The sequence below is a fragment of the Pteropus medius genome, unplaced genomic scaffold (assembly GCF_902729225.1).
Source record: "Pteropus medius unplaced genomic scaffold, Ma_sr-lr_union100, whole genome shotgun sequence".
NCBI lineage: Eukaryota > Metazoa > Chordata > Mammalia > Chiroptera > Pteropodidae > Pteropus > Pteropus medius.
Window position 1 is genome coordinate 1 of NW_024340694.1, and position 52490 is coordinate 52490.

The 52490-nt window shown below is 34.1% G+C and overlaps 2 pseudogenes; both read right to left on the reverse strand.

Annotated features, from left to right (window-relative positions):
• Positions 1-10125: 10125 nt before the first annotated feature.
• LOC120603253 (translationally-controlled tumor protein-like) lies at positions 10126-10640 on the reverse strand (annotated as a pseudogene).
• An 8427-nt stretch (positions 10641-19067) lies between these two features.
• Positions 19068-28826, reverse strand: LOC120603269 (microtubule-associated protein RP/EB family member 1-like; annotated as a pseudogene).
• Positions 28827-52490: the final 23664 nt, after the last annotated feature.

Sequence of the window (52490 nt, forward strand, 5' to 3'; positions counted from 1 at the left end):
GATTATGGTTTTTATGTTCTACCTAAAGATGAAAAAAAAAAACAACAACAAACAAACAAACCCAGAAACCGAGACCAGTTGCCACCAGTGTGAATTTTGGTGCTGTTTAGCAAGGAGCACCGGACTCACCCAGGACACACCTGGCTTGGGTGGAGCCACAAGCTGGGGGAGGCAGAGTTTCAGGGGATCTTCTGGGCAGAACTACCTCTGTTATCCAATTGGATGATGTCTCAGCTATGGTGGTGCTGAGTCTGCACAATGTTCTCCCAACAGAAGAAAAATCAATACCACCAGCACTTCTGCCTGGGAGAGAGTCTTGCATCTAGCTCTCGCTTTGACAACTCAGTGTACCCCTGTATGTCCCTGGGGCCCCCTGAGCAACCAACCTGAAGCTGGTGCTCAGAGTGAACAGGTCTGTCACTGTGAAAGCTCTCTCATGGACATGGCCCCTTTAAGAGGCATCTGGAGCTGCCAGTTGCAGCTGTGGTGGTCTCTATCCCACTCAGCCACTTGTAACTGGGCAGCCTTGTGTCTTTGCCCCCTCCTACCTTCTATCGTTGCAGAATGATTTCTTATTTTTTCTCTCTAGTTGTACTACTTCTTTTCATTTATATCCCAGGAGAATTTGTTGCTGTTTGCTCTGTGCTTCTGTCACAGCTTCGATTTGGTTGCAAGAGAGATGAACAAAGCTTCTATCATCTATGCTATTCTTTTTTTATATTTTCTAACATTTTCTTGAAGTTCTCACTGAGTTTTTCTATTCTACTCTCAAGTTTAGTGAGCATCCTTATGACCATTACTTTTAATCATTTATCAGGTATATTAATTATCTCTGTTTAATTAGAGTTTTTTTCTCAGATTATTTTTTCCTGTTCCTTCATTTGGAATATATTTCTTTGTCTTCTCATTTTGTTTGACTTTCTTGTGTTTGTTTTTATGGATTAGATAAAAGAGCTATCTCTCTCAATCTTGAAAAAGTGGCCTTGTACAGAGTAAACCTCTGCATAGACTTGATGTGCTGAATGGTTTGGGCAGAGAAGTTAGGGCTGGGGGCAGGGCACATGCAGTACCTGGTGCACTGGTAGGAAGGAGGTAGAGTGGACTTGGTGTGGAGCAGCCTGGTATGTACACACATGCAATGGCACCTTGTTGGTCTGTTTGGGGCTGAAATGGGCTCCAGGTAGGGCACCCCAGTGCACATTTGTGACGAGATGTCCCAGGTGTCTGGAGCTGGAGTATACTCAGCAGTGCAGCTGGAAATACATTGCAATGTCCTTGTAGCTCAGTCAGGGCATCTGGATAGAGCTTGCACACATGCTATGTAGGTCAAGGTTGAGTGTAAACAATGCTGCTCACCAGCACCTTCTATTCCAGAGATACCTGCAGATCTTGAAGAAATCCCACATTTCTCCAATCTTCTTCAGGCAGTCTCTCTCTCTCTCTCTCTCTATCTCTCTCTCTCTCTCTCTCTCCCACTCTCTCCCTCCATCCCTCGCTCCTGTTTGTTGTACAGAAGTTGTTCAATCAAGCCTTACTTATGTCTCAGGAGGAATTGCTCTATAAGTAGGTGTAAATTCAGTGTGTTAATCGGTGAGTTCATTGTTTTCCTATGCCACCATCTTGGCCCTATCTTATATATTGCATTTTGTGTATCTATTCATCCATTGATAGACACTTAGTTTGTTTCCATGTTTTGAATTTCTTCAACCTGTAAAATGGGTATAATAAAAAACAACTTAGAGATTTGTGATATTAAATGAAATAACTACTGAACACAGTGCCTGGTAAATTATAAGCCCTTCAAAATATGAATTCCTTCCAGCAGTTATCATATCTCATTCAGATAAAAACTAAGTCTTCAGTGCTCTTAAAATATGTTGTGTATATTTCTATTGTAACACTTATCATCCTATACAGTAGTTACTTTTTATTTGTCTTTCTAGATAATTATGAGCTTATTGATAGAAGGGACTTATTTTAAATTTTCAACTGCCTGTTATGAGTGAGGTGGTATTATAATAACGTTTACATTTTATTTAATCTTATGTCCTTAGAAACTACCAGTCCATGCTATTTAAATAACTTATATTCAGATCTAATTTTCTGAAAGTGGTGATGCCTTTAATCATAACATACGTTATTTTTTATTTCAAAGTATAAAGATCTTGAAATGTCAACAGTGATTTTTTTTTTTACTAATTCATTACTTTATTTTTCCTATCCCTCTTTTGACTTGTGGAATAAGTTTACAAATAGAGCTTTTTCACATTTTGAATGCAATCTGTGACCATCCAAAAAGAACAAAATCTATTCAGGAAACAAATTTTGAAATTATGATTTATTAGTTTTATATTTTTAATCAATTGAACTGCATCAACAGGTTCACCAGGTTCAATTTTGTTTTAAAATTAGGTGGAGCTAAAGAAAGGGGAGAGAGAGAGAGAGAGAGAGAGAGAGAGAGAGAGAGAGAGAGAATAAATCCCCAAATTTTACTCAATGTCTTGATTGGCATTTCAACAACTTACTGAGGTTATGAGGCCTCAATATTATTATAAAATTTTGAAACATGAGAACATTTAACATGATTTACTTTGTGACTATTTTGTCAAAAATCATATGAAATTACATTGTGTTTTTTGTGAGTTATGATAACAATGATCAGATTGGAGAACGGCGACAAACAGCTTTCTAGAAAAAAATGTCAGAGACAAATTTCTCATTTATAGACTTTTGGTGTTTGTTTTTAAATGTAGGAGCAAAGATTGCTAATTACTTGGGTGGGGGGATATTCTAGGGTCTAATTCTGCATTTCATTTAATTGAGTAGGCTTCCTGGAAGAGATAAAATTTGTACTGAGCTTTTGAAAACTTGAGGGACATAATTTAAAATACAGAGCAACAGGGGAGATCCTGAGTTAATATTTAGAGCTTAACAGAGCAATGTTGGTGTGAAAACTAGTTCTTTGCATGCTATATGTGTACTTAAGTAAAATCCTTTGAATATGGAAATAGTTTTTCATTATAAATAAAGCTTGTTAATAAATTTAAATTTGTTACAGGAAAGAGGATGTGTGAGAGGGTAAAATACATAATCATATCAAGATTTGTGGTGAGAAGTTTAGTCACAAAATAAAAGAAAATGTAGTTGATGTAGTTAAGGAAATTGGAAAGGTGAGAAATTGGGAGAAATTTAAAGTGAGAAATGAATGAACTGAGACCTCTTTAAAGACAGAGGTAGGTAAAATCTTAGAAGGCTCAGAGAAATTAATTCTAAAGGACCATGATACCTAAACTGAGATAGATGACTAGAAAACAAGCAATAAAAAAGTTCTTATTTTCTTAGAGTTCATAGGACTTTAGAGAGCTTATATTTGAGCTGGAGACAGAAAATAAGTGGAACTATAAAGACAAACTAATAGAGAAATTGAGGAAGATGAATTATGTAGCTATATCTGACTAGAACAGAGAGAGCTGGAGAATTTAAGGTATTAAAGAGTAAGAGTAGAACAGAAAAAAATGATGAAAGGTCTGAAAGCCAAATGTGAAAGATGTAGACTATTGTGGAATGTTATGGGAGAAGTTACAGGAGACTTAACAAGGTGAATAATGTCAAAATGGCTTCTGAGTGTTAAAATTTTTGCCACAGCATTGGGAAAGATAAAAACAGAGATTTAAAGAAGTCAGTGAGCAGAAGTTTATGGTAGTCTACTCAGGAGATTATCAGGGCTGAGGCAAGACATTTGGCCATGAAAATAGAAAAGAAGAAGGAAATCACTGTAATAAATACAATCACACATCACTTGACGGTGGGGGTACATTCTGAGAAATGCACCATTAGGTGATTTTGTCATTGTGCGAGCATCGCAAAATATATGTACACAAACCTACATGTCAGAGCATAATACACACCTAGGCTAGATGGTATAGCCTAGCGCTCCAAGTTACAAACTTATATAGCATTTTACTATACTAAATACTGTAGGAAATTGTAACACAATGGTAAGTATTTTGTATCTAAATATAAAAAAGGTACAGTAAAATATAGTACACCTTTATAGAACTGGAAATTGTTCTGAGTAACAGTGAGCGAGTGGTGAGTAAATGTGAATACCTAGGACCTTACTGCACACTACTGTAGGCTTTGTAAACACTATGCACTTAGGCTACGCTAATATTTTAAAAAATGTTTTCTTTCTTCAATAATAAATTAACCTTAGCTTATGGTAACATTTTTACTTTATAATTTTTTAAATTTCTAAACCTTTTGATTCTTTTGTAATAACACTGCTTAAAACACAAAATGTTGTGTAGCTGTACAACATGGTTTCTTTCTTTATATCCTTATTATGTAAAATTTCGTTTTTTCTTTCTTTCTTTCTTTCTTTCTTTCTTTCTTTCTTTCTTTTCTCTATTTTTAAAAATTATTATTTTTTTAATTTTTAAACTTTATTTTTGTTTAAAAACTAATAAACAAGTTCTGGTCAAGATGGCAGAGTAGGAAAATTCTGTACTTGTCTCTCATCACAACCCTATGAAAATTACAACTAACCTATGAAACAACAACCAATGAGAATCATCTGAAGTTAGGCTGAACAGAAGTCCTATAACTAAGGACATATAGAAAAAGCCATATCGAGACTGTTAGGAGGGGCGGAGAGGCCGACAGGCTGGTCCCACACTCATGTGTGGTGGTTGAGAATCAAGAAGGATATCTCAGCTACAGAGGTCCCCACCCTGAGCAGCAGTGAGTCTCAGCTCATGCCAGGCTCCCCAGCCCAAAACTTCAGTGCTGGGAAGAGAAGTCCCCCAAACTTCTGGCTGTTAAAATCAGCAGGAATTGTGGCTGAGTGAGATGGAGGGTGGCTAGAGTGCCACGTGTTCCTCTTAAAGGGCCTGCACACAGACTTACTAGCTGATGGACTTACTTGCTCTGAGCTCCAGCAATGGGGAAGCAGTGCAAAAGCTGCCAGGGACATATAGAGAGGAATTGGATTATATATTTTGGGGGCAATGGCTGGAGGGACAGCTCTCTTCCAGACAGAAGTGCTGCCATAAACATTGTTCCTTTGTTAAGCCCTTCCCTGACCCAATGTACAGACCTAGGCAGGCACCAAATCTCAATCTCCATTATTCTGGCTCAGATTGATCATCCTACTCTGGTGATTCCCTAAAACCCTGCCCCACACAACTTTCGGGCCCACTCAAGCCACCTCCATTGGCTTTTTCATACAAAATCCTGTATTGTCTCATGCTGTGGACTTTCCTAAAATCTCTCGAAGATTCACAAACCCCAATCAAGCCACATTGGGCCTCAACATGCCCTGTACCTCTTGCTAAGCATTCCCCAGCACAGAACTAGTGGCAGCTGGTCTTGATTTTCAGTTTAGGTTCTCCCAGGCACCTCCAAGCCCAGCACAAGTGACAACCATTTGTAGGTCACATTGTAGCTCATACGACGTGACCCAGGGAGGTGCACAGGCAGCTTCTGAGCTTGTCCTGCAACAAAGCCCCTCTTAAGAGGCCCCAGAACCACAAAACCTGGTGGCCAGCTGCGGAACACAGCAGAGCGCCACCCAACCAGCTTCGCAAAAGACACACCCACAGGTCAGTCTGAGCAGGTACTAGAGTCCTGTTAAAGTTAATCCTGCTCTGTAGGGTCAGCTCTTTCACAACAGTTTCTCAATTGAAGTTTCAGTCAGTCCTCAAAACAAATAAGCCTGAGGGCGAATCCCTCCCTTTGATGTGCCAAAAGCAACCAAGGCTCAACCACAACAGGAGGGCACACACAACCCACACAAGGGACACACGTGAAGCACCCAGCTTAGGTGACCCAGGAGACTGTGACTGAACCCCCAAAGGACATTTTTATTAGGCCACTTTGAGACCTAGAAACTCTACCTAATGTATAGAAAAAAGGAAAAAAAAAAACACAGGGAGGTAAACAAAATGGTGAGGCAAAGAAACAAATGACAGAATAGTACAACATTCCAGAAAATGAACTCAACAAAATGGAGACAAGCAAAGCACCAAAAACAGAGTTAAAAACACTGATTATAAGGATTCTCAATTATTTCAGTGAGAACTTCAAAAAAGATATAGAAAACATAAAAATGGAGATAAAATACATTAAGAATCAGTCAGAATGAAGAAGGCAATAACTAAAATGAAGACTACAATAGAGGAAATCAACAGTAGATTATATGGGAAGAGAATTAAATTGGCGATTTGGAAGATAAGATACTGGAAAATAATCAAAAACAGCTAAATAAACAAACAAACAAACAAACGAATGAATAAAGATTAAGGGGCCACTGGGATAACATCAAGAATATCAACATTCACATCATAGGAGTACCAGAAGGAGAAGAGAGAGAGCACAAGGAATTGAAAACCTATTTGAAAAGATAACGAGGGAAAACTTTCTTCACCTTGAGAATGAAATAGACATACTAACCCAGGAAGCACAAAGAGTCCCCAAAAGATGAAATCAAAGAGGCCCACACCAAAACACATAATTAAAGTGCCAAAGGTTAAAGACAAAGGGAGAATCTTAGAAGCAACAAGAAAAAATCAGTTAGTTACCTACAAGAGAACTTCCATAAGACCATCAGCTGATTTCTCAACAGAAACTTTGCAGACCTGAAAAAATTGGTATGAAATATTTAAAGTGATGAAAAGCAAGGACCTGCACCCAAGATTACTCTACCAAGCAAAGCTATCATTTAGAAGTGAAGGACAGATAAAGAGCTTCCCAGACGAGAAAAAGCTAAAGGATTTAATCACCAACAAATGAGTATGACAAGAATTATTAAAGGGACATCTTTCAGGAGAAGAAGAAAAAATTAAAATTTTAGTAAAATGGCACTAACCATAATTATATCAACAATTAATTTAAATATAAATGGATTAAATGCTTCAATCAAAAGACATGGCTGGCTGAATAAACAAGACAATAAAACCCTTACATATGCTACCTACAAAAGACTCAGTTCAGATACAAAGACACACACAGACTAAAGTAAAGGAATGAAAAAAATAGTTCATGAAAATGAAAATGAAAAAAATTAAGCTGGTATAGCAACACTTACGCCAGACAAAATAGACTTTAAAATAAAGGCTAAAACAAGAGACAAAGAAAGACCCAGTAATACCATTTCTGGGTATTTATCAGAAGAACCTCAACACATTACGTCAAAAGGACATGTGTATTCATATGTTCCTTGAAATATTATTTATAATAGCCAAGATATGGAGACAACCTGGGTGTCTACCTGTGGAAGAATGAATAAAAAAGAAGGAGTAGATGTATACAATGAAATGTTTTGTAGCCATAAAAAGTAATGAAATTTTGCCATCTGCAACAACATGGATGGATCTAAAAGATATTGTGCTGAGTGGAATAAGTCAGACAGAGGAAGACAAATATCATATGACTTCATTTACATGTGGAATCTAGAGAACAGGATAAACAAATAAACAACAGAAATATGCTCATAGATAGAGACAGTATTTTGATGGTTGCCAGATTGGAGGGTGGTGGTATGAGTGAAGGGGGGAGGTTTTGAAAAGCTACAAATTTATAGTTACAAAATAGTCATGAGGATGTAGAGTAGCAGAGGGAATATAGTCAGTAGTATTGTAATAACTATGTGTAGTATCAAATGGATACGAGATTTATCAAGGTGACCCTTTCCTAAGTTATATAAATGTCTAATCATTGTTTGATAAACCTGAAACTAATATAGTATTGTATGTCAACTATAATTGAAAAAATAAAAAAGAATTCTATTGGCAAAAAATAAAGCAAATTGTATAGCAAAATATTTTTGAAAATTAGCCAAAAGTATACAATGGAGAAAAGAAAGCCTCTTTAATAAATGGTGCTGGGAAAATTGGAAAGCCACATGCAAAAGAATGCAAGTAGATTGTTGTCATACTACACCAATATTAACTCCAAATGGTCCAAATACCTAAATATAAGACCTGAAACAATAACTTGCATGGAAAAAACAGATATTAAACTCATGGACCTTGGTTTAGAGAAGATTTTATGAATTAGACCTCAAAGGCAAGGGAAGTCAAAGCAAAAATAAATGAATGGGACTATATCAAACTAAAAAGCTTCTGCACAGCAAATGATACCATCAATAAAACAAAGAATCAACTAATTGAATGGCAGAAGATATTTGCAAAAACACCTTCATTGAGGAGCTAATATCCAAAATATATAAAGAACTCATACAACTAAACAACAACAAAAACAACAACAAAATAAACAATGCAATTAAAAAATGGGCAGAGGACCTGAACAGACATTTCTTTCAAGAAGACATGCAAATGGCCAACAGAGACATATGAAAGAATGCTCAACTTCACTGAATATTACGAAAATGCAAATCAAACAACACTGATATACCACCTGACTCCCGTTGAAATGGCTATCATCAATAGAACAAATAATAACAATTGTTGGAGAAGTGGTGGGGAAAAAAGCAACTCTCATACACGGCTGGTGGGAATGTAAATTGGTAAAGCCATTGTGGCAAACATATGGTGATTCCTCAAAAAATTAAGAATAGAAATACCATATGACCCAGCAATCCTTCTTCTGGGTATCTACCCCCCAAATTTAAAACAATTAATTTTTTGTTCATTAATATTGTACCCTGTAACTTTGTTGATTTGTTTATTATTTCTAACATTTTTTTGTTGGACTCTTTAAGGTTTTCTATATTGAAGATCATGACACCTGCAAGTAGAAATAATTTTACTTTTCTCTATCAAATATAGATACCTTTTTTTTTTTTTGCCTAATTTCCCTGGATATGCTTTTGATACTACATAGAATTGGTGAGTGTGCTGTGCCTTGTTTCTGATCTGATGGGATAATATTTAATTTTTCACCATCGAGGATGTTAGCTTTTGTCATAAATGAACTTTATTATGTTGAGGTAGTTTCTTTTTGTTCCCAGGTTTTTTTAGTGTTTTTTAAAATTTTAAATTTTTTATTTTTTTCAATTATAATTGACATACAGTATTATATTAGTTTCAGGTGTACAACACAGTGATTAGACATTTATATAACTTACAAGTTGATCTCCCCAATAAATCCAGGACCCATCTGACATGATACATAGTTATTACAATATTATTGACTACATTCCTTATGTTATACTCTACATTCCCATGACTATTTTGTAACTACTAATTTGTACTTCTTAATCCTTTCCCCTTTTTCACCTAACCCCTTAATCCCTCTCCCATCTGGCAACCATAAAGATGCTCTCTGTATCTATGAGTTTGTTTCTGTTGTTTGTTTCTTTATCCTGTTCTCTAGATTCCACATATGACATTTGTCTTTCTCTGTCTGACTTATTACATTCAGCATTGTACTCTATAGATCCATCCATGTTGTTACAGAGGGTATGATTTCATTATTTTTTTTATGGTTGACTAATATTCCATTGTATATATGAACCACAAATTCTTTATCCATTCATCTACCGATGGGCAACCAGGATGCCTCCATATCTTCGCTATTGTAACAATGCTGCAATGAATGTATGGATTCAAAGTTGTCTTTTGGGTTTCAACAGATAAATACCCAGAAGTGAGATAACTGCATCTTTCCTTGTCTCTTGTTATAGCCTTTGTTTTAAAGTCTATTTTGTCTGGCATAAGTATTGCTACCCAACCTTTTTGTTTGTTTCCATTTTCATGAACTATCCTTTTTCTTCTCTTTACTTTTAGTATGTGTGTGTCTTTCGATCTGAAGTGAGTCTCTTGTAGGTAGCATATGTAAGAGTCTTGTTTTCTCATCCATTCTTTTATCCTATCTTTCGATTGGACTATTTAACTCTTTTACATTTAAGTAATAGTCACTAGATATGTAGTTATTGCCATGTTATTATTCATATTTTTTGTTTGAGTTTAAATGCATTTTATTTTTAGACAACCTACATGACATGTTATTCTTAAAAACAATGCCTCCGCTCCAAATAAACCAAGGTCAAAATAAAAGAAGAGCTCAAGATGACATCAGTCCTATTTATCCTGGTCCTGGTGTGTGAATGAAAAGCAGCAGCCAGTAATGACAGCAGGTGATAGATCCAAATTGCCAAATTTGTTAACATTTCTCCATTTCTAAACTATCCTTAAAGAAAATCATATATGGGGTCACGCTAGCCTCACGGTAGTCCAGAAGAGCAACCATGCCATCTAGATTCATGTTTTTACCAATAAAGAACTGGTAGTTTTTTGAAATTAGCAAGAATATGCTTGATTTGTTCTGCAACCCCTGTCATAAAAGGTTTTATTCTCTGATCTCTGTTCTTCAAGTTTCCCTTTGATTGATTTCATCTATCTTTGATGTATTCCTTGTAGGCTTCTTTTGTGAAGCTGGTGTCTTGCAAGTGATGGTTCATGACAATATCAACACCAGTGATTACAGTGCTTTTGGTTCTTTCGCCATCAGGGCCTTCAGTGAAGGCATTTCCACTGAGAGCAAGTCATCAACATTACCCTCTGTTCTACTGACATCTTCCCTTCCACCACCAGGCACAGCTCCTCTGTGATTTTCCAGATCATGTAGATTTCAGAGAACATCTCATCATGGCTGATGAGGTCCCAGTAAATGATCATCATGGCAGCTGGAAGGAGATGACAGCGGCATTGGCTTAGCAAGAGTGGGAGTTAAGGGGGAGGGGTGAGTAGGTAGAAAAAAGTCGTATTTTTTATCTTTTATCTTTTTTCTTCTTCTTAAAAACATCCATCTAACATTTCCTGTGATACTGGCTTGGTGATGATGAACTCCTTTAGCTTTTTCTTTTTTGGGGAAGCTCTTTATCTGTCCTTCAATTCTGAATGATAGCTTTGCTGGATAGAGTAATCTTGGCTGTAGGTCCTTGCTTTTCATCACTTTGAATATTTTGTGCTAATTCCTTCTGGCTTGCAAAATTTCTGTTGAGAAATCAGCTGACCATCTTATGGGAGGTCTCTTACAGATAACTAACTGCTTTTCTCTTGACGCTTTTAAGATTCTCTCTTTGACTTTAATCTTTGGCATTTTAATTATAATACATCTTGGTGTGGGTCATTTTGGGTTCATCTTTTTTGGGAATCTCTGTGCTTCCTGGTCTTGTATATTTATTTTTCACCAGATTAGAGAAGTTTTCCCTCATTATTTTTTCAAATAGGTTTTCAATTTCTTGCTCTCTCTCTTCTTCTGGTATCCTTATGATGCTGTTAGTATGCTCGAAGTTGTCCCAGAGGCTTCTTAAACTATCCTAATTTTTTGTGTATTCTTTTTTGTTATTATTGTTGCTGTTCTGATTGGGAGAATGGCTCAACAAAGGAAAGATGTCCTCTGCCAGCACTTCTGTCTGGGAGAGAGCTGCCCCTCCAGCACTCGCCCTGAAGCGAGACAGTTCAGTTTCTCCCTGTATGTCCCTGACACCTTTAGAGCAGCTGCTCAGACACTGGAGCCCAGGGCGAGTAGGTTCATCACTGAATAAGTCTGCATGCAGTCTCCTTAAGAGGAACATCTACAACTCCCTCATCCCTTCATCTCACTCAGCCATAATCTCCACTGGTTTTCATAGCCAGAAGTTGTGGTAATTTCTCTTCTCGGCATTGGATCCCACAGCCGGGGAGCCTGATGTGCAGCCAGGATTCCTTACTCTTTCGAAGAGACCTCTGCAGCCAAGATCTTTCTTTCAATTCTCCAATCCCACATGTAGGTGTGGGACCAGCTTGTTTCAAGTCTCCTCCCCTCCTACTAGTCTTGAGATGGTCTCTTCTGTGTGTCCTCAGTTGTAGGACTTCTGTTCAGCTAGACTTCAGGTGACTTTCAATGATGGCTATTCTGTAGTTTAGTTGTAATTGTGATGTTGTTGTAAGAAGATGCATACACAGCATTTATGTACTCTGCCATCTTGGCCAGAACCCTTCGGCACTTTTTTTTTTAATCAGAAATGTTGTTAAATCTACTCAAATGCTTTTTTTTTGCATTAATTGAGATAATCATGTGTTTTTTAAATTTCGTTATTTTATTTTATTGTTATTTTTGTTTTCAGTTAAAGTTGACATACACTATTATTTTAATTTTATGTGTTTAATGTAGTGATTAAACATTTATATAACTTACAAAGTGATCACCCCTGTAAATTTAGTATGCGTCTACTCCATACATAGTTATTAGAATATTACTGACTATATTCTCTATGATGTACTTTACATTCCTGTGACTATTTTTACAACTGGCTATTTGTACTTCTTAACCCCTTTCACTTTTTAACCCATGGTCCCAACCCCTTCCTATCTGGTGATTGTCATTGTATTCTCTGTATCTATGAGTTTGTTTCTGTTTTATTTCTTCTTTAGATTCCATTTATAAGTGAAATCATATATTTGTCTTTCTCTTTCTGACTTATTTCACTTAGCATAATACTCTCAAGATCCACTCGCGTTGTTGCACATGGTAAGATTTTGTTATTTTTTAAGCCAAGTGATATTCCATTGTGTGTATATAATCTTTATCTATTTATCTATTGATGAACACCCAAGGTGCTTTCATATCTAGGATGTTGTAAATAATTCTTCAATAAATATAGGGTTGCACATATCTTTTGAAATTAGTGTTTTGGATTTTTTTGGATGAATATCTAGAAGTGAAAATTCTAGGTCATATGGTATTTTTATTTTTGACAAACTCCATACTATTTTTCACATTGGTGCACCAATTTACGAGTCCACCAACAGTGTATGAGGGTTCCATTTATTTCATATTATTGCCAGCACTTGTTGGTTGCTTTATTGATGGCAGCCATTCTGACAGGTGTGAAGTGATATCTCATTGTGGTTTTAATTTACATTTCTCTGATAATTAGTGATGTTGAGAAACTTTTCATGCATTTGTTGGCCATCTGTGTGTCCTAATTGTAGAAATGTCTCTTCAGTTCCTCTGCTAATTTTTTTATCAGAATTTTTTTGGTTATTGAGACAACTTTTTTATGTGTTTTGTATATCAATCTCTTATTGGATATGTCATTTGTGAATGTATCTCCCATTCGGTAGGTTGTTATTTCATTTTGATGATTTCTTTCACTGGACAGGAACTTTATAGTTTGATGAAGTCTTATTTGTTTATTTTTGCTTTTTTTTCCTTTTTTGCTTGAGGGAACATATCCAAAGAGATATTACTAAGAGCGATACTTAGTTTACTACTTATAAATAGTTTACTACTTATGTTTCTTCTAGGAGTTTTATAGATTCAGGTCTTAAATTTGAGTCTTTGAGTTTATTTTATATATGGTGTAAGAAAGTGATACATTTCCCAGCACCACTTGTTGAAGACATTGTCTTTACTCCATTGCATATGCTTGTCTTTTTGGTCATAGTTTAATTAACCATATTAGCAAGGGTTTAATTTTGGACTTTCAATTTTATGCCACTGATTTATATCTGTTTTTGTGCCAGTGCCATACTGTTTTGATCATTATAGCTTTGTAGTATAATTTTAAATCAGGGTGCATTATATCTCTAACTTTTTTCTACTTTCTTAAGATTGTTTTGGCTATTCATGGGTTTTTGTTATTCCATATGAATTTTAGGATTATTCTAGTCCTGAGAAGATCGCCATTGGTATTTTAATAGAGACTGCATTAAATCTGTATGTTGCTTTAGGAAGTACATTTTGATAACATTGATGTCATTCTGATAACATTAATCCCTCCAATCCATGAGCATGGTATATCCTTCAATTTCTTTGTGCCCTCTTCAATTTATTTCTTCAGTGTGTTATAGTTTTCAGAGTACAGGTTTTTGACTTTATCGATTAAATATATTCCAAAGTATCTTAATCTTTTTGATACAATTTTAAGTAGAATATTTAACTTATTTCTCCTTTTTGATAATTTGTTATTAGTGTATAAAAAGAAGGTTGATTTCTCTATATTAATTTTGTATTCTCTTATTTTAGTAACTTCATTTTTTAATCCTATTAATTTTGGTGGATTCTTTAGGATTTTCTATATTTAGTTTTATGTCATCTGCAAATAGCGACAATTTTATGTCTTCTTTTATAATTTGGATGCCTATTCTTTTTCTTGTCTGATTGCTATGGCTAGGACTTGCAATATTATATTAAATAATAGTGGTAAGAGTGAGCATTCTTGTCTTGTTCCTGATTTTTGAGTATGATGTTAGTTGCCGGCTTGTCATATATAGTCTTTATCATTTTCAGTTAAGTTACTTTTATAACCACTTTGTTGAGAGTTATTATCATAAATGGATGCTGCATGTTTTCAAATGATTTTTCTGCACCTATTGAGGTGATCATATGATTTTTATCCTTGGTTTTGTTGTTGTGGTAAATCACCATTTTTTGCAAATATTGAACCATCCTTGTATCCTTGGTATAAATCCCACTTAATCATGGTGTATAATCATATAAATGTATTCTTGAATTTGGTTTGCTAGGATTTCGTTGATAATATTTGCATCTATACTCATCAGGAATATTGGATTGTAGTTTTCTTTTTTTGTAGTATATTTCTTTGGTTTTGGTATCAGGGTAATGTTGGCCACATAGAATGTTTGGAAGTCTTAAATTACTCTTCAATTTTTTAAAATATTTGGAGAAGGACATGTATTAATTTTCCTTTGAATGTTTGATAGACTTCACCTGTGAAGCCATCTGGTCCTGTACTTTGTTCTTTTGAGAGTTTTTTGATTACAGCTTTATTTTCAATGCTCGAAATTGGTTTGTTCACATTTTCTGCTCCTTTTGGGTTTAGTCTTAAAAGGTTGCATATCTTTAGAAATGAATCTATTTATTCTAGAATGCCCAATTTGTTGGTTAATTTTTGTTTATAGTATTCTTTAATAATCCTTTTATTTCTGTGGTGTCAGTTGTATCCTTTCCTGTTTCATTTCTAATTTTATTTATTTGAGCCCTCTCTCTTTTATTCTTGATGAGTCCGACTACAGATCGGTCAATTTTATCTTTTCATAGAACCAGCTCTTAGCTTCAATGATCTTTTCCATTTTTATTTTTTAGCCTCTATTCTATTTCTGCTCAAATTTTTATTATTTTCTTTCTACTACTTACTTAGAGATTTTATGTTCTTTTTCTAGGTATAAAGTCAGATTGCTTATTTGGGATGTTTTACGCTCTTTAGTTAGGCCTGTATAGCTATGAAATTTCCTCTTAGAACTTCATTTGCTATATTCCATACATTTTGGAAGTTTGGGTTTTCATGTTTGTCTTAAGGTAGTTTTTGAATTTCTGTTTGATTTTTTGTTTGGCCTACTGGTTGTTGGGTAGCATGTTGTTTAATCTCCATATATTTGTGGGTTTTTAAATTTTCTTCCTCACTTGCTAATTTCATGCCATTGTGGTAAGAAAATATACTTGATATAATTTTAATCTTCTTGAATTTATTGAAGCTTTTTTTGTGGCCTAACATTTGATCTATCCTGAGAAATGTTTTATATTCACTTGAGAAAAACATGTAATCTGCTGTTTTGAGATGAAATTATCTAAAAATGTCTATTAAATTGATCTCCTCTAATATGACATATCAAGGCATTATTTCTTTATTAATTCTTTGTCTGGATGATCTATCTATTGAGGTTAGTCATGTATTAGAGTTCCCAACTATTATTGTATCACTGTTATTTTCTGCATTTATATAAATTAATATATAATATATATAATGTTATACATATAATATTATAATGTTATATATATAAAAATAAAATATTTGTGCTTCTATGTTGGATGAGTATATATTTCCAACTGTTATATCTTTTTCTTGGTCTGACCCCTTTATTATTATGTAATATCCTTTTTGTCTCTTTTTTTCATTCTTTGTTTTAAAGTCTATTTTTTATGATATGAGCATTGCTATCCCAGCTTTCTTTTCATTTCTGTTTGTACCTTCACTTTCAGTCTGTGTGTGTGTGTTTCTTTTAATCTAAAGCGAATCTATTGTTGGCAGCATATACATGGCTGTTTTATTTTATCCAATTTGTCATCTTGTGTCTTTTGATTGGCTTATTTAATTAATTTATATTTAAAGTAATCATTCAGATGTGATACTTATTGCTATTTTGTCAATTGTTTTTTGGTTGTTTTTGTTTTTCTTCTCTGTTTCTTTCTTCTTTTCTTGAACTTGGTCCTTTTGATTTGCTGATTTTCTTTAGTGCTTTGTTTGGGTTTCTTTCTCTTTTTTGTGTATTTTTTTAGGATTTTGGTTCATGGTTACCATGATGTTCCCATATATCCATCTATATCTATAGTAGTTAATTTTAAGGTGATATGTGTTTTAAGTTCAAACACATGCTTAAAGCCCTACATTTTTACTCCCCCTCCATGCTTTATGTTTTGAATGCCATGTCTTATATCTTTTTGTTTTGTGTATATCTTCACTATTTCTTGTAGTTATAGTTAATTTTGCTACTTTTGTCTTTTAACTTTCAGAAATGATTTTTAAGCAGTTGACTCACTTATAAGTTTATTATGTGTGTGTGTGTGTGTGTGTGTGTGTGTGTGTGTGTGTGTGTGTGTGTGTGTGTGTGTATGCCTTTTAACTGTGAAAACTGCAGGTTTTTTTAATTTCTGATTATGGCATAAAAAAAAGACAGTTTAATATTTCTTGTACAGCTGGTTTAGTGGTGTTGAACTCCTTTAGTTTTTGCTTGTCTGGGAAATGATTTCTCTTTCAATTCAGAGTGATAACCTTGCTAGGTATAGTATTCTAGGTTGTAGATTCCTTTCTTTCAGCAGTTTAAATATTTTCTACCTCTCAGTTCTGGCCTGTAATGTTGCTGCTGAGAAATCACCTAATAACTTTATGGAATTTTTTGTGTGTATGACTTGTTTTTTTCTTCTTGCTGCCTTCAAAATCGCCTGTTTATTCTCAATTTTGCCATTCGAATTACAATATGTCTTGGTTTTTGTCTCTTGGGTTCATCTTATTTAGAACTCTCTGTGCTTCCTGTATCTGGATTTTATTTTCCTTCCCCAGATTAGGAAAATTTTTAGTCATTATTTCTTTAAATAAGCTTTCTGCTCCTTTCTATCTCTTCTCCTTTTGGAATCCCTATAATGAGAATGTTACAGTGCTGTCTTTATTCCAGTGGTCCATTATACATCTTCATATTTTAAATTATTTTTTTCTCTTTGTTGTTCTGATTGGTTGATTTCCACTATTCTGTCTTCCAGGTCACTAATCCATTCTGGATTTAACTAATCTGATATTGATTCCTTCAAATGTATTTTTTACTTCAGTTATTGTATTCTTCATCTCTGATTGTTTTTTTATTATATTTTCTCTCTTTTTTGCTTTCTTTCTTTCTTTCTTTCTTTCTTTATTTATTTATTTATTCACTCTTGAAGTACAGAATTTTATTTAGCAACAGTTTAAAGTAGGACAAACCTCTGTCAAGAAAGACCAGGTAGAAAAAGGTTCCTAATAAAATGGAATTTTAAGGCGACAAAAGTTTGAAAGACTACAAAATAGAGATAACACCACAGTTATTTGAACACTAGTTAGTTACTTGCATTTTAGGCATTGTTGGTCACAAGATCTGGGTTTCCCTCTGAATTCTACACAGAGCATGCACTACACAACAGTTTATCATAAAATGCCTGCTTTCTACACACATTTTTGGACAAGCTATCACCAGAAACAAGTCAATATGAATACATCAAGTGCTGAATAATCTCAGTAGTGTGTGACACACATTTTGCAAAATTCTACCAAACAAAAGAACCAAATGGGCTGTGGGCAAAACAAATGAAAGAGTGTTAAAGTATAAAATATTTTAAATATTAATAATTAATTCAGACATGGTATTGTATTTTCTGCAAAAGAAAATTAACTTTTAGTAACACTCTAACAAATTTTATCTCCAAAGAGATTAGTGCACTGGCAAAGTATTCTGATGAAAGTGGAGGGCTGTAGACAGCAGTTACCCAAAACACCCTGCCTTGCAGTTCCCAAGGTAGTGATGGTCTTCACTGATCACTTTCTTTGCCAGAGATCCAGAAATAATTTGCAGCATGATCACCTGCCTGTGGAACTTCCACTCTAAGCAGCAAACTTTAAAGTGCCAAAGAGGAGTTTCCAGTGGGCAAAGGGAGCAGAAAAGAGAAATATGTTAAATGTAAACTTAAAAGACAGTAAAACATAACACAACCCCCATTCAAATCCCAGAGATGTGAGCAAGTCCCCAAAAGTAGTTGTTAGTTTTAAAACTGGACACATCTCATTTCCCAAAATACACAATACATAGAGATTTCAGGGATAATTAGAAAAAACATCACAGAATTGCACAATGAAAATCAAGCTATTTAACTCAAACATCTCAGAGCTGAAACATACCCTCTATTCATTCAGGCAACACTGCCTCTTGCTTCTTAGCAGAGGTGCAATTTGTCAAGGACACCAAATGGCTTTACAGAGCAACATTTTAAACTTTCCTTCTGGGCCAAGGTTAGCTCTATAAAGATTCAAGCAGCCCTGCAAGGCCTTTGAACAGCAGGTTCCAAAGTGTCCAGGGTCTGGCCTTTCCTTCCCAGCATAAGGTCAGACACACAAAATCTCCTGTCAGGTTATAGTTTATATTTTGAAGTATAGAGGCATATTCGAAATACTCTTAAGGCATTTATTAAAACAGTCAGTCCCAAGATTTCATATTAGCTTAAAATTCAAATCAGTCTTTACATTTCTCTACTGAGTCTCCATCTCAGCATATCACGTAAAAACACCTTCTCCAGTAATCAGTGTTACCAGTATGCATTCAGTGAGCCTCATGGTCAGCCTCTTTGTTCCTAAGTGAACCAATTAGATGTTAATACTGCTGTGCTACAAGGTAAAAGCTCTTAACTCAAACTTATTAGAAAAGAAGTGAATTTTCTGCAAAGTGCACTTTAAGAAGAGGTACTTTTTGCTTATGAAAAGAAACCAGTGAGTCCTCTAAGAATAATAAAAGGGAGTATTTTACAGTTAAGCACATGATTTTGAGTGAAGAATTTATATGTTGCTCTGCTGGTCCAAGCTGTTAATACTCTTCTTGTTCTTCCTGTAGGCCCCCTTCTTTAGGTATCACAAAGCCTTAATCTGTGGCATAGAGAATGTTCACAATCCTCTGCAATACAGGGTTGTTTTTCCTCTTATTCTCCTGGAAAATCAATTCAATGTTTCTTAGTTTCTGAAGTAGAAATCTCTCTTTCTCCAGATCTTCAAAGGTAAGTTTAAACTGTATCAGTTTGGCTGCTTTCTCATCTCTGTTGCCCACACCAGGATTCTTTCACACCACACCCAGGCCAGCATTAGGGGATGCAGTAGTTCTCTCTGTTGCAATGGGCCTCTGTGGAGTCACACTGCTAGAACTGAGAATTTTTTTCAGTTTGTTCAAAGCTAGAGCAACAAGGGAGGAAGTCACTGAACTTCCTTGATCTTGTCTGGTAGCTTTAGGGTCACAGTCTTTTCCATTATAGTTTGCACTAAAAAAAAATTTTGAACCACTGAATGAATTCAAATTGTCCTGAAACTTTCCTTTTACTAATTTGTCCACAGTAATTATTTTGTGAACACGCATCCTCTCAGAACCTACTTGTAGTATTTTGAAATTCTGGTTGTATTAGTATTCTAGCTTAGCTTGGAATTTCACTTTCTTCAAGGCAATGAAGCAAGGGTGCAGCATGTCCTCAAAATGACAATAGGCAGCCCTTGAGCACAACTGTTCGGTCTTTGTCAAATTCGACCACAGAGACTCATTGTTCCATGCCAACATGTCATGTTAACTTAGGTTATCACTGGTGACTAACACTGAGCCATCTTTGGCTCTCAGCAAACTGTGTCTGTTGGCAGCACCTGGGTTCGGTTCTGTCTTCCACTTATTCAAACCACCTGACTGGGCCTACCCACGGGATGACCTCACACATACCCCCATTAATGCTGATGTAAAAAAAAAGTTATTTTTAAATTTTAGTTACATACAATATTATATTAGTTTCAAGTGTACAACATGGCAATTAGACATTTACATATCTTATGATGTGATCACCCCAAAAAATCCAGTACCCATTTGACACCATGCATAGTTATTACAATATTGTTGACTATATTCCTTGTGTTATACTTTACACCTCCATGACTATTTTGTAGCTACCAATTTGTACTTCTTAATCCCTTCCTTCTTTTCACCTGCTCTTATCTGATAACCATCAAAATGTTCTCTGCATCTATGGATTTGTTTCTGTTGTTTATTGGCTTATTATTCTTTTCTTTAAGTTTATTGGGGAAACATTGGTTAATACAATTATATAAATTTCAGGTGTACATTATCACTTGACATCTATATATTCTACTGTGTGATTATCACCCAGAGTCCAGTTTCCTTCATATACCTATTACCCTTTACACACTTCACCCTCCCCCAACACCTTATATTTGACCTCCTTTACCCTGTCTACCTCTTCCCTCCTCCCCCAGGCACTACGCTCTGGTAACCACTAGTCCATTGTCCACATTCATGAATCTCTGTTTGTCCTATTCATTTGTTACTTTTAGGTTTATATCCCACATTTAAGTGATATCATGTGATTTTCAACTTTTTCAGTCTGGCTTACTTCACTTAGCATGATTATCTTGAAGTTCATCCATGTTGTTGGAAATGGCAGTATTTCATCTCTTCTTATGGCTGAGCATTATATATTATATATATATAGAATATATATATATATATATATATATATATATATATATATATATATATATCAAAGCTTCTGTAGCCAATCATCTATTGTAGAAACTTTGGTTTCTGCCATGTCCTGGCCACTGTGAATAGTGCTGCTATGAACATCGGTGTGCAAATATCTTTTTGGATATGGGTTTTCAAAGCTTTGGGATAAATATCCAGTAGAGGGATTGCTGGATCACATGGTAGATCAATTTTTAGTTTTTTGAGGAGCCTCCATACTGTTTTCCATAGTGGCTATACCAGTTTGCAGTCCCACCAGCAGTGTATGAGGGATCCTTTTCCTCTGCATCCTCTCTGACATTTCTTATTACTTGTTTTGTTGATTATAGCCATTCTAACAGGTGTGAGATGGCATCTCATTGTGGTTTTGATTTGCATTTCCCTAATAGCTAGGGATGTTGAACATTTTTTCATATATTTGTTGTCCATTTTATGTCCTCTAAGGAGAAGTGTCTGTTCAGGCCCTCTGTCCATTTTTTTTTTTTTGAGTGGATCGTATTGTTGTTATTAGTTGTATGAGTTCTTTACTTTAGATATTAGGCCCTTATCGGAGACATTGCTTGTAAATATATTTTCCCATTGAGATGGTTGTCTCTTTACCTTGTTGACAATTTCTTTTGCTGAACAGAAGCTTTTTAGTTTGACGCACTCTCGTTCATTTATTTTAGCTTTTACTTCCCTTCCTTTTGAGGTCAAATTCGTAAAATCCTCTTTAAGTCCAAGGTCCTTCAGGTTAGTTCTTATGTTTTCTTCTATGCATTTTATTGATTCCAGTCTTATATTCAAGTCCTTAATCCATTTTCAGTTAATTTTGGTGTGTGGTGATAGACAAAACTTTAGTTTCATTCTTTTGCAGGTGGCCTTCCAGTTTTCCCAGCACCATTTATTGAAGAGGCTTTCCTTTCTCCACTGTATGTTTTTGGCTTTTTTGTTGAAAATTACTAGCCCATATAAATATGGGTTTACTTCTGGACTCTCGATTCTGTTCCACTGGTCCGTGTGTCTTTTTTTCTGCCAATACCAAATACCATGCCATTTTGATTAATGTCACTTTGTAGTATAATTTGAAGGTGGGCAGAGTGATGCCTCCAGGCTCATTCTTTTTTCTTAGTATGGCTTTGGCAATTCAGGGTCTTTTGCGCTTCCATACAAATCTGATGATTTTTTCTTCTAATTCTTAAAAAACGCTGATGGGATTTTGATGGGGATTGCATTGAATCTGTATAATACTTTAGGTTATAAGGTCATTTTACAATTCAAAAATACGGAATATCTTTCCATTTTTGGTATCTTCTTTGATTTCTTTTTAAAAAGATCTTATAGTTTTCATTATTTAGGTCCTTCACATATTTCGTTAGATTTATTCCTAGGTATTTTATTCTTTTCATTGAAATTGAAAAAAGAATTATTTTTTCCACTTCTTTTTTTGACACTTCATTATTAGAGTATAGGAACGCTATGGATTTTTAAACATTGATTTTGTATCCAGAAACATTACTGTATTTGCTTATTGTTTCTAGTAGTGTTCTTATAGATTCTTTAGGATTTTTTATATAGAGAGTCATGTCATCCACAAATGGTGACAGTTTGACTTTTTTGTTTCCTATTTGGATACCTTTTATATCTTTCTCTTGTCTGATTGCAGTTGCTAGGATCTCCAATGTTATATTGAATAACAGTAGCGATAGCGGGCAGCCTTGTTTCTGATCTTGGAAGGTTTTTAGTTTTTCACTTTTAAGTACAATGTTAGCTGAGGGTTTGTCATATATGGCCTTTATTATGTTAAGGTACTTTCTTCTATACCAATTTTGTTAAGTGTTTTGATCATAAATGGATGCCATTATCTTGTTGAAGGCTTTTAACTGCATCTATTGATATGATCATGTGATTCTTATTTTTTAATTTGTTTATGTGGTGTATCACATTAATCGATTTGCGTATGTTGAACCATCCCTGTGCCCCTGAGATGAAGCTCACTTGACCATAGTGTATAATCTTTTTAATATGTTGCTGTATTCAGTTTGCTAGGATCTTACTTGGGATTTTTGCATCTGTGTTCATGAGAGATATTGTTCTGTAGTTTTTGCGTGTGTGTGTGTTATCTTTACCAGGTTTTGGTATCAGAATAATATTGGACTCATAAAAGGAGTTGGGAAGTATTTTCTCTTCTTCGATTTTTGGAAGAGTTTGAGGAGAATAGGTATTAAAGCTACTTTGAATGTTTGGTAGAATTCACTGGTGAAGCCATCTGATCCTGAACTTTTACTTTTTGATAGGTTTTTGATGATTGTTTCAATTTCCATACAGTTGATCGGTCTATTTAGATTTTCCAGATCTTGATTCAGTCTAGGAAGATTGTATTTTTCTAAGTACTGGTCCATTTCTTCTAGGTTATTAAATATGTTATTATATACTTTTTCATAGTATTCTTGCATGATCCTTTGTATTTCTTTCATAGTATTCTTGCATGATCCTTTGTATTTCTGTGATGTCAGCCATAATTTCTCCCTTTTCATATCTGATTTTTTTTATTTGTGTCCATTCTCCTTTTTCTTTAACGAGTGTATCCAAGAGTTTGTCAGTTTTATTAACCTCCTCAAAGAACCAGCTCCTTTTTGTGTTTATTTTTTCTATTGTTTTTGTTTCATTTTGTTTTCAATTTTATTTATTTATGCTCTAATTTTGATGATTTCTTTCCTTCTGCTAACTTTAGGGGTCACTTGTTCTTTCTTTTTTAGATATATAAGATTAAGCGTTAGATTATTTATTATGGCTCATTCTTGTTTTGGGAGATAGACCTGTAATGATAGGAACTTTCCTCTTATGACCACTTTTGCCATGTCCCAAAAGTTTTGGTATGTCGTACTATCATTATCATTCACTTCTATATATGTCTTGATTTCTATTTTTATGTCTTCCCTGACTCAGTTATTCTTCAGTTGCATGCTGTTTAACCTCCATGTATTTGTGTTTCTTCCTTTTTTTTTTTTTTTGCACTTGATCTCTAGTTTCAAAGCATTATGATCAGGGAATATGGTTGATGTGATTTTAACCCCCTTGTATTTGTTGAGGGTATTTCTATGTCCCAGTATGTGGTAGATTCTTGAGAATATTCCATGTGCACTAGAGAAAAATGTATAAGCAGCTGTTTTGTGATGGGAGGCTCTGTAAATGTCAATCACATCCAGTTGGTCCAATGTGTCATTTAAGGATGTTATTTTCTTATTGATTTTCTGTTTCGATGATCTGTCCATATCCGACAATGAAGTATTAGGTTCCCTAATACGATAGTGTTTTGGTCTGTTTCACCCTTTAGTTCTGTTAGTAATCGCTTTATATATTTTGGCACTCCCTGATTGGGAGCATAGATATTAACAAGTGTTATATCTTCTCGGCGCATGATTCTCTTTATCATAATGAAGTGTCCCTCATTATCTTTCTTTAACTTTTTTATTTTGAAACCTATTTTGTCTGATATTAGCACCGCCATTCTGCTTTTCTCTGAATGCCATTTGCTTGAAATATCACTTTCCACCATTTCACTTTGAGTCTGTATTTGTCTTTGGAGCTTAGTCTCCTGGAGGCAGCATATGGCTGTGTTTTGTTTTTTGACCCATTCTGCAACTCTGTGACTTTTTATTGATGAGTTCAGTCCATTTACATTTAGAATGATTACTGAAATATGAGGTCTTCTTATACCCATTTTATCTTTTGCTTTCTGGTAGCTCAGTGTTTCCATTGCTTCCTTGTCTTTGTGTTTCTGTTTTCTTTATTTTGGTTATCTTTTGTGGGTTTTCCCTCTGGTTCTTCTTGTTTTATGTTATATACTTCAGTACTGAATCTTTGGTGTGTGGTTACCATTATGAGTATGTAAAGGATATATATATATATATATATATATATATATATATATACATACAGTTGTACATTTTCTTCTGCACGTGCCTTATCTACTTTCCCCTTTGCGAATTTGGATCTTTGAATCCTCCCCTTTTTAGTCATTGTTATCTCAGTTTGTTGCTATGTGTGGTGAACATTCATTACTATCTTGCTATAGCAATTCTCTTATTATTATTTAAGCTTATAATCTTCTATTCTTAGTTAGGGTTGCACTCTTCTGTTTCTATTTGCTTGATAATCATTTTACTCCTAATTATGATTTTTTGTTGTTGTTTATTTGTTTTGTTTTGTTATTTTGTTTTAGGTGAGCTGACTCTTTTCAGTATTTCCTGTAGGCTTCATCGTGGAGAATTCCCTCGATTTTTATGTCTGGAAAGGTCTTAATTTCTCCTTCATATCTAAAAAAGAGCTTAGCTGGATACATTATTCTAGGCTGGTAATTACTTTCACTTAATTGTTTAAATATTTGATTCTATTTCTTTCTGGCTTGTAAGCTTTGCCTTGAGAAGTCAGAGGATAATGGGTTTTCCTTTATAAGTTACTGTCTTCTGTTCCCTGGCTGCCCTGAGAATTCTGTCTGTGTCATTGATTTTTGATTACTTTAATACAATGTGTCTTGGTGAAGGCCCTTTTGGGTTGAGATAATTGGGTGTTCTCTTGACTTTTTGAATTCCAAGCCCCAGCTCATTCTTTAGATTTGGGAAATTCTTATCCACTATTTGTCTGAAAATGCTTTCTAGCCCCTGTTCCTTTTCCTTGCCTTCGGTAATGCCCATTATTCTTATGTTTCCTCTCCTGACGGTATCAGCTAGTTCTTGTATTTCTCTTTCATTATTTTTCATTGTGTGTTTTCTCTCTTCTTCATTCTGATTTATTTCTAGATTTCTGTCTTCGATATCACTGATCCTTTACTCCATTTGTTTGACTTTATTTCCTAAGCTTGCTATTTCATTTTTCAACTCTTGCAGTATGTTCTTCATCTCCAGAAGTTCTATTTGGTTCTTTCTGAGAGTTTTAGTCTCCTTGCTCTGCTCATCTAGTTTTTTTCAATTCCTGAAATTGTTGATTTCAGTTATTTTGGATCTGATTGAGTTTTTTCAGAAGTACCATCCTGAATTCTCTGTTATTTAAGTCTCATATTTCTATGTCTGTATGCTTATTTTCTGGAGATTTTTCTCTTTCCTTCTGAGATATCTTGTCACCTTGGTTGCTCATGGTGTTTAATGGACTATTTCTCCTCCTGGGCATTAATGGAATTGTATTCTGTTGTTCCTCCAGAAAGAAGATTTATTATATAAAGGTCTCTCTTTAGCCGCTGCAAAGAAGTTGCTTTTTTATTGGTTTCTAGTAGGTGGTGTCTAAGCCTCTTGGATCCCTGCTTTATATAAAGCTTAAATGTCTTTTTTATTTTCTTGTAGATATTTAATCATGCTCGCTACTCTCAGTTTTAGTCACTTGTCTTTGTCTGATGTATTGCACTTAGCTTAACACCCTCTAGTTCCATCTATGTTGTCATAAATGGCAAGATTTCATTCATTTTTATAGCTGAGTAATATTCCATTGTATATATGTACCACAACTTCTTTGTCCATTTATCTATCGATGAACACTTAAATTGCTTCCATATCTTGGCTATTATAAATAATGCTGCAATGAACTAGGGGTGCATATGGCTTATCAAATTAGTGTTTTTGAATTCTTGAGATAAATTCCCAGAAATGGAATTTCTGGGTCATATAGTAATTCTCTTTTTAATTATTTGAAGAATGTCCATACTGTTTTTCATAGTGGCTGCACCAAATTGCAATCCCACCAACAGTGCAAGAAGGTTCCTTTTTCTCCACATCCTCACCACACTTGTTTTTTGATTTGTTGATGATATCTATTCTGACAATCATGAGGTGATATCTCATTGTGGTTTTAATTTGCATTTCCCTGATGGTTAATGATGTTGAGCACCTTTTTATATGACTATTGGTCATCCGTGTGTCCTCTTTGGAGAAATGTCTATTTAGGTCCTCTGACCTTTTATTAAAAATTGTGTTTTTTGTGGTTAAGTTATATAAATTCTATATATACTTAGCATTTTAACCCCCTATCAGATGTATCATTAGTGAATATTTTTATCCATCAGGTAGATTGTCTTTTCACTTTGTTGATGGTTTCCTTCGCTGTGCAAAACTCTTTAATTTGATATAGCCTTATTTGTTTATTTATTCTTTTGTTTTCCTTGCCTGAGGAGACATATCCAAAAAGTATTTCTAAGAACAATGTAAGAGTTTACTCACTAGAACTTCTTCCAGAAGTTTTGTGGTTTTGTGTCTTATATTTAAGTTTTTAATCCATTTTGAGTTTATTCTCATATATAGTATACAAAAAAGATTCAGTTTCATTCAGACACTGTACAATGCCTATACATTTTTCGACACCATTTATTGAAGAGACTGTCTTTGTGTATTCTTGCTTCTTTGTCATAAATTAATTGATCACATAAGCTTGGTTTTATTTCTGGGTTCTTTATTCTGTTTCATTGATCTATATGTCTGTTTTTATGCCACTACCATGTTGTTTTGATGACTATAGCCTTGCAGTGTAGTTGATAATTCTTCCAACTTTGCTCTTTCTCACAATTACTTTGGCTGTTTGGGGTCTTTTATGGTTTTATATAAATTTTAAGATTATTTGTTCTAGTTCTGTGAAAACTCCATTGGTAATTTGATAAGGATTGCACTGAATACATAGAGTGCTTTGTGTATTATGCACATTTTAATCATGTTAATTCTCCCTATCCACAAGCACAGTATAAGTATGCACTTGTTTTTTCTTCTTTATATTTTCTGCAATGTTTTCTGAGTACAGGTCTTTTACTTTCTTGATGAACTTTATTTCTAGATATTTTATTCTTTTTATTTATTTAATTTTGAATTTTCTTTATTAATTTTTAGAAAATCGAATAATACGTATTTGCTGAAAACTACTAAGACAACACAAAAGTATCTAAGAAAGAAGTGAATGTTTACCCCATCCCAGCCATCTCCTTTCAGCTCTATTCCCCGAAGCTCACTTTTTGCTTTCTCTCTCCCTGTCTCTTACACAGTATTTTTTTAAGTAATATTTTTTATTTGTCAGTTATAGTTGGCATACAATATTATATTATATTCAGGTGTACAACATTGTGATTAAACACCCATATAACTCATGAAGTGATCATCCCAATAAATCTTGTACCCCTCTGACACCATACATAGTTATTAAAATATTATTGACTATATTCCTTATGCTATACTTCATATTTTCATGAGTATTTTGTAACTACCATTTTGTACTTCTTAATCTTTATGTTCTTTTTCACCTCTCCCACCCCCTCCTATCTAGTAACCCACAAAATGTTCCCTGTATCTATAAATTTGTTTCTTTTTGTTGTTGTTGTTTATTTCATTCTTTTGATTCCACATGTACATGAGTCATATGGAATTTATTTTTCTATGACTTATTCCACTCAGCACAATACACTCTAAGTTCATCATGAAATATCTTTTTTCATCCCTTTACTTTCCTTCTGTGTGTGTGATTGTCCGCATCGAGCGATAAGAAATTCACGATGGAATGATCTTTTTTACCCCATCTACTTCCCTCCTTCCCCCTTCCCCCTACCCTCTGGTAACCACTAGTCTATTGTCCATGTCCATGAGTCTCTGTTTGTTTGTGGCTTTTAGGTTTATATCCCACATATAAGTGATATCATGTGATTTTCAACTTTTTTTTGTCTGGCTTATTTCACTTAGCATGATTATCTCGAGGTCCATCAACATTGTCGCAAATGGCAGTATTTCATCTCTTCTTATGGCTGAGTAATATTCCATTGTATATATGTACCACAGCTTCTTTATCCATCACTTCAGTTGCTTCCATGTCCTGGGCACTGTGAATAATGCTGCTATGAACATCGGTGTGCAAATATCTTTTTGGATATGGCTTTTCAAGGCTTTGGGGTAAATATCCAGTAGAGGGATTGCTGGATCATATGGTAGATCAATTCTTAGTTTTTATGAGGAACCTCCATACTGTTTCTATAGAGCCACCTTATATTTTGATTGGAACATTTTATTCTTTTTCGTTTGAAGAACTTGTTGATATATATGTAGTTATTGCCATTTTTATTCATATTTTTGATACATATTTTCTTCTTTTTCTTAAAGAAGTCCCTCTAACATTTCTTAGCTTGGTAGTAATGAACTCTTTTATCTTTTTCTTGTCTGGGAAGCTCTTTATCTGTCTTTCAATTCTAAATGATAGCTTTGCTGAATAGAGCAAACTTGGTTGTAAGTCCTTGATTGTCATCACTTTGAATACTTTATGCCCATCCCTTCTGGCCTGCAAAGTTTCTGTTAAAAAATTGGCTGACACACAGCATAGGGAATGCAGTTAGCATTAATGTAATGGCTAGGTGGAGAGCCAGAGGAAAGAGCAATTAGGGGGATTGTTTTATCAATATATACATGTCTGACCAATGTACTGTAAACTTGAAACTAATAATAAAATAAAGTTTAAAGAAATCGGCTGTCAGCCTAATGAGAGCTCCCTTGTAGGTAACTAATTGCTTTTATCTTGATGCTTTTAAGATTCTCTCTTTGTATTTAACCTTTAACATTTTAATTATGATGTGTCTTGGTGTAGGCCTTTTTGGGTTCATCTTGTTTGGGACTCTCAGTGCTTCCTGAGCTTATATGTCTATTTCCTTGGCCAAGTTAGGGAAGCTTTCCATCATTATTTCATCAAATAGGTTTTCAATTCCTTGCGCTCTCTCTCTTCTCTTTCTGATACCCCTATGTTGTAAATATTGGTAGACTTGATGTTGTCCCAGAGGCCCCTTAAATTATCTTCATTTTTTAAAATTCTTTGTTCTTTTAGCTGATCTGATTGGGTGTTTTCTGCTATCTTATCTTCTAAATTGCTGACTTAAACCTCTGTTTCCTCTAATATACTGCTGATTCCCTCTAATGTATTCATTATTTCAGTTATTGTATTCTTCATTTCTGACTGATTCTCTTTCAAGTTTTATATCTCCAATTTTTACATTTTCTGACTTTTTGCTGAAGTCCTCACTGAAATCATTGAGCAACCCTATAACCAGTGTTTTGAACTCTGTATCTGGCAGACTGCTTGTCTCCATTTTGTTTAATTCTTTTTCTGGAGGTTTGTTCTTTTCTTTCATTTGGGACATGTTTCTAAGTCTCCCCATTTTGGCTGCCTCCCTATGTTTGTTTTTATGTATTAGGCATAGCTTCTAAGTTTCCCAGTCTTAGTAGAGTGGCTTTATGTAGTAGATGTCCTTTGGGGCCCAGTGAAACAGTCTTCTCTGGTCACCTGAGCAAGGTGTTTGAGATATGTTTCTTGTGTGAGTTCTGTGTGCCCTTCTGACATAGTTGAGCCTTGTTTGCTACTTTCACTTTGATGGGAGGGATTGATGCTTGGGGTTGTGAAGACTGGCCAGTGAGAAGTTGACCCTATGGATCAGGATTCACTTCAGCAGGGCTCCAGTGCCTGCCCAGTCTGCCTTTTGTGTGTGTCCTCCTCAGATGCAGCCCTAGGTGATGCTCTGGCTCCATCGCTGATCAAAGCAGGCCACTGGGTGTGCTGGCTCAAGGGTGTCCTGGGAGGGGACCAACTGCAGTCCAAGTTCAGTAGCAACCTGTGCACTTTTGGGGCCACTTGGTAAGAGTCACCAAGTAATCCTCAAATGGCTGCCACCTGTGTTGGGTTTATAGGTGCCTCAGGAGGCCAAGCCAGAAACTGAGGCCAGCTGGCACTAATGCCAGGCATGGGGCTGGTCAACAAGAGGTACAAGGTACACAGATGCTGCTTCTTTGGGTTTTGTGAGCCTTTGAGAGATTTTAGTAAAAGTCCACAGCATGAGCCAAGACAGGCCATTTATATGGAATAAACCACTGGAGGCAGCTTGGGCGGGACCACGAGTTGGGAGAGGTGTGGTATCAGGGAATCACCAGGGTGGAGCGATCTGTGTTATCCAGGTTGGTGAAGACTGAGTATGGTGGTGCTGGCATCCGTACACTGGGAGGGGGCAGGGCTCATCCAAGGAACAATGGATATTGCCAGTACTCCTGTCATGGAGAAAGCTGCCCTTCCAGCCTTTGCCCTGATGCCCAACAACTCAGAGTCTCCCTGTATGTCCCTGGTGCTCCTCAAGCAGCTGTCCTAGTGCTGGAGCTCAGAGTGAGTGAGTCCGTCAGTGAGTAAGGCTGGGTGCGCGCCCTTTAAGAGGAATGGTGTCCAACTCCCGCAACCCAGTGTGCGGCCAGGACCCCTCGTTCCTCAGAGGGGGAGGGGGCTCTGCATCCAAGATAACACTCCCAATTCTTGGCTACCAAATGCTGTTGTGGGATCAGCCTTTAGTGTCTCCACCCCTTCTAATGATCTCTTGTTATGTATGTCCAGCCAGATCTCAGGTGACTCCCAGTTATGGTTGCTCTATAGTTTCATTGTAATTTTGATGTGGTCACTAGAAAATATATGCACAGCATCTAGTTTCTATGCCATTTTTTGCCTGTCTAATCATTATTTTATTCTTTTTGATTCAATTGTAAATGAGATATTTTTCTCGTTTTCATTTTCTGATAGTTCATTATTGGTGTATGAAATGCAATAAATTTCTGAATATTAATTTTTATCCTACTACTTTACCAAATTTATTTATTAGTTCCAATAGTTTTTTTGGAACTAATAAGTAATATATAGTATTACATCACCTGCAAATAATTATATTTTTACTACTTCTTTTCTAATCTGGATGCCTTTTTTACTTATTTTTCTTGTCTGATTGCTGTGGCTAGAACTTCCAATAATACGTTGAATAAAAGTGGTGAAAGTGGATACCTTTGTCTTGTTCCTGATCTTAAAAAGCTTCAGTTTTTCCAACTGAGTATGATGTTATCTGTGAGTTTGTCATATTTATTATGTTGAGACATATTCTTTGTAATCCCACTTTACTGAAAAGTTTTATCATAAATGAAAATTGGATCTTGTCGAATGCTTTTTATGCATTTATTGAGATGATTATATGACTTTTCCCTTCATTTTGTTTTTAAGATGTCACATTAATTGACTTGTGAATATTGCACCAGACTTGTATCCTGAGAGTAAATCCAAGTTGATCATCATGTATGATCTTTTTAATGTTTTGCTGAATTTGTTTTGCTAATGTTTCCTTAAGGATTTTTGCACCTATGTTCATCAGGGATATCTGCCTATAATTTTCTTTTTTCCTTTTCTTTGTAGTTTCTTTATTTTTGGTATTGGGATGATACTGGCTTTGTAAAATAAATTCGGAAACCGTCCTTCCTCTTTAATCTTATTGACAAGTTTGAGAGGAAAAAGAATATTAATTCTTTGGTAAAATTCATCTGCAGAGCCATCTGGTCCAGGGCTTTTGTTTTTTGAGAGTTTTTTGATGACTATTCTTATTTCATTAGTAGTTATTGGTCTGTTCAGATTTTATGTTTCTTCCTCATTCATTTTTAGAGGATTGTATGCTTCTAGAAATTTATCTCTTTTTTTTTGAGGTATAACACCTATTTTAATGTCTTTGTTGCTAATTCTAACATCTGTGTTAGATCTGGGTTGATTTAAATTAAATGATTTATAATCTCACTTTGGGTATTATTTTCCTGCTTCTTTGCATGCCTGGTAATATTTCACTGAATCTAATGACCCGTTCATTTAAACTTTGGTGCTATGTATTTTTGCATTCTTATCAATATTTTTTACCTTTATTTTAGAATTTAATTATGTTACTTGGAGATAGTTTTAGCTTTTCAGGTTTGGGTTCTTTTTGCCAGGTGTAGAGCCATGACCAGGGTTGTTGTTGTTGTTATAGTTGTTGTTATTTATTATTTTATTTCTCACTACTGAGGAAAGTCCTTCCTGAGGACCCCACCCAATTTCTCAAAAATTGAGAATTCTTGTCAGTCTGGCTAGGGAAAATATATTGTTACTGTTTTTGTCTCTCTGTTATTGCTGGATGTTGTTACCTTTAATACTTTTGGGTGGTTCTCCCCTCAGATCCAAGTAGTTTTCTTGCATACATAAGCTGAACAGAAAATACTGAATATCCAAAGAAGAACCTCTGCATATCTCAGGAATACTGTTACTGTGCAACTTTTTTCTATTGCTCTGTCCTTCACACTTTAGCTACTTTGGTTTGTAAGATATCAGTTCTATCGCCTCAGCTCAGGGTATCTGCCTGGCTCCATTTTGATTTCCTCCTCCTTATAACATGGCCTGGAAACATACTAGACATGAAGCTGGAACAATAATAGAGCTCACATCCTTTGTTTCCTATTTCTCAGGTATCACCATCCATATTCCTCTCATGCATAATGTCTTAAAAACATTCTTTCATATATTGTCTAATTTTTTGGTTGTTTTATATAATAATGGTTAATTCCATAACTCTATCATTATTAGAAGTAGAAATCTCAAAGCCTATATATGATCTTTCTTTTATTATTATTATTATTTATTTTTATTTTTAATTACATTTATTTGGGTGACATTGGCTAATAAAACTGTATAGGTTTCAAGGGTATAATTCTATAATATATCATCTGTATATTGCATTGTGTGTTCACCCTCAATGTCAAATATGCTTCCATAACCATACATTTGATCCCCTTTAGCCTTATCTACCTCTCCCCTTCCCTCTGGTGACCACTAAACTCTTGTCTGTGTCTATAAGTTTTTGTTTTTGTTTTTGTCTTGTTCATTCATTGCTTTCATATTTCTATACCACATGAGTGAAATCATATAGTTCTTATTTTTTTTATCAGACTTATTTTGCTTAGAATGATATTCTCAAAATCTATCCATGTTGTTGCAAATGGTTGTATTTTATTTTTTCTTTTGGCCAAGTAATATTCCATTGTGTATATGTACCACATCTTTTTTTTTTTTAATCTAATCATCTATAGAAGGACACTTTGGTTGTTTCCATGTCTTTGTCATCATAAATAGTGCTGCAATGAACATAGGGGCACATATATCTTTATGAATCTATATTTTCAAATTTGGGGATAAATACCCAAAAGAGGGTTGCTGGATCATATGGCAACTCTATTCTTAATTATTTGAGGAGGAGCCTCCATACTTTTTTCCATAGTGGCTGTACCAATTTTAATTCCCACCAGCAACGTATGAAGGTTACTTTTTCCCTACAATCTCTCCAACACTTGTTATTACTAGTCTTGTTAATGATAGCCATACTAACAAGTGTAAAGTAGTATTTCATTGTGGTTTTTATTTTCATTTGCCTAATATCTAGTAAAGTTGAACATCTTCTCATATGTATGTTGGATATTTGTATGTCTTCTTAGAAGTATCTGTTTAAGTCTTCTGCTCATTTTAAAATTTTTTTGTTGTTGAGTTGTGTGAGTTCATTATATATTTTGGATATTAGTCCCTTATTGGAGACATTGATTACAAATATATTCTCCCATTCAGTTGGTTGCCTCTTTGTTTTGATTATGATTTCTTTTGCTGTGCAGCTTTTTTAGTTTGATATATTTCCATTCGTTTATTTTTTCTTTTAATTCCCTTGCCTTTGAGGTCAAATTCATAAAATCCTCTCTAAGATCAAGGTTCATAAGTTTAGTACCTATATTGTTTTTTATATATTTTATTTTTTAAGGTATTATATGTAAGTCTTTGATCTATTTGGAGTTAATTTTGGTGTATGGTGACAGATAGCGATCTAGTTTCATTCTTTTGCATGTGGCTTTCCTATTTTTCCAGCACCATTATTGAAGAGGGTTTCTTTTCTCCATTGTATGTTTTGGGCATTTTTTTGGTCAAAAATTATTTGCCCATATATATATTGGTTTATTTCTGGATTATCAATTATTTTCCATTGGTCTCTATGTTTGTTTTTCTGCTAATACCATGCTCTTTTGATTATTGTCACTTTGTAGTATAATTTGAAATCAAGCAGTGTGATACTTCTGGCTTTGTTTCCCCACTCTTCCTCAGGATTGTTTTGACTATTTGAGGTCTTTTGTGTTTCCATACAAATCTGACTATTTTTTGTTCTATTTTTTTTAATGCCATAGGTTTTTGATGGGGATTGTATTTAATCTGTATATTGCTTTGGGTAATATGATCATTGAAACTATGTTGATTCTACCAATCCATGAACATGGAATATCTTTCCATTTCTTTGTATCTTCTTCAATTTATTTTAACAATATCTTTTAGTTTTCAGTGTATAGTACCTTCACTTCCTTTGTTAAGTTTATCCTAGGTTTATTATTATTTTTGTTGCAATTGTAAAAAAAAGTTATTTTTATTTTTTCTGAAATTTTATTGTTATTGTATAGGAACACAATGGTTTTTTCTACATTGAGTTTGTATCCTGCAACTTAATTCTACTTTTTTTATTGTTTCTAATAAGTTTTTTTTTTTTTGGTGGCATCTTTAGAGTTTTTCTATATAAAGAAACACAACACAATTTTTTCTTTACACAACAGATGCATTTCTGAAGGATTCATTGTATACCAAATATATTCAGTAAATACTTCTATTTACATACTGACCAATGGATAAGAATAGAGAGCCCAGAAATGTATATACAGTCAAGTGATCTTTGATAAAGGAGACAGGAACATAGAAGAGAGGCAGAGGCAGAATAATCTCTTCAAGAAATAGTGCTAGAAAAACTGGATTCCCACATGCAAAATAATGAAAATGAATTCCTATCTCATACTATACACAAAAATTAACTCATTATGGATTAACGACTTAAATGTAGGACCTAAAACTGTAAAACTCCTCAAAGAAAACATAGGGAAAAACTTATTGGTCTTGACAATGATTTCTTGATTATGACACCAAAAGCACTGGCAAAAAAATCAAAAATGGACAAGTAGGACTACATCAAACTAAAAAAGCTTCTGCACATCAAAACAGTAATCACAGAGTGAAGAATCATTTTATGGGATGAGAGAAAATATTTGCAAACTATAAGATAAGGTGTTAATATCCAAAAATATATAAGAATCTCTTACAACTCAATAGCATAAAACCCCCAAATAATTCAATTAAAAAATGAGCAAAAGACTTGAATAGATATTTTTCCAAAGAAGGAATACAAGTGACCAATCGGTATGAAACGGTGCTCAAGATTACTAATCATCAGGGAAATGCAGATCAAAGCTACAATGAGATATTACTTCACACCTGTTAGGATGACTATTATATTTATAATTTAATGGCTTTTATATGTAAAATACATATGTGTAATTTAATTATATGCATAATTTAATTATAAGAGCAAGATTTACCAACAAAACAAACTTTCTTGAGAATTTCTTGGTGAAATGCATTTTATCGTGTGTGTGTGTGTGTGTGTGTGTGGTAAAGATAAGTGTTGAAGGCAAGGATGCAGAGAAATTAAAACCACCGTGTAGTAACACCTGGTAATGGTCAACGGTGCAGCCAATATGGAAAACATTATAGAGGTCCCTCAAAAAAAATAAATAAATAAAAGTAGAACTATCATATGATTCAGCAATTCTTTTTCTGAGTATATATCCAAAATAATTGAAAACAAGATCTCAAATTGATATCTGCTCCCTAATGTTTATCGTAGTAATATTTTCAATAGCCAAGCTAAGGAAACAACCTAAATGTCCATTGACACATGAATAGATAACAGAATGTGTTGTATACCTGCAACATAATATTATTCAGCCCTAAAAAGGAGGAAATCCTGCCACTTGCGACATCATAGATGATCCTAGAGGACATAATGCTAAGTCAAATTAGGTAGTCACAGAGGGGCAAATACTGCATGATTTACTTATATGAAGAATCTAATATAGTCAAATTCATAGAAACAGAGAATAGAATGGTGGTTTCCACAGTGAACTGTTTTTCAATGGGTATAAATTTTTCTGTTTTGAAAGGTGAATAAGTTCTAGAGACTTGCTGTACAACATAGTCATTATATTTAACAATATTTTTGTGTACTTTAAAATACATTAACAGGATAACTATCATGTGAAGTGTTCTTATAAAAGACACAAAAACAAAAACAAATTAGCAAAAGAATACAAGGAAATTTTGGGAGGTATTGGATATGTGTAGTACCTTGCTTATGGCAATAATACCATGGGTGTATGCATACGCCCAAACTCATCAAGATATGTACATTAAATATATGTATTTTTTGTATATCAATTATACTTCAATAAAGCTAAAAAAGAAAATACTTCTGTTTCTATGTGAAATATATAAGTTAGATAATTTTAAGCATTTTTCAACCTCAGCGAACATCTGGTGAGACATTTGAAAGTCAAGGGGGCATGAGACAATTTTTTTTTTTGTGGGACTATACTATTTGCTATATTACATAACTCTTAGTACCCATGAGGCCTATCCACTCAATGCCAGTAATACACAATTATTATGACAACAACAAAAATCACCCTCACAATTTTTCAAAACAACTTCTAGGGGCCGTATTTCCCCATCTCTTCGTAAACCCCCACTAAGACAAATGCTGATTCATCATCTGGAGCTAGGCATACTGCCACCTGGACAAAATTGGGTTTTTCTTAGCAAGAAGTGGGGGAAATGGTTATCAGGGAAGCAACAAACAGTGTCTAACAAATTGCTTGTTGTGCAAATAACCCTTTCTTCACATTACCTAATTTTTCTCTGCCTCTTGCCAGATAAATATACAAAAACAGCTTTTTCAATGTATGATTTTGATGCTAGGCAAAACAAAATCTATTCATTTCAAACTTTTAAGTGGATTCATTGGACGTTGTTGTTTGTTTGATGAAGCACATTTATTATGTAAATCCTCATCACATCAAAGAAATAATAAACCTAATAGTTTCACAAATTTTTGATACAAGTAAATCTGATTCTTTGCAAAATAAGATGAACAAACAGCCAGATGTGGCCTAAAAAGGTTGATGCTGATTTAATTAACTAAACCTGTTTGTTTATGCATTTGTTTATTTCTTTTTCCCCAAGGAAGATATTTGAGCTCTGGATCCCTTCCTTTCTTATTCTGTCTCTGGAGGTTGCAAATTATCTTAGTGTATTTTGCAAAAATAATTTTTATACTTTAAGCCCTAATTTGCTTTATAAGATTATGTACTTAATGTTGCAAAGTGAATGCAAGCACAGGCACAGGGTTTGTTTTTCATAAACAAGGAGTTTTATTTCCCTGTGTAATTTTTACAAATGAACCAGTACTCAGATTTCATGTAATCCCTTGGTTATGTGAATAATTAATCATATATTTAACAGGAAATAACACAGGAGGAGTTTTAGGATTATAGAATATTAAAACTGTAATGTACCTTCAAAGTAATCTAGTCAATCTCCCTCATTTTCATAGGAGAAAATTTAAGTATATAAAAGTTAATTAATTTGCTTTAATATACTAAGACGACAGGAATCTAGATCTTCTGCTTTGGAGGCTTGTGCCTTCTACATGGCATCATACTGTTACTGTGCTAATGGATTGCACATGAAAGTTGAGCATGCACACACAACAAACACTATCTGAAAAAATTAACATTCCATTGGAAGTAAGTAACCTAAGTAGCCCGAACCTATTTTAATTTTTTTCAGATAACCGATATTTTTATTTTATATTTATTAGATTTTCACGTTCTACTATGATAATGCTCATACAATAATATAGAAGGTCTAAAATCTTACTGCATTTTAGGTTATCATTGCTTTAGTAAAAGTATACAGGTGGTCAGTATTTGAGTGTTGAGGGACCCTGATGTGTTAGGTGGGATGCTGGCTAAAACTCAAAACTCAGTGGAGGTTGGAGCTGTGTCGGCTGGAGGAACTACCCCACTTGCTGAGCTGGCCCAAACAAAGGTACTTGATTAGCTTATACTATGGTATTCAAAATAAATAGGAAATTAGGAGGGGTGTTATTTAAGCAATCCTCACTACCAGAAGATCCAATCTTCTGTGCATAGTATAGTACTGAGGAATTCTGGTAATGATATTATTCAGAAGTCAATAACCTATTAAAAGTGTAGTTTGCATCCAAAGATCAGTTTATAGATAGCCAGCCCCCCTTATAGTAATTTTGAATGGTGGGGCAAAGGTAGAGTAGGGCAATATGTTGGAAACAATATTTAGACAGGAACTATACAGAATACCAAAGTTTTCAACACACCACTCCTAAAGAAAGACAAGATACACTAAGTAGGATAATCAGACAAGAGTAGAAGGATATCTCAGGTAAATTTCAGTCCATTGGCATGCTTGCTCAAGCGGGGAAGAGTGCTTCAGCTCATGGTGAAATTTCCTTATGTTTTTATTTTATTTCATTAAATTTATTGGGGCAACATTGATCAAAAAATTATAAAAGAAATCTTTCTTTATCTCGATCTCACTTTTTAATTTACTGATTTCATTTCCACCCTTACCTAGACTCTCATATTTGAAAACTCTTCCTAGCAGTGACCTCTGATTTACCACTTTGGCAACACTACCTTAAGTAACACCCCTACTATCTCATCACTCCTTCCTATCCCTCCAACATGTCAAATTTCTTCCTGCTTCTCAGGCAGGGCCTGTATACTTGGGGGCATTTGTGGACACTAAAAAATTCTCAGTAAAGTGCAGAATGGTAAATCCATAGCAAAGGAGGTCATGGGAGAGCACAGAAGTTGAAGCAAGGCCAATAGATCTTTTGTCTGAGTAGATTAACATAATCCAAATTCCGCTAGATGATAAAATTGAGTTTACAAAATTATTTCCTGCCATCGTTAGTGTTGCTTTAAGGACTACAACAGGAGCCGGCCTCATCGTAGGAGGACAATTGTACGTGGAGCAAGATAAAAGCAAACAAAATCCATCTAGTCCAAAACCATCATTTTATAGACGTGCATTTTTATGTTCTTCCTTCCAAGTTTATTGACATAAATAATTAAGGTGAATATTCATTGTTGACATTATATTTTCTGTTTACTTTTTCTCTCCTATTCATCATAAAACATTTAACTCGAGGTAATTTTCATCACTTTCCTAGACCTTGAAGTTGTGACAAACAAAAAGCAAACACAGAAAATTTACAGTAATTAAATTTAGTGTTTTTGTTGCAATTTGAGAAATTATATTAATGTTTTGGACTATCAGGATTAAAAGAAACCTTGGGTATTATTTAACCCAATGGTTTTAAAAATATCTTCTACAAGCTATTGGTGATCATTAAGACTTTTAGGGAGTTCTACAAGGTAAAAATATTTCATAATAGTACTTGAATGTTAATTAGCCTTTTTCACTGTGTTGAAATTTGTACTGATAATGCAAAAAAAAAAGACAGTTAGAACTTCTGGCATTTTAGTATGAATTAAGGCAATGACATCAAGCTAGTAGTCTTTGTATTTGTCACTCTTAAAGGAAAAAAAAAATCAGTTTTACTTAAGATGTCATTGATGAAGTAGTAAAGTTTATCATTTTAAAAAAATCTCAACCCTTGAGTGCAGGTCTTTCTGTGTGATGAAATGAGAAGTAGAGATATAAAGAACTTCTGCTGCATACCAAAGTACTATAGTTGCATCAGGAAAAAGCACTCGTGACACCATTTTTATTCATGGAAAAATTTATGGACAAATCATGGTCATTCAGACTTGGGTATTTGACATTTCCTGAAAAAGAATTGAACGAGTGAACCAGTTACTTAAAGGAAAACAACTGAACTAGTTAGGATTAGTCGAATTTCTCCAGAAAAAAAGAACAAAACCAGATCTATCATTTATTTATCTATCTATCTATCTATCTATCTATCTATCTATCTATCTATCTATCTATCTATGTATCTATTATCATCATCTATCATCTATTATCTATCTAGCTATCATCTTCTATCATCTATTATCTATTTATCTATATCTATCTATCTATCATCTATCTATCTATCTATCTATCTATCTATCTATCTATCTATCTATCTATCTAATATATCTATATCTATCATCTATCTATCATCTCTATCTATATCTCTACCACTATCTTCATCTTTATATCTCATCTATCTGTTGATATCCATATAAATAGATATTGATTTATATTATAAAGAATTGACTCATATGATTATAGAAGCTAAGGCAGCCCACATCTGCTCTTTGCAAGGTGGAAGCTGAAGAAAGCCAGTGGTGCAGTTTCAGTACATGACTGAAGGTTACCAGAAGAACCAATAGTGGAAATCCCAGTCCTCATCCAAAGGTCCAGAAACCAGGGGATCCAATGAGGTAAATCACAGTATGAAAGCAGAAGACCAATGTCCTAGCTCAATCAGTCTGGCGGAGTGAATAAATTTCCCTTTTGCCTTTTTGTTATATTCAGACCCACAACAGATCGGCTGATGTCTACCCACATCTGAGAAGGTAATCTGCTTTACTCAGTCTACCAATTCAAATGCTAATCTTATCTAGAAAAATCCTCACAAACACACCCAGAAATAATGTTTAGCTTCCAGGCATTACATAATTCAGTCAAGTTGACATTACATTGACCATCACAATACTGACTATATTTGTTGCTAATGATAAAATCTGAGCTTTCAAGCAAAAGTTAAAATAGGAAACCTTTTACACATCACTGTGGATTGATAACTTCCTGATACATAAAGACTTTTCTGATGATATCAGTGGTGATATTAAGGAATATGATCATTTTTAAATTAAATGTATTGAGGTGACATTGGTTAATAAAATCATAGAGGTTTCAAGTACACAATTCAATAATACATTATAAGTGCATTGCACTGTGTGTTCACACCCAAAGGTAAATTTTCTTCTGTCACCATATATTTGACCCTCTTTACATCTATCTACCTCTCCCCTTTACCCCCATTCCCTCTGATAACCACTAAGCTATTGTTCATGTCCATGATTCTCTGCTTGTTTGTCATGCTCGTTTGTTGCTTTCAGTTTTATATACCATATATGAGTGAAATCATACGGTTCTCAACTTTTTCTGTCTGGATTATTTCACTTAGCATGTTAATCTCAAATCCATTTATGTTGTTGCAAATGGCAGTATTTCGTCTTTTCCTATGACTGAGTAATATTCCATTGTATTTATGTACCGCATCTTTATCCGATCACAGATCAAAGGAAATTTCTGTTGTTACTATGTCTTGACCACCATGAATAATGCTGCTATGAACATTGGGGTGCATATATCTTTATGAGTAAATATATTTTTTAAAAATATGAAAATACCCAGAAGGGGGATTGCTGGACCATAAGATAATTCTATTTTTAATTTTTCGAGGAACTTCCATACTGTTTTTCATTGGCTGTACAAATATATATTCCCACCAGCTGTGTATAAGTGTTCCCTTCTCCCCACAAACTCTTGAATACTTGTAATCACTTGTCTTGTTTATGACAACCGTTCAAACAGGTTTGATGTGGTATCTCATAGTGGTTTTGACTTGCATTCCCCTAATTGCTAGTGAAGTTGAGCATTTTTTAATATATCTGTTGGCCATTTGTATGCCATCTTGGGAGAAATTTCCATTCAGGTCCTCTACCCAGTTTTTAATTGAAATTTTTTTATTGCTGAATTCCTTATATATTTTGGAAATTAGGCCCTTATTGAAGGTATTGTTTACAAATATCTTCTCCCATTCAGATGGATACCTGTCTTGTCAATGGTTCCTTTTGCTGTGCAAAAGCTTTTCAGGGACATCAGAAACATGGAAAAGTGAGAGATGTCCCCAGATCTCTCCCCTTGATACAAAAATAAGCTGAGCATCCAAAACTCACTCAACAAAAAACACCCAACCTGCACACAAGCATGTCTGAGCATGGGATCTGTGCATAAAAGCCACCAAAGGAATTTAAAACAGCTAGAGCAACAGAAAGAGTTTTTTGGCAAGGATATTGAAACCCTCAAAAAGAAACCTATAGAACTTCTGAAGATCAACACACTGAAAGAAATGAAAAACGAAATAGCAATCTTGGGAAATAAAGTCAACCAAATGGAGGAAAGGATCAGTGATATCAAAGACATAAATCTAGAAATAAATCAGAAAGAAGAAGAGAGAAACCAATGAATGAAAAATAATAAAAGAGAAATATAAGAACTAGCTGATAACATTAGGAGAGGAAACATAAGAATAATGGGCAAACTTGAAGGGGAGGAAAAGGAGCAGAGATTAAAAAGCATTTTAAGACAAATAGTTGATGAGAATTTTTCAAATCTAAGGAATGAATTGGAGTTTGGAATTCAAGAAGTCAACAGAACACCCAACTGTCTCAACCCAAAAAATGGCCTTCACCAAGACACACTGTATTAAATTTATCAAAAATTAATGACAAAGAAAGATTTCTCAGGGCAGCCAGGGAAAAGAAGACAGTCACCTATAAAGGAAAACCCATTAGATTATTGTCGGACTTCTCAGCACAAACCTTACAAGCCAGAAAAGAGTGGAATCAAATACTCAAACTATTAAATGAAAAAAACAAAAAACAAAAAAACAAAAAAAAAAAAAAACCCAGCTACCAGCCAAGAATAATGTATCCAGCAAAGCTCTCCTTTAGTTATGAAGGAAAAATACAGACCTTTCCAGACATAGAAAAATTGAGTGAATTCTCCACTAGGAGGCCTACATTAAAGGAAATAATGAAATAGGTCAGCTCACCTTAAAAAAATGACAAAAAATACATAACTATGAGTAAGGTGACTAGCAGGTAGATAGAAGTAGAGGAGTGCAACTTTATTAAGAATGGGGCATTATAAGCTTAAACAATAAGAAGAGATTTGCTATTGCAAGATAGTAATGAACGTTCAGCATACATAGGGACAAACTGAGACAACAATGACAGAAAAAAAGGAGGATTCAAAGATACAAATTCGCAAAGGGGAATGGAGATAAGGCATATGCAGAAGAAAACTGACTACTACATATATATGTGTGTGTGTATATATATATATATATATATATATATATATAACTAGCCTCGACATATTCATAATGGTAACCACACACCAAAGATACAGAACTAAAGTATATAAGATAAAACAAGAAGGACCAGAGGGAAAGTCTACAAAATCCAACAACAACAAAAAAAAGACAAACAAGGACAAGGAAACAGTGGAAACACCAAGCTACCAGAAAGCAAAAGATAAAATGGTTATAGGAAATCCTAACATTTCAATAATCACCCTAAATTTAAATGGACTGAACTCACCAATAAAAAGGCACAGAGTTGCAGATTGGATTAAAAAAAATAACACTATGCTGCCTCTAGGAGATATATCTCAGTTACAAAGACAAATATAGATTTAGAATGAAAAGGTGGAAAATGATATTTCAAGCAAATGGCATTCAGAGAACAGCAGGAGCAGTGGTACTAATATCTAATGAAATAGACTTCAAAATAAAAAAAAAATAAAGATACTGAGGGGCATTTCATAATGATAAAGGGAATCATACACCAAGAAGATATAACACTTATTAATATCTATGCTCCCAATCAGGGAGCCCTGAAATATATAAATCAATTAATAACAGAAATAAAGGGAGGAACAAACCAAAATGCTATCATAATGGGGACCTAAATACTCCATTGTCAGATATGGATAGATCATCCAAACAGAAAATCAATAAAGAAATAACATCTTTAAATGACACATTAGACCAACTGGACATAATTGACATTTACAGAGCCTTATGTTCCAAAACAGCTACTTCTACATTATTCTCTAGTGCACATAGAACATTCTCAAGGATTGACCACATATTGGGATAGCCTCAACAATTATAAGAGGGTGGAAACCATACCAACCATATTTTCTTATAATGCTTTGAAGCTGGAGAACAACTCTAAAAAAAATGTGGGAAGAACCACAAATACATGGAGATTAAGCAACATACTACTGAAGAATAACTGGTCAGAGAAGAAATAAAAAAAGAGATCAAGCAATATATAGAAATGAATGATAATGATAGTACAAAATATCAAACGTTTGGAATACAGCAAAAGTGGTCATGAGAGGAAAATTGATATCATTACAGGCCTACCTCCAAAAACAAGAATGAGGCCAAATAAACGACCTAATGTTTCATCTAAAAAACTAGAAAAGGAAGAACAAATGAAGCCTAAAGTCAACAGAGGGAAAGAAATAATCAAAATTAGAGCAGAAATAAATGAAATTTAAAAGAAAAACAACAATAGAAAAACTAAATGCAACAAAGAACTTGTCCTTTGAGAAGGTTAATAAAATTGACAAACCTCTGCCTAGACTAACTAAAGAAAAAAGAGAAAGGACACAAATAAAAAAAAATCAGGAATGAAAGAGGGGAAATTATGACAGACACTGCTGAAATATAAAGGATCATACAAGAATATTATGAAAAAGTATATAACATCAAATTTAATAACCTAAAATAAATGGATCAATACTTAGAAAAATACAACCTTCCTAGACTGAATCAAGAAGAACTGGAAAATGTAAATAGATGTATTATCAGTATGGAAATTGAAACAATCATTAAAAACCTACCAAAAAGTAAAAGTCCAGGAGCAGATGGCTTCACCAGTAAATTCTACCAAAAATTCAAAGAAAGTTTAATGCCTATTCTCCTCAAATCTTCAAAATTGTCAAAGAAGAGGCAATACTTCCTAAGTCATTTTACGAGGCCAATATTACCCTGATAGTACAACCTGGTAAAGATGACACACAAAAAAGAAAATACAGAGCAATATCTCTCATGAACACAGATGCAAAAATCCTAAATAAGATACTAGTGAACCGAATATGGCAATATATTAAAAAGATTATACACCACGTTCAAGCGGGATTCATCTCAAAGGTACAGGGATGGGTCAACGTAAGCAATTTGATTAATGTGATACACCATATAAACAAACTGAAAAATAAGAATCGGAAGATCATATCAATAGATGCAAAAAAAAAGCCTTTGACAAGATGCAGCATTCATTTATGATCGAAACACTTAACAAAATTGATATAGAAGGAAACTAACTGAACATAATAAAGGCCATAGACAACAAAAGAGCCAAAAACATACAGTGGAGAAAGGAAAGCCTCTTCAATAATTGGTACTGGAAAAATTGGAAAGCCACCTTCAAAAGAATGAAACTAGACTGTTGTCTATTGCCACACATCAAAATTAACTCAAAATGGATTAAGGACCTAAATATAAGACCTGAAAAAATAAATTGCATAGAAGAAAACACAGGACCTAAACTCAAGGACCTTAGACTTAAAGAGGATTTTATGAATTTGACCTCAAAGGCAAGGGAAGTACAAGCAAAAATAAGTTAATGAGACTACATCAAAGTAAAAAAGCTGCACAGCAATATCCGAAATATACAAAAAAAGTCTTTTGAATCAATAACAATACATAAACAAATAATCTAATTAAAAAAAGGGCAGAAGACCTGAACAGACACTTCACCCAAGAAGACATGCAAATGGCCAACAAACACATGAAAGAATGCTCAACATTGCTAGCTATTAGAGAAATGCAAATCGTAACCACAATGAGATTATCATCTCACACCTGTTAGAATAGCTGTTATCAAGTAATAACAAGTGTTGGAGAGGATGCGAAAAGAACTCTCATACAGTGCTAGTGGGACTGCAAATTGGTACAGCCACTATGGAAAACAGTATGGAGGTTCCTCAAAAAACTAAGCATTGATCTACCATATGATCCAGCAATCCCTCTACTGGGTATTTACCCCAAAGACTTGAAAACCCATATCTGAAAAGATAGTTGTACACCGATGTTCATAGCAGCATTATTCTCGCTGGCCAGGAGATGGAAGCAACCAGTGTCCTACAGTAGATGATTAGCTAAAGAAGCTGTGGTATATATACACAATGGAATATTACTCAGCCATAAGAAGAGATGAAATACTGTCACTTGCGACAATGCTGATGAACCTCAAGATAATCATGCTAAGCGAAATAAGCCAGATGGAAAAAGTCGAAAACCACATGATATCACTTATATGTGGAATATAAACCTAAAAGAACAAGTGAACGGGACAGAGACTCATGGACGTTAACAATAGACTAATTACCAGAGGTTAGGGAGGAGAAGGATGGGGGAGTTAGATGGGTAAAAGTGGTCAAATATGTGATGACAGAAAGAAAGCTTACTATGAGGTGATGGACGCACAATGAAATATATATATGCCTTACTGCTAAATTGTGCACTTGAAACTTACTGGATTTCTTTAACCAATGCCGCCATTATAAAAATGATAACAATTTAAAAATACTTTTTAATTTGATGTAGTCCCATTCATTTATTTTTGCTTTTACTCCACTTTGCCTTTGAAGTCAAAATCATAAAATTCTATCTAAATCTATGGTCCATGAGTTTAGTATCTATGTTTATTTTTCTGCTATTTATCATTTCAGATCTTATATTCATGTCTTTGATCCATTCGAGTTAATTTTTGTATATGATGACAGCAGTCTAGTTTCATTCTTTTGCATGTGGCTTTCCAATTTTCGCAAGACCATTCATTGAAGTTGCTTTCCTTTTTATTTTTATTTTTTGGCTCCTTTGTCAAAAATTATTTGGTCATATATATGAGTGTTTATTTCTGGACTTTCGATTCTGTACCATTGATCAGAGTGTCTGTTTTTTTTCTGCCAATACAATGCTGTTTTGCTTATTGACTCTTTAGCATAATTTGAAGTCAGGCATAGTTATACCTATGGCCTCGTTCTTTTTTCTCAGGATTGCTTTGGCTCTTCAAGATCTTTTGTGCTTCCATACAAATCTGATGATTTTTTGTCCTACTTCTTTAAAATAGCCATTGAGGTTTTGATGGCGATTGTATTGAATGTGTATGTTGCTTTGGGTAATAGAGTCATTTTAAATATACTGATTCTTCCAATCCAAGAACACGGAATATCTTTCCATTTCTTTGAATCTACCTCAATTTATTTTAATAAAGTCTTATAGTTTTCAGGGTATAAGCCCTTTATATGCTTCATTAGGTTTATTGCTAGGTATTTTATTCTAATTGTTGAAATTGCAAAAGGAATTATTTTTTATTTCATTGTTTTTCTAAAAAATCTTTGTTAGTGTATAGAAATGTTATGGATTTTTATACATTAATTTTGTATCATGAAACTTTACTGTACTCCTTTTTTTTTGCTTCTAATTGTTTTTAGTGGCCTCGAGGATTTTCTATACAGAGAACCATGTTATCTGTAAAAAAAATGACAATTTGACTTTTTTTTCTGAATTTGGATGCTTTTTATTACTTTCTCTTATCTCATTGCTCTAGTTAGGATTTCCAACACATTATGAATAATAGTGGTGATAGGAGACAGCTTTGCCTTGTTCCTGATCTTGGAAGGTTTTTAGTTTTTCTCCATTAAGTATGATGTTAGCTGAGGTTTTGTCATGTATAGCCTTTATTATGTTTAAGTAATTTCCTTCTATCCCCATTTTATTAAGTGTTTTAATCACAAATGGCTGCTGTATCTTGTCAAATGCTTTTTCTGCATCTATTGATGTAATCATATGGTTTTTATCCTTTTTTGTTTGTTTGTTTACGTGGTGTATCACATTGATTGACTGACATATGTTAAACCACCTCTGTGACCGTGGAATGAAGCACACTTGATCATGGTGTATAATCTTCTTTATATGTTGTATTTGATTTGCTTGTATTTTATTTAAGATTTTTGCATCTGTGTTCATGAGAGATATTGGTCTACCATTTTTTTGTGTGTGTATATGTGTTATCCTTACCAGTTTTTAGTATTAAGGTAACTTTGGTCTCAAAAAATGAATTAAGAAGTATTGCCTCGTCTTCAATTTTTTGGAAAAGATTGAAAGGGACTAGTATTAAATGTTCTTTGAATGTTTGGTAGAATTCACTAGTGAGCAATCTGGTCCTTGACGTTTACTTTGGGGGAGGTTTTTAATGATTGTTTCAATTTCCATACTGCTGAATGGCCTATTTAGATTTTCCAGGTTTTCATGATTCAGTCTAGGAGGGATGCATATTTTTAAGAACTTGTTCATTTCTTCTAAGTTATTAAATTCTGTGTTGTATAATTTTTCATAGTATTCTTTTATAATCCTTTGTATTTTGGTGATACCTGTCATAAATTTTTCTCTTTTATTTCTGATTTTATTTGAATTCTTTTTTTTTTCTTTTATGAGTCTAGCCAGGAGTTTGTCAATTTTATTCATGTTTTTAAAGAACCAGCTCCTCGCTACATTAATTTTTTTTCTGTTGTCTTTTTGTTCTACATTTCTTTTAATTCTGCTCTAATTTTTTATTATTTCCTTTCTTCTGCTAACTTTGGGTTTCATTTGTTCTTCTTTTTCTGTTTTTAAGGTTTAATTTTTTGTTGATTATTTGGGATTTTGCTATTTCTTGAGATAGGCCTGTAATGATATAAACTTTCCTCTTTTTACCACCTTTGCTGTATCTCAAATGTTTTGATATATTGTACTTTCACTCTTTTTTATTTCTATGTATCTCTTGTTATCTCCTTTTATTTCTTTTATGACCTAGTTATTCTCTAGTAGCACGTTGTTTAATCTCCACGTAATTTCCGCGTTTAATCTCACTTTCTTCTTATAGTTGATCTCCAGTTTCAAAGCATTATGGTCAGGGAATATTCTTGATATGATTTTAATCTTCTTAAATTAGTTGAGGCTAGTTTTGTGTCCCAGTATATAGTCTATAAATTTAGAATGCTTCATTTGCACCAGAGAAGAATGTATAAGTAGCTGTTTAGGGATTAAAGGCTCCATAAATGTCAATTATGTCCAATTGGTTTACTGTGTCATTTAAGGATGTTATTTCTTTATTGATTTTCTGTTTGGATGATCTATCCATATCTGACAGTGGAGTAGTTTCCCTGCTATAATCGTGTTTTTGTTACTTTCTGCCTTTAGTTCTGTTAACAGTTGCTTTATACATTTTGGAACTCTCTGATTGGGAGCATAAATATTGATAAGTGTTGTGTCTTCTTGATGTATGGTCCACTTTATCATTGTCTATAGTTACTTTTTTTTTTTATCTAGAAGTCTATTCCATCAGATATAAGTATTGCTACAAATGCATTTATTTAGATTCCATTTGTTTGGATTATCATTTTCCATCCTTTGACTTTGAGTCTGTATTTTTTCATGCACCTGAGATGTGTCTCTTGTAGGCAGCATATGGTTAGGTTTTGTTTTTTGTTCCAACATGTTACTCTGTGCCTTTTTTAAAAATTTAATTAATTAATTATTTTATGGTGACATTGGTTAACAAAATCCAATAAGTTTCAGCTGTACACTTTAACAGTAAGGCATATATATATAAATTAAATTCTGTGTTGTATAATTTTTCATAGTATTCTTTTATAATCCTTTGTATTTTGGTGATATCTGTCGTAAATTTTTCTCTTTTATTTCTGATTTTATTTGTATTCTTTTTTTTCTTTTATGAGTCTAGCCAGGAGTTTGTCAATTTTATTCATGTTTTTAAAGAACCAGCTCCTTGCTACATTAATATATATTTTTATATATATATATATATATATATATTGATTTATTTATTTACACTGTGTGTTAACCTCCCATAGTTAGATTTCTTTCTGTCACCACATATTAGATCCTCTTTACCCCATCTATCTTCTCTTTTCCCCTTCCCTCCTATCTTCTGGTAACCACTAGTCTATTGTCCATGTCCATGAGTCTATGTTTGTTTGTCCTATTCATTTGTTCCTTTTAGGTTTATATCCCACGTATAAGTGATATCAGGTGATTTTCAACTTTTTAATTTTTTGGTCTGGATATTTTGCTTAGCATGATTATCTTGAGGTCCATCCATGTTGTTGCAAATGGCAGTATTTCATCTCTTCTTATGGCTTAGTAATATTCCATTGTATACATGTACCACAGCTTCTTTATCCAATCATCTGTAGTAGGACAATTCAGTTGCTTCCATGTCCTGGTCACCATCAATAATGCTGCTATGGACATCAGTGTGCAAATATCTTTTCTGATAGGGAATTTCAAGCCTTTGGGGTAAATACCCAGTAGAGGGATTATTGCATTATATGGTAGATCAATGCTTAGTTTTTTGAGGAACCTCCATACTGTTTTCCATAGAAGATATACCAATTTGCAGTCCCACCAGCACTGTATGAGGGTTCTTTTCTCTCTGCATCCTCTCCAACACTTATTATTACTTATCCTGTTGATAACAGCTATTCTAACAGGTGTGAGATAGTATCTCCTTGTGGTTTTGATTTGCATTTCCATAATACCTAATAATGTTGAGCATCCTTTCATATGTTTGTTGGCCATTTCTATATCTTCTTGGGAGAAGTATCTGTTCAGGTCCTCTGTCCATTTTTTGATTGGATCAATTTTGTTTGTTCATTGTTGTTGTTATTGAGTTGTATGAGTTCTTTGTACATTTTGATGTTATGCCCTTATTGGAGACAATGTTTGCAAATATATTTTCCTATTCAGATGATTGTCTCTTTACCTTGTTGACATCCAAATGGGGAAAAAAAAGAAGTCAAACTGTCACTATTTGTGGATGACATGATTCTCTATATAGAAAACCCTAAAGACTCCACAAGAACACTACAAGAAACAATAAGCAAATATAGTAAAGTTTTGGGATATAAAATCAATGCTTGAAAATCCATAGCGTTCCTATACTCTAATAATGAAATGTCAGAAAAAGAAGTGAAAAAAAAATTATTTTTGCAATTGCAACACAATGAATAAAATACCTATGAATAAATCTAACGAAACTTGTGAAAGATCTCTGTAATGAAAATTATAAGACTCTATTAAGAGAAATCGAAGAAGATAAAAAAGAAATAGAAAGATATTTCATGTTCTTGTACTATCACTATCATTTGTTTCTATGTATATCTTGATCTCTTTTTTTATTTCTTCCCTGACCCAATTATTCTTCAGTAGCATGTTGTTTAATCTCTATGTATTTGTGTTTCTTCCTTATTTCTTTTTGCAGTTGATCTCTAGTTTCAAAGCATTATGATCAGAGAATATGGATGATATGATTTCAACCCTTATATTTGTTGAGTCTATCTCTGTGTCCCATTATGTGGTCAATCCTTAAGAATATTCCATGTGCACTAGGGAAGAATGTATAAGCAGTTGTTTTCAGATGGAAGGCTCTGTAAATGTCAATTATGTCTAGTTGGTCTAATGTATCATTTAAGGATATTATTTCCTTATTGATTTTCTGTTTGGATGATCTGTTCATATCTGACAGTGGGATATTTAGGTCCCCTACTATGATAGTGTTTTGGTCTGTTTCTCCCTTTAGTTATGTTAGTAATTGCTTTACATATTTCGGGGCTCCTTGATTGGGATCATAGATATTAATAAGTGTTATGTCTCCCTGATACATGATTCTCTTTATCATTATGAAGTGTCTCTCAGTACCTTTCTTTACCTTTTTGATTTTGAAGTATATTTCGTATGATATTGGTACTGCTACTCCTGCTTTTCTCTGAATACCATTTGCTTGAAATATCATTTCTCATTCTTTCACTTTGAGTCTATATTTGTCTTTGGAGCTGAGATGTGTCTCCTGCAGGCAGCATATGGTTGGGTTTTGTGTTTTGATCCATTCTGCAATTATGTGCCTTTTTATTGGTGAGTTCAGTCCATTTACATTTAGGGTAGTTATTGAAATATGAGATTTTATAGCCATTTTACGTTTTGCATTCTGGTAGCTTGGTGTTTCCATTGCTTCCTTGTCC